Here is a 72,089-nt window from a genome sequence, read left to right as displayed (position 1 = left end):
CAGGGTATTGATAAACATAATCCCGAAACTTTCGGGATTGATTTTTTCATCAATTTTAATGGAAAATAAAATAAAAACGAAATTATAACAGAAAAAATACTTTTCATAACAAATAACTACATTACAAATAAACTGAGATGAATGAAGTGTGATTTATACCCATGTGTAAGTTGCCGATTTATTTTATTTTTTCACATAAATTAATAAAAATGAGAAAGATTGAAAAAAAACAATGCTTCGCACTATTAACAAAGTAATTCCACCATGATCTCATACGTTTTACGGCAGTTTCATATTTGGCTAACTAATTAGATTATACGTACACCATGATTTGCTTTACTATTTTAAATCTCGCTAACCCATTCAATAAGTCTTTACTATCAGAAACAGCAACCTCATATTAAATTCACATTATTATTTATATTACAATATAATATTTACTCCATTAAACTTATGTATTTCCAAGATTGAACGTATACAATACTAACAATAAATGTCTTAAATAGTATAAATTATACTACATTTATTTTTGACCGATTTTATCAATGTTATTTGAAAATATAAAAATTTTATATTAACAAAGGAAAAGAATGCCAATCCCGGGATTGTCAAATTGTAATCCCGAAATCCCGGGACCAGAATTGTGGCTCGGGATTGGATTCCCTAATCACAGCCGTTACAGGATTTTAGGAAAGAGGCATATTGATATTTTAAATGGTACGTGGGTATTAGAATCGTGGGTGTCTCATAATTGGTCAGTGCCTCCCTCTACAAACCTTAGCCTGCTTGTGTTTATAGTATTATATTATAATAATCATATTAATATTACTTACAATTGGGCCAATAACCATCATCGTATCCATCAATGTACTGCGAATGAACGGCACAACTAAAAACCAGAACAAGCCATACGACCGAATTCAATGACATTTTTTATTAATCTGCCATCCGCCGTAAAATAACATATAATAAAACATTTGCAATGGAGTCTTTTTGTATAAATAATACTAATCGAAACTATTTAGATAAATGTCATTTGTGTATTTTTGATGGCGCTATTGGTTTGCTTTGACGAAAAGCCACGCAACTCGATTTCTCGCTCAACGGATATTCGTTTAATTTTGATAATAATACTTTCGAAGTATTTTTCATTATTGTATTATATGTAATTTATTGATCAGAATAGCTAAGTAAATATTGTAACAATATTAAAGTCAGCTCATAAAGAATACGTGGAAAAATTCACTATGTAATGTTGAATTCGACTAAGATTGCCAAAGTGTGGTAAGAGTGGGTTATGCTTCAAATACACTCTATGACGATCAGTCATACATATGTCGAAAAAACAGTTTCTTATGTTGGCGTCCTATGTCACAGGGTGTCACAGAGTGTAAATACGAAGTCATAGCTGTCATACAATATGTATGTATAAATGTCAGAATGGCATAGATTTGATCATAGACACTAAAACGCTCTTAGCATATATGTGCCCGATCGTCATATAGTCTATTTGAACCATTAGGAAGTAGGTGCCGGTAAGTATCAAATCGTACTTATCATGTATATTATGATAGGAACGACAGCGTTATTGTCAGATATTTAATACAAATAAATATAAAATTAATGTTTTAATTAAATTAAATAAAATCGGTACATTACTCTCTAAAATGCTTTACGAGCAACTCGCCACTTTTTGATCGCAATACTATACGGCTATCTATTCTCGGGACAGCTCATGGTGAACTGTGATAAGGCGAAATGTAATACCTACGTAAAATTTACATGAAAGCCTAAATAATGGCTTGGTAATGATTCTTTACTATTGATATTTAGACATTCCATAACGATGTATCAAAATAATATATTATTGTGAAATGGACAATTTATATGTTGTCCTCTGAACCGACTGCAATTATATCGAAATCACAATTATAATATATTATTATGATGATACTATGTAAGATATAAATCGGTTGTACAGGTTGACATTGACAATTGGAATATTAATATAGATAGACAAAAAAAACATTTATAATATAATCACGGAGAAGGTTAATTTTATGAAATTTTGCCACATATATGTAATGATAACATTATCCGGATATAAGTTAAATTGCTGTCAGTAAAAAATATTTAGTTTTACTTACAATTATTAAACTATGGGTAGGTAACTACAGGGATGGATTGGTGGCATGAAACAGGTCTAGAAAAATGTAGTCAATCGGCTAGAAATAAAATTACAAGTCTTCTTCTTCTTTCACCCTGTCACGGCCCAGTATTGGGGCATACGGTAATCACAAGTTCGCGCCATTTCCCTCAGTCTATCACTCTCGCGCCTCCCGCCATGCCAGACCTGCAGTGTGTAGATCGCTTTTGTAGCACCGCTGCAGGGTGAGGGAGAGCCAGCCATGGCAACGGAACCCTTGAGGCTGTGCCACAATGGCGGTATCCGGAACACATGTCCCAGCCACGTAAAGTGTCTCGTCGTGATTACCTCAATCACCGAAGGCTGCTATGTCCGCTCACGAACACGAGTATTTGTAACGGGGTCGTACCAATGTACCCCTAAGATTCGGCGGAGACATGGATTCTCTAAGCTCAAAAGCCGAGACCTTTGAAGCTTAGAAAGTTGCCATGTCTCACAGCCATACAGGAGTACAGGTAGAACGCACGCGTTGAAAAAACAACATCTGGCCCTCACAGAATACAGCCTTGAACTCCATGCGACTTCAAGCTCATTAGATATTTGAACCTGGATACCAGCTCAACGGGCAGACCGGAAACCCGCAGAGGAGTGTACGCGTCAATGCATGCAGCACTGCACGTGGATTTGGTCTTAGCCGCATTCAAATGAAGACCCACACGTTTTGGGTTTACGGCGAGCCTGTTCACGATTACCTCCAACCGTTCATGATGTAGGCGTATCCCAATGTCGGGGTGAACCATCTTACGCATTATGAGATCCATCATGATGATGGAAAGAATGGGCGCAAGTACACAGCCTTGCTTGACTCCTGACGTGATTTCAAAGAGGTCAGAGGATGTTCCAGCTGCTCTCACGCGACAATCTGTATTAGTGTAGAGCAGGGGGGGGCAAACTGCGGCCCGCCGGGTATTTTTTTGTGGCCCACCATCATTAATTGTACTTCTTATTACGAATAATTTTTTTATAATTTTTTAAAAAATATTGACAATAGATTAAAATTTGAAGAATTTGTTGTTTCCTAAATGTATTATCTCAGTACGTCTTCCTTGCGTCTCGTCTCATACTATGTAACCACTATTTTCTACGTTGAACATCGATTTCAATAGATATTGACAGTGTGCCGACAGAGCTACAACTTGAGATTATTGATCTGCGGTGTGACACTGATTTAAGAGAATTGCATCGTCGTGAAGAAATCTCCAAATTTTACAATGCCCTTAATTCAGACAAATTCAACCAACTTAAAGATTATGCAAGAAAAATGTTCGTTATTTTTGGATCAACCTATATATGAACAATCATTTTTGATCATGAACCTCAATAAAAATTCTTTACGTTCAAATATCTCCGATGCCCATTTACAAGCAGTTTGAGAATATCAACTACAAAATTAACACCTGAATTTAAAAAAAAATGTTAAAAAATTTACAACAGTTTCATTTTTCTCATTATTTTTTTTGTAATGTTTATTTTTCGTGATAATAAATAGTGTATATCTAAAAATGGCATTTTACTTGCGGCCCGCCGCTCATTTTGAATTCTTGAATTTGGCCCTCCAGCCAAAAAGTTTGCCCCCCCCTGGTGTAGAGAGCAGTTATCACGGCGACCAATTTCCGTGGGACACCATAGCCGAGCAGAATTTGCCATAGAGATACAAGTTATGCCCAAATACTAAGCTTAATTTTATATCTGGATAAATTGATTAATAAACACAGAACTGTGTTAATGGTTGTTTATTATTCCATATCTATTTTAATATTACATGATAGTCATGGCCCCCACAAGGGGGGGCCTGACAGGGCTCTAGCCTGGGGGCCCGGGCTCAGAAAGGGCCCGGCGAGGCGAGTCGACCAGATAAGTGAGATAAACACACATCACAAATTTGATTTAATAGTAAAAAAAGGCGCTATTTTCCTTCAACAATATTATTATTTTAAATTATGTGGTTGTTCAATTGTGTACTCGACATCTCCATAATTCAAATGGTTGTATTAAAATACACAATAAATACACATTATTTTTTCCGCGTACACCATTTGGAAAACGCTACTGTAAAGCGTCACACTGTCTTTATCCTTAGCAATAGGTAGGGGGGGGGGGGGGGCGATAAAGCTCCTAGCCTGGGAGCCCGCTTCACGATGTGGGGCTGATGATGATAGTATTGCTTTATTATTTTGATGGTTTAATGTGTATTGTGGACGAACACAGTTATATGCAAGTAACGATTTTTCATTTGTGAACCTCTTGATTGACAGGTTTGATATCGACTACTCATTATTCTAATACAATATAATATGATGAGCTCGAGTGACGAGTACTTCATTATCGACTGAGATTGTTATTTTGTATTTTATGTTACTATAAATGTATTTAATTTTTTTCACAAATGCTTATAAAATTACAAAAATGCGAAACTTCTTATTAATTATTTGATTAATATAACAACAAGCAATGAAAAAATAATAAAACAAAATTACAATGTGATGTTGATTTTGATGTTTGAATCACATTTATTTTTGTGTATTATTTTCAATAACATATTTTAATTGTTTTTATTTTTGTATAAATGTTCTGAAAAAACATGCTCTCAACTAAACATATTAATATCTTTAAATTTTCTAACTTTTATGTGATATACATAATTATAAAACCCTACCGTGGCTCATTAATATAGAGAGAACTCTTCATATTTCATTAAAAAAAAAACCACATTTGTCCAAATTTTTAAATCCGTACGTTATTTTCGTTGTTAAAATTTCGATTGGCAGTTTAGAAAAGCGACAAAAGCTGTCTGGAGGTAAAAAATATAATTGGCAGCCCAGGAAAACTAAAAAAATCTCTGGAATTTGATTCTGAAAAATAAAATTTATAATTGGCAGCTAAAAAAACAATGCTCACCAGAATTTGATTCCAAAGGGAAAACTGTCAATTGGATACTCCGAAAATATAAAAAAGTTCTTTAGTTCATCGCACAAGCCGTGGCGTAAAAATGATGCCCGATGCAAAAATCATGCAAGGTTCTTTGTGCTTCCACTCATTTGTTGTCATATTATATATCATCCAGTAGCGAGGGAAGTAGGTAAGCTGTTCTGATTCGACATACATCGTGCACACTAAACTGTATCAGTCATACTTAATTGTTTTTATTGAACTAAGAATACGATGTGCAGATGGTGCTGGTTAGTTTTTAAAATTCAATTGAACCCAAATCATAATAGTTTAGGTGTGCTATGGGCGATCCGACAAAAATAGTGCACACTTTTTCAGTCATACTTATCTATTTTTGTCGAATTAAGAATATATATTACAGATAGTGTTGATTAGTTTTTCTTTTAAATTCATTATGCCCTGTATATTCTTTCTTTCGACCATGTCCGATCCTAATAGGATCATATGGGACTCCACAGAGTAGAGGTTTGTATTAACAGATGTTTTGTTTTTTACGAGAAATGGATGTCAGCTACTTGCTCAACCTATTAGGTCCATAGCCTGACAGACACAAATTGAAAAACAATATGTGTACTTGCTAGACCCAGGATTCGAACCTGGGACCCACGGCGTGATAGTCCAACGCTTAAGCCGCGCGGCCACCGTGCCCTGTATATACCAAACAATAATCTTCAATCTATAAAATATCTAAAACTATGCATGGTTTAATGGCATAATTTTAAAATATTTTATAGATAAACGAATATTTTGACTATTATCTACTATGGCTTGAATTAGGCAGGGCTTAATTAAAGTTTATAAACTAAGAAACACTATTTACACAATATTGTAGTCTTAGTTCAATGAAAACAAAAATACGTTTGACTGACAATGTTTAGTATGCACTATTTATGTCGGATCTTAACAGCCTACTTCCACCATTCGCTACAGATATCATCATATCGTAATAATATATAACTCACTGATTTAAACATATTTTCTTCTTCTTCGCTTTCATGTTACAGATTTGTGGTACCGACCAATTTCGAATCAAATATTGTAGATACTATGATAGATATTTTATAATAAAATGTCAAACATTCAAATTATTTCAATAATATTCCTGCTTAAGCCCATCCTTGATTCGGTTGTCTAAATTAAATAATATTTTTTTGACTTATATATTATATGACGCGTAATTTGAAACGATTTATTGAAAACTGGCGTTATCGCAGAAAAAAAAAGTATTTTTGCATCAAATGTTTAAGATAAATATAAAGTATAAGTCTTCAAAATTATATAAATAGATTATCTACAGCATTTAAGGAATATCCAGGTTTATGCTCTGAAAATATCATAAAATCTCCATTTTGACCTACGTGGCGTATGTGGGCCCTTAACAGTCATCATTATTAGGATAGTTAATGTCCGTTTGTGTTCCGTGTTTCAATCCTCAGTCATCAAAATAATTTGAATTTTTTTCCATTTTTAGAGAGGGGTGGGGTGGGGGGATCGGACCCGAGAACCCCCCCGTGCGAGTCTGCTTGATATATGTGTATAAATATTATAAATAAACGTCTTTGCTATATATCACGGCGTTCTAATTTTTCGGTTTGGTTCCATGCTTTCCTAAATAAAACGGATAGTTGCTGGAAGTCCGAATGTAAAAAATCCCGTTTATTTGTGGATCTGCATTGGGTCCCATGATCGCTGTTCGCTGGTCTTCTGAACTCGAATAACAGCTGCTTTTGTCAGCCAGATCGACACTGAAGCACTCCACTCCAATAAATCCTTTACCTAAGCAGAAATAATTATTTTAAAAAAATCTTCAAATTTGGTCTCTTATCATAAATACAGGTTGATTAATAGCTTTAGTGGATGGGATAAATGGAAAATGCGGATGTGAAGCAGAGATAAGAAGGCGCGTACAGATTGCGAAAATGCAATGAAACGTCTTACCACTATATGGATGGATCGGGGAATTTCAATTGCCTTGAAAATGATGCTTATATGGTGTCAAATCATGGATCCTGAGGGTAAAGGAAAGGAAGGCAATTGATGACTTAGAAATATGGTGTTATCAATATTCTAGTAACACATACAAACAAAAACTTGGTATAATCGAAAGTTTCTTTAATAAAAAAGTGAAGAGTATAATATGTTATGTTCAGTAAAATAATACTGAAGATGTAACAAAATTCATATTCATGTCCCGTAAATATGTTTATCTATAAGTTTTTTTCAGTTATCTGCCACTGTCGACCTTTCTTCAATATCATTTGCCACTGATACGACTCCATACGTTGTTTCAAATAAAATTTAAGGTGAGTGTTATTTTAGATCAATTAAAAAGTAAAGTAAATTAAATAATTAGGAGTCTTGACTGCCGAAAACAGGGTTAGCACGCAGATCAATGATACCTTTTCTGGTACCTAATAAAGGCCAAGATCCTTCAAAATATTCTAGAAACGCTTCCACCTTATCAACTCTCTCTCTCAGGCTCTCGTGGTGTAGTGGGTAAGGCGCTGACTTTCCATCCCGGAGTTCTGGGTTCGATTCCCAGTGAGGTCAAAATATATTTACATAATCTAATATGTAAATTCCTCAAGCCTGGGAGTTTTACCACCACTTTACGGCCTGTTGTGGTGTTAAATAAAAAAACAAATAATAATAAAAAAATGAGATTTTCTTTGACAGATAAATAAAGACGCTACAATTATTACCTTCCGGGGCAGTTACAGCAGCCTGCCAAAGAAACACAGATCTGTAATGACTGCACAATATTAAACAGAATAGTCCAAACTCAGAAGGTTGCCACCTTCCGCCATTTATGTAAAAGTCCACGTGTCCAACAGCACTGACTAGTCCATGGGCCCCTCCGTTTGTGTGGATGACTTGGACGAATATCGCATCAGACTTGTCGATGCGATCTTTTGCACCTGCGTGTCTGAAGCATGGACCAGCCGGATCAAGACCGGTGACTTTTGGAAGCTTTTTAGCTGAATAACACAATAAATATATTTAAACGGGGATCAAACGATATGGCGAACTAAATTAGATACGATATATTATTGGTATTCGCGATTGAAATATTATTCGGATGGCATATTTTTTGACTTAATGGGGATAAACAACTCAATCCGTATCAGCAATATTGATCGGAGATATTAAATAGCTGACTGCAATGATGATTTCCGCATATCCGTTTTTCCACATAGTCAGCTATATCCGATGACGCAAACTCCATATTATAGAGTAGCTGACTCAATTTTAATAATTATTTCCTAAATATTCTTTTCCATATATTATTTTGATTGTGAGTACGTCAATAAATAGCAGATCATAATTCATTCAGAGATGTCACTCAAATATAAGTTCCCGGTCCATTAGTATGTATCTCTGTATTGCTCTGCACAACATCTCATTCTACCGAGACTCGGACCTTGGAACAGTATCATATCGACCGTGTTTATGAAAAAGGGCGTAATACACACAGATCAAATTTTACAGGAGAAGCAAAAAACGTTTTTTGAATGATTTTGGTTCAATATTAATAAAAAAAAACAGGCAGAGACATTGGGTGCATGATGATTGATCATTTGGTATAATATCTTTTCGATCTACTGATAATTAAAGAAGTTATTACAAAAAAGTCATTAAAATTGAGGGTAAATGCTTTTTTCTTAAATTGAAACTTAATTAAAGCTCAATTCAAACCTGAATTTAGATACTAAATTGGCATTTGTAGCTTACTTCCTTTTTACAGAACGTGTATTTAGTTGTATACATTGTTCGAAATGATAGGAAGAGCCGACATCGAAGGATCAAAAAGCGGCGTCGCATCCGTCCATCGGAGCAACCACCAAATCACAAACTTCCTCATCTACCATAACACGACTCCCACAACTTAAAACTACGTCTCGGCATTTGACAAGATAAGTTTCACTAGAATCACTTATATATTTTGAAGAAATAAACATAACGAAACCAAAATTATACTACTGTATAAACAAAAGATAAAATATCAGATTTAAGAATGGTGATCTTAAAAACCAGGGAGACGGGTTGGGGAAAATAGGCGTTGTTAACTGTGTGGACCGATTGGAGAAATAGCCTAAGGTTTCTCGAGAATCGAACTAATATTTTCAATTCGAAATTCAAAAACAGTACCAATAAATCACAAGCTCTAGTTTAATGTAATTGATTAGTATCACCATAGTCATTGACATGAGTGACAACCAGATAACATCTTGAAGTCAGCGGTTCCAAATTGAAAGCAAATAAAATTCGGGAATAATCCTTCGTGTATGTACCTACTTGTATTTTTGAAATATGATTTCCCAGCAAACCCTACAATATGCGCTCCAAGATTGTGTCCGATCAGCTCGAGGGTTTCAATATTGAGGCCAGCTTGCGCCATGCTAGCGAGGACTATTCCTAATCGGTGACCCACGTGTCTGGCAGCACGAGCGGACCTGACATGATTAATTAAATAATAATTACAAAATAAAAATAACTTTTTATATTCAACGTTTTTAAATTTTCTATTGAATTATTATGCTCAATATGCTCTAACTTGTACTTGATATGAAGTAAATAAAAAAGAAACGAACAAACAAATATAGAATACTGAAATGTCATTTTGATTTCCATAGGAACGCACGTATATATTAATAATTTAGTTGCTAGAACCACTCCCTTAGTAACCAATAATAGTCTTTTACTTTTTACGGATTTTTCTGAAATAACTTTCCATACAAAACAGAATTAACTGAAAATGAATTCAATTCTGTTTAAAGTATTAAAAGAATGCATTGGTATCGTGTTCTGATATGTTCTTAAAGTTACAAATGTCTAGCTAGTCGGGAAGTTAGTTAAAAATTGATTGCAAGACCGGACAAACAAGAACACGAGCTAATAAAAACGTTGTAAAATACAACGAAGAATTCATAAGATTTGAGAATGTAACATTCTTTTGAACATGGATAATCTGACAACACATTAAATTTATTTACCTTCTAGAAAAAATCCTTTTGAAAAAAAGCACAACGCGAATCCAGTGGATACGGGTTCAAGTCTCACTAACTAAGCTGCCGCTACGGGAAAAAAGTGTGTAATGTCGTTTTTATCGGTATTTAAAAGATGTTCCCATCCCGTAGCACATTTTGAACCTTTAAATGAAAGACATCACCAGAACAACAATGAGGTCACCTCACGCGGACCGTGCTACACAGACACCCGCATGACTCAATGGATTTTTTTTTATCATTTTCTTCATGCCTACACATTTTCGACTGATGTCAAATTCGCGTGTTCTTTGTTTTTAGTGGTTTTCTTTGTGGATTTTCTATTAAATTATTATCTATTATCTATGTATGCAATATCGCAAGTAATTTTAACGTATGCACATTTGTAGAAATTGTTAAAATTAATTGAAATTAGCATGAATAATGAATAATATTTCAATATACTACTACACTATACATACATACATTTGAGTTGGCATTCTGCATCGTTGAATTTATAGAAATAGTGATCATTCCAAATATTCTGAGGAATGACGAAACCATAGACAAAATTTGTCGCCGTACCAGCATGAGAGTACGTCACGTGATCATTATGTAACTATTTAAACATTAAGTCACATACACCAGTAGAACATTCTCTGCTGTCCTCTATACTTTCATTGAAATCCGCAGGTGTTATGTCTATGCAAACATATAAGTATTGTGGAAATTATCAAACGATACCTTATATACAAGACATAATCGCCAATCATCTCCATGGAATCCAACATGAGCACATTATAATCCATTTTCAGTAGGTATGCCTTCAGTATTGGGTGATCATTCGACCAAGGAAGATCGATATAACCATGTGCAAACAGCATAGTCTTCAGGCTGGTATTGAACTCTGAGTCTTTTATGATATTTATGGCAGAGCTCATGGAAAAGGGCTTGAACGGTAACCTTCCACGACGCACTATGTTGATGTCCAAACGATCCGTCGCGTCTTTGGCGAATGTTGGGTCCATCAGCTGAAGATAGCCTGGAATTTGTAATAAGTATGTATATTGTTTACCCATTCAACTAGCAAAGAAGAGTTATAATTTTATGATTATTTATGGCACATCTTCAAATACGAAGATACTTCAAATTCAAGACTATTGCTCGGTACCAGTGGCGAAGGGTGGAGGTGGACGGTTAAGATACGATATAAATAGTGTATACTAAACTTTTTCAGTCGTACGTATTTTTTTAATTAATTGAACTAACACTACAATTTCCAGATACTGTTGAATAGTTTTAAAAATTCAATTAAACCCTACCTAAATCAAACCATAATAGCTTAGGTATGCCATGGGCGATCTGACAAAAATAGTGCACACTTTTTAAGTCATACTTATTTGTTTTTTTATTGAATTAAGAATACGTAATATTATTGATGGTGATGGTTAGTTTTTTAAAATTCATTAAGCGCTGCCTAAATCAACCCATATTAGATAATAATATTCTTCTATCTATAAAATATCCATAATGATGTATGACTAAAATGGCATAGTTTTAGATATTTTATAGATAAACGAATATTTTTTGACTATTATCTAGTATGGCATGGATTAAGCAGCTTTTAATTTAATTTTAAAAACTAATCAACGCTATCTGCAAATTTTAGTCTTAGTTCAATGAAAACAAATGTATAAATGAAAAAGTTTAGTATGCACTATTTATGTCGAATCTTAACAGCCTACTTCCACTCTTCGCCACTGCTCGGTACATATCGTCGGTGTTTTGTAAAAAGGGCGAATTAACCAAAATGCTATTTTACAGGAGGAGGATTTTTAACTTTTGACATTTATTTGTTAATTACCTGTGGATGATATTTAAATTTCTAACAAGTTTATAATAAAGATTAGAAAGAATACTGTCATTATAATAGGCATTATTATATAATATTTTAAAAGACCTAATATGTCACATTCGCTTTTTATTCGTAATACTAAATGGATATTTGCCCTTAGGGGTCGAAATGGACCGGAGCGCCTTCCTGTTTTTCTGTTTTCACGAAATCGGTAAAATTATCGCTGTCTCGTGGCGAAAATAATTTTACCGTCTGAGCTAGATAGATAATAAATCAAACACACTTATTTTTATGAAATATGCATAAAATTTGATAACTATGTAAATATCTTCAGAAAACTTTCGAGCGCTCCGGTTCGTAAACTTTTCCATTTCGAGCGCTGCCCTTACGATTATCGTTATTATTTACTTTCCTGTGGAGATACAAATTCGCCGTTTTTACACAACAAATCTAGTGGGGAACATATTGTATTTTCATTAAAATCTCGATTTCCCCAAAATGGTTGATTCACCCTTTTTACAAAACACCGACGATATCATAAAACTAGTATGGTTTATTTGTGGGTTGAGCAGCTTAGGGTGAGTTGAGAGAGTTTTTGGGTGTGCACAACTACAGAAAACGGGAGTTACCTTTGTCTATGTAGCTTAGAATCATTTGTCGTGTGTGCGGCGCCCAGTCGGCGTCGTCCAGTCCCATTCTACGGGAGAACATGACAAACGTCTAAGCCTTGATTAAACAATATAATATAATGTTAATATTACTTACATTGGGGCCCATATCCGTCATCGTATCCATCGATGTGTTTCGGAGAAACGGCATAACTAAAAACCAGAACCAGCCACACGACTGAATTTAAAGACATTTTTATTAATCTGCCATCCGCAATAAAATTAAATAAGTGTTATGTTATTACGTATTCGACGCAATGTCGGTGTTGTTTTATAAATGAATACCTAGTAATTATCACATATTTGTGTAGCCATAACTGCATTGCTTTGTAGAAAACCAGGCAACTCGATTTGAACGTCGTCGGATATAGATTCAAATTTTATAATATTTTTGAAGAGATTTTTGATTGCTTGTAAACATCCTATCACGCCCACGATTTGCTGAGCGGTTTAAGTGTCGGTCTATAACGTCGTAGGTTCCAGGTTCGAGTCCTGAGTCAGGAAAATATTCATATTTTTCAATTTGTGTTTGAGTCAGAGTACGGACCTAATAGGTTGGGCAAGTGGCTAACATCCATTTTTCGTAAAAAAAAATCTGTTAATACATACCTCCAAACTGTGGATGCTCATAATATGATCTTATTAGGATCGGACTTGGTCAAAAGAAAAAAAAATAAAAACAACCTATTAAATAAATTTAGGTAGGTATAATATGAGGTAACAAGACAAAACATTCTTTTATCCTCGTCATTTGTAGTACTCGCAATTACATACTTATTAACGAAGGGCTCGTGGTCTTTTATCGTGGGTCTGAGGGAAGAAAGAAAATAAAAATAACAAGAGAAAATAAGGATTATACAGTGGTTTATCCTTCGAATTGACGGAGTCAGCATTGGAAATTTTCTTATTTTATTTTACCACGCTTTTATTAGCTCGTATTATTGTTTGTCCGGTACAGAGTTTTTCTTGTGCAGTAAAAGTTTGTCCAAGATTTTTAACTCACTTCCCGACTAGCTAAACATTTGAAACTTTTAGAATATATCAGAACACGACGACAATGCATTCTTATAGCAATACTTTTAGCAATCTTTAAACAGAATTGAATTCATTTTCAGTTAATTCTGTTTTGTATGTTTCGGAAAAAAATCGTTAAAAGTAATATTTACTACTCACTATTATTGGTTGCTAAGTGAGTCCTAGCAACTAAATTATTAATATATACGTGCGTTACTATGGAAATCAATATGAAATGTAAAAATGACAATTCCGTATTCTATAATATTTATTCAGTATTTCTATATAAGTACAATAAAAAGTTTTTATTAATACATATAATTGTCAAGTTTATATGATTCAACAGAAAATTCAAAAACGTGGTATATAAAAAGTTCTTTTTATCTTGTAATTATTTTTATATCTATGCAGATGAAGAGGGAACCAAATGACCTCTCTTCTGTCTCCTGCTGTAGACAAAGTAAAGTGCTGTTAGAATTTGTCAAATTGCTATATGTAGTCAATAGATCGAGCTCAGATTCATGTTAGTAAAATTAATTAATTTGATTTAAAGAGTAAATAAAATTTAAACTGATAAATTAACTGTAATTATTCCTCCTATAAGAGCCGGGCCACACCGGGCGACTCTGGTCTCGAGACCAGTCGCGCGACTGTGGTCGCTCGGGCGACTTGTAGGCGACCAGCAGGTCGATTCTGTAACTAACGACTCGTGTGAAACATCGTAGTTATTCGCAAACGTGACGTAGGTTATCGAAATATGGCATGTTGAAACTTATCACTACCTGAATTAGTCATAATCCGTGTCGACATTATTGCCCATACCAAAGGGCACTCGTGACCATAGTCCCCCATACGAGTTGAGTCTGTGAGCATGCGCACTGATGTCTCGCGCCGATAACGCAGTTTAGTTTTGAACTGTCAAATAAAAGTGAAAGGTTAGGCTGCGAAAAGATAGTATTTTATTATTGGGCTCGCGAGAATAATTACCTACATATTATTATTTTATATTTCGCCAAAGCATTGCTATATATTTGTATCGTTCACCCAATTATTGTAAAATATGTCAATCCCATAAATAGTTACTTTTGCTGCACTTTTAGGATCACGTAATCATCCGCGAAACATCAAATAATTACCTATGTTAACTTATGTCAAAATGCTTTTTCATTCAGTGATGCACTATTTATACGTAATTTCCGGTTAAACAAAGAGCTTGTGAGATATATTTTACAAATTCTCACGCCATATAGGTTTATTATCGTAAGTTTAATGTTACTACCTACCTACAAGCGTGCAGAGTTTACAATGCGAAAAAATGAATATGGTTGTATTTTATTTTGATATTTCGTTTCGTATGTGACAGTGACCTTGAAAATCAAAACGTCAAAATGAATGAGTTCGCTGACGGAAAGAACACGGCAATTCTTCTTCTTCTTCTTCTTCACCCTGTCACGTCCCAACATTGGGGCATAGGGCAAGCACAAGTTGGCGCCACTTCCCTCGGTCCATCGCCAACTCCTGTGCCTCCCGGCATGTCAGACCTGCAGCACGTAGGTCGCTTTTGTAGCATCGCTGCAGGGTGAGGAAGGGCCGGCCATGGCGACGGAACATGGCGAAGGAGGCTGTGCCACAAGGGTACGAAGTGCCGCACTCTTTGGCGGCATCCGGAATACATGTCCCAGCCACGTAATTAGTCTCTTCGTGATAACTTCAATCACCGAAGGCTGTTGTGTCTGCTCACGAACTCGGGTGTTTGTAACGCGGTCGTACCAATGTACCCCTAAGATTCTGCGGAGACATCGATTCTCAAAGTTTAAAAGCCGAGACTCTTGAAGCTTAGTAAGATGCCATGTCTCACAGCCATACATGAGCACAGGTAGCACGCACGCGTTAAACAAACGACATTTGGTCCTCACAGAATACAGCCTTGACCTCCATGCGACTCCAAGTTGGTTGAACGCAGAGCCCGCCACACCCATGCGGATTATAAGCTCACTAGAAATACCACCATCATCGGCAACCGTGGCACCCAAGTATTTGAATCTGGACACCAGCTCGACGGGCAGACCAGAAACCCGCAGAGGAGTGTCAGCGTCGATGCAAGCAGCACTGCACATGGATTTGGTCTTAGCGGCATTCAGATGAAGACCCACACGCATCGAGTTCGCGGCTAGCCTGTTCACGGTCACCTCCAACCTTTCGATCGTCGAGTCAAACACGACTGCGTCGTCTGCATACTCCAAGTCGCACAGTCTTTCTTCGCATAGATCGCTTGTGTCATCATGATGTAGGCGTATCCCACTGTCGGGGCAAACCGTCTTACGCATTATGAAATCCATCATGATGATAAAAAGAAAGGGCGCAAGTACACATCCTTGCTTGACTCCTGACGTGATTTCAAAAAGGTCAGATGATGTTCCGGCTGCTCTCACGCGACACTCTGTATTGGTGTAGAGAGCACTTATCACGGCGACCAGTTTCCGTGGGACACCATAGCCTAGCAGAATTTGCCACAGAGATTCACGATGAGGACTGTCAAATGCCTTTTCATAGTCCACGAAGCAGCAGGCGACAGGTATATTCATCTCTTGGTACTGTTGCAAGAGGCATCGGAGAGTTGAAATATGCTCTGAGCAGGACTTCCCAGGGACAAATCCACTCTGCTGCGCACGCAAAACATCCAGCATGGGACTTCTAATCCTGTACAGGAGAATCTGCGCCAACACCTTCCCGGGAACGCTGAGGAGAGTGATTCCTCTGTAATTATTACAGTCTTGTGGGTTACTCTTTTTGTGCAGAGTAACAACGGTACCATCCCTCCAGGCTTTGGGGCACTGCTCCCTTTCCCACACCTCGCGCAGAAGGTCACACAAGGACGGCAATACAGCGCTCAGTCCGCAGAGCAGAAATTCTGCATGGATAACATCATCTCCAGGAGCTTTCCTGCGCTTCAGTCTTTTGACAGCCTCTTTAACTTCAGCAGTTGTTGGAGGATCTTCGCAGAATCCCGATGCAGTAGTGATTCCGAGGGCGGTGATCTCCGACGGAATATTGAAGGGATGCAATGGAGTTGGGCGATTCAGGACATCACTGAAATGTTGGCGCCATAGCTCCTGGACCATTGCAGCTTCAGTGACTGTCACTCCGTCAGAGTTGCGTAATGCAGTGACCACTGGACGTTTCCTACCGCAAATTGCTCTGGTGATGCGGAAGAGAGCACTTGGATTATTCTTGCAGGCAGCAGATTCCGCATCCCAAATGAGGTCATCCAGGCGTCGGCGCTTATCGCGGCGGGCAGAACGCTTTACCACGCGGTCCATTGTCTGGTATTCCGCGCTGCGCTGTAGGTCGTATGTACCATTGTCTCGCAATTCTTTCAGGAGCTTCCTCTTCTCAATCATCTCCCATGTATGAGGTGACATCCAGTCCGGCCTGTGCGTATGCCGCTCTCCTAAGGCAGTAGTTGCAGAGCTCATTATAGCATCCCGGAATAATATCCATTTTCCTTCCGAAGGATCCGAGTCGATGGAAGCCGTGAGAGTTCGAGCATCATATAAGCGCTTCTGCAGCTCCAGCTCATAGGTTGCACGCACACGGGTACTTTTCAGTTTTTCCACATCGAGTCTGACCGTCCTTTTGGGTTTTGGGACTCGTTTGAGGTCTATACGGGATTTCCCGACCAAGAGTTCCCTCGTAGTCTAGTGCGTAAGGCGCTGGTCTTTCATTCGGGGTATCCGTGTTCGACCCGGTGAAATCACTATATGTATATAGTGATTTTCTCAAAGTGTGGGTGTATGTGATTGTTTCCTTAATATTAGTAACTATTCTATTGTCATTGGACATCGTGGCCTATATTGTAGTGCTAAAAAAGAATATATGTATAAAAAATAAAGAACAAATTAAGAATACTATAAACACGCTGGGTGTGATATGTTGCAATGACTTGCAGCATCGCACCAGTAGTTATGTATATCTGTAGGCTATATATTCACTGCTAGAATCACGGCGGAAAGTGTTTGGGGCTGAGAGAGTGCAATGCATCACGGTATGGTGGGATATGAGCGATACTCAGTCTCTACCACTATTAGTAGGGTTACATGTAAATTGTACGTCAAACATTTCACCGTGGCACAGTTCGCCATGATCTTTTTTATCGGAAAAAGATGACGTAGTAAACCACACTTCAGTGAAGAGGGGACCTCAGTCTTGGGGTAATTGCTTAGATTCGGCTGACCTTTGTGGTTTGAAGTAAGGTACGAATAATAGATATTTACCTTGCTTCCTAGTCGGCACCAGGATCTCCGAAAATTTTATTCGTAACGTAATTGCTCTTGCTAATAATTTTTATAAACTATTTTTTTTATTAATACTTTGGATGCTGACGACGCACCCGGCGCGTAATAACCAGGCGGCCGATCGATGTAATTAACGTGCATTTTAAAGGTGGTAATTAAAAAATCATTATCTAGTTAGCAGCGAATGAATTAAACGATCAATTCACAAAATTTAAGAATGTAACATTCTTTAATAACGTATATAGTTCAGAACACATCAGACACATTCACATTAGACAGGGTGAGTAGGGTGCAGGTTGACTTGGTTAAGCGCAATGGGCGGAATTCTATGGATGCGGGTTGGAATCCCACCCGGAACCATATAAAAAATTAAGTCAAGCATGTATGTACATTTCTGAGGTGAGAGATTATTTCGAAATAATGTATGCAATATAGTATGTCGACATTTATTTCATTTCATATTGTAGTGGTAAATTCGTTCGTTTTTGAAATGTACAATAGGTATGTCGTCCTCTGAACTGGCTGCAATTATTTTAAAATCATACTTATCTGAAGATGTCTAAGATATGTCTGTATTATTATAATGAATACAAAGTTCAACACCGTACTGACATCTATACAATACAAGACGTAGGTACAATACAAGTATTTTACATTCTCAAATCTTATGAATTCTATGAATAAAAAATATAGTTTCTTAAATTATTAACAGGTGCAAGTACTTTTTCTTCTTTATTCAATTGTAATTCAATTTTATTTATTTTGCATAATATAATGAACATGGCAAATTATAAATTCAAAGCGTTCACGACAAGACATAAAGTAAGTGTTCTTAACAATTTACAAATAAAAATACAAGGCAATGAGTAAATAATACAATAATAAAAATAAAAGTAACATTGAAGCACGAAATTGAGTATTTTATTAATTATAATTTGAAATCATTTGTAGATAACTTCATCAATTGATGGCAGGTCAGTTTTTGCTTAAATTTTGTACATTTAGGTTCCATAGGTATATAATTATATAAGTAGTATAAGATTTTTTGGTACTGTTCGGTTAAAGCGGATACAGCGGAAAACGCATTTTGAAAATAGCCGATAAACTGGATTATTTGTTAGTTTGGATTAGTTTAGGTTAGGTTAGGTTAGGTTGGGTTAGGTTAGGTTAGGTTAGGTTTGGTTAGGTTAACCTAACAAATAATCCAGTTTATCGGCTATTTTCAAAATGCGTTTTCCGCTGTATCCGCTTTAACCGAACAATACCGATTTTTTTTACATTTTTGAGTAAAACACATTTTTTGGAATAAAACAAATTTATTGTTTAACATACTTTCCTTAAAAGGCTATACACGTTTGGTGAAATAATTTTCCAATGTTTTCATACCGTCTGAAAAATAGTTTTTCCTAACTCTGCCAAATAGTATTGACAGACGATGATATCCTGATCCTTCCCACCGAGCTAAATAATTTTATATTCTTCAACAGGAAGAAATCGCATGGGGCCAAGTCCGTGTAATATGGTGGATGAGAAAGCAATTTGAAACCTAATTCATGCAATTTCGCTATCGCAAAGGTCAATTTGTGGGACTTTAAGTTGTCCTGGCGGAAGAAAAAAATTTCGTGTGCCAATCTTTCCCGTTTTTCCTTCAATTCGTCTTTCAAACGATCAAATAAGTCGCATAATATGCCCATGCTGTCTTGCCCTTTTTTAAGAAATCAATCATGTTGATTCATTATCTTTTTAGCCGAAAAATCGATCTTCGGCATACTTTAACCAGTCCTTCCCAACTTTTTAAAATGCTGCTTAGATTCTCGTGGTGTATGCTGAAGGATTCAAGTTTTGTCAACAGTCACAAATCATGACCGTCTTTCACATATCACCATCTATTTGAGCGTGTTTTTGGTAGAAAGTCAACAATTGTGGTAACCAGGGAATCCAATCCCGAGCCAAAATTCTGATCCCGGGATTTCGGGATTGCAATTTGACAATCCCGGGATTGGCATTTTTTTCCATTGTTAATATAAAATTGTTATATTTACAAATAACATCGATAAAATCGGTCAAAAATAAATCTAGTGTAATTTATACTATTTAAAACATTTATTGTTAATATTGTATACGTTAAATCTTGGAAATACATAAGTTTAATGGAGTAAATAATATTGCAATATAAATAATATTGTGAATATAATATGATATTGCTGTTTCTGATAATAAAGACTCAATGAATGGGTAAGCGAGATTTCAAATAGTAAAGCAAAACATGGTATACTTATGCCCTTAAACTCAGCTTATTTCTAATGTAGTTATTTGTTAAAGTATTTTTCCTGTTACAGATTACTCATAGGTACTCATAGGTATCGAAAATAAATCGGGATCTCGGGATCCTAGGATTGGAATCCCTAGTGGTGACCAAGAGATTTTTCATATCTAGTTTTCCTAAGGATATTGTATACCCATTCACTTAAGATTCCCACAGTCAGCAATCTCGTGTACATCAACTAGACAGTATACCAATACTATACTATGATTTTTGTTCAATTATTTCCAGTCCGGGGTGACCACAATTGGACGACCGGAGTGCAGTTCATCTTTGATGCTAGTACGGTTATATTGAAACTAATTTATCTTCAAATAAACACTGGTGCAGAATCCTGGTAAGCTTTAACCCACATTGTTTAAATTTACGCTTCTGTTAATTTCTTCAAAAAAATTATTGCTTCATGACAGCGTCTGACGTTTCAGATCGAACTGAAATTTTGACTATGTCGTTTAAAGAAATAGACTTGACAGCAGTGATTTTACTTTAGGAATTTTAACGCTATTTCATCGAAAATTTTTCCTTTACCCGCGTATATAATTAATAGTGCAATGGGTTTTTTTTGATGACATCAATTTGCTGTGCAATGAAAATTATGACGTTAAGGTCACTCACTGTTCAAGGCAATTGGCGTAACCCGCGAATAATATCAAATTGTTCAGGAAGTGAAAAAAACTGTAGGCATTGAATTTATTTATTATTTTATATCATCATCAGCCTGAATCTATCCACTGCTAGATGAAGGCCTCTTCAAGTTGCTTCCACTTCTCTCGGTCCTGTGAATTGCGTTGCCACGTACTTCCGCAGAACTTTATCATTTCATCGATCCAGCGGCCTCTAGATCTACCTTGCGGACGTTTTGTACTTCTTGGATACCACTGGATGACTAGATTTGTCCAACGACTGTCTCTTCTTCGAGATATGTATCCAGCCCACCTCCATTTAAGGCTTTTAATAAACTCTATTACATCGCAAACTCTTATCTGCTTCCTTATCCACTCATTCCTCTTTTTGTAATTTCGCGTTATGCCCAGCATGCACTTCTTCATACCACGTTGTGCTACTCTTAAGTTTCTGGATCTCCTTTTACTTAGGGTCCATGTTTCACACGCATATGTGATCACGGGAAGCACACACTGGTTATTACTGGTAATTACACTGGTATTATTTTATATACTATTTATTTATTATTTTATAAAAGTATATTATTTTATTATAAAGTGAGAATTTTCTTTTATTGACACACCAGTGGCTTACGTTTAGGGGGTTACAGCATTTGGCTGGAATATTTTTGTCATATTACAAATGGCTTAAAATTAGTTCTGAATTATTTTTAATAATTTTTGGGTTTTATGATACTTGGCCAGTTTGAGTAAGAGTGTGCAATAAGTCCATTGCCATCAAATTGTCACTTCGGTAAAAAGAGAGGGCTATGACAATTGTTGGCCTGTATAGTAAAGATATTATTATGCAAGACATAACCATTATAATGCAATGTGTATGAGATTTTAGAAGCTAAAGAAAATTGTGTTTTATTTTTATTTTGCTGTACCTATTAGATGTCGATCCATAAAGAGAAAGAAGTGACTATACTCGTATATAGTACGGTTTTAGAATTAGAGAATAATATGCACTTAGATTGCCCCGGAAAAGGTGATGCGAAGGCAGGTCATCTGCAGTAAGTCATATAACAGGAAACTATCGGAAACGATAGATTTTAGTTAAAAAAGAAGTCGGATATATGTCCAATAAACTGCGTTGCGTATTGATGACTTCAATTGAAAGAAGTGGGCATAAAACAATCTATTTACTAGAATATTATGACGGCTTAGTTCCTGTTTTTCCTAAGTAAAATGGATACTTGCTAGAAGTTCGTACGTAAAATACGCCATATATTTTAGGGTCCGCGTTGGGTCCCATCACGGCTGTTCGTTGTTTTCCTGAACTTGTATAACAATTGCTTTTGTCAGCCAGATCGACGCTGGCGCACTCCACTCCAATAAATCCTTTACCTAAGCAGAAAGATACAATGTTAATAAATTTATTGATCCAAAGGTTTTGGACTACAGCTAGAAAGTCATCTGTAGATTTTGCATTACAATATTCGATGGTGATTCCTTTATGTCAGTGGTCCATAGCTTATTTGACAGAAGGGCCAATATAGCAATTGTTTACAGGCCGCAGTAGGTAAAAATGTTGAAAAATAACGATATAATATAATAGACTAGACATATCGACTGCTTAATCCGCAAACCGGCTAACTCTATTTGGGCAAATTTTTTAGGTAGGAGAAAAAAATTAATAATTTAACGATCGAGCGGAATTTAACATTTCTAAAAATACAGTTGGATTGTTTTTTACAAATAAGCTGCACTATGAAATTAATATACTATTTTAGCTTCCCTTTTACATATAAAGAAAAAGTATATAAAAAGCGGAGATGTTCCATTCATGATATTGGAAATTTGACACCTACATTGGCTGTTTTGTATGAAAAATGAAAACTCATTTGTTTATAGGTTTAGAAGTATGAAATTTGTGTGAGCATAGAAAATATGCTTTATAAAAAAATCACATTTTTACTTTTTTATTATTACTCTCCATTCAACATCCGGTGTATATTTGCACGAAGAAACTTAGTATCAACTTTAACAATTATATTCAATGAAATATTTGATGATGATGTATTTGGACTTTTTTCTGAATGTGGCCTATGGACCGCGAATTGTGCACCTCTGTTTTACATTTTTAATGTGGTTGACTTTGTAGACGTAGAAAAAACTAACGTTCAATGCGCATTGAAAGATGACGGGTTAGTTGTTGGAAAATCGAATGGGGTTCGGTTCAGGCTATTTAAAAACTAATTGTTGATATATAGCCGTCTAATATAATAACATAACTAAATATTATAAGTAATAATATAAGAATATTATTACTACGGTTAACTACGGCACTGGCTGTCGTCCAATACTAAATACTAATTACAGTTAAATGTTCACTTGAGTGTCCGGCATGACATTAGTGTATAATCGAAGGTCTATTGTAACGGTCGCATAACAAAATGTAATCTATTACTCTGTATACTATTATTCATGAAGTTGATAATAATAAAGTTAATCATATGAAGAAAACCATGTTCATAATATAACATCCTCTAAACGATCCATTATCCCAACATGGTAGCAGAACGTGGTTGCGATCCAAATTCAAAAGGTTGAAATATATAACAAGTGCAACGTGGTTTAAAACGTAAAACCAGTGCTCCGTAAATTGTACCGCGGGTTCACGGTAACAATAATACAAGTGCGATCACAGCGGATCAGAAAACCGACCGCTTTATTAAGTGAAACGCAGTGGTGGCGTAAGGCTGCAAAATAATTCAATAAAAAAAAAAAATAATAAATAAAATTATTATTACGAAAATGGCAAATCTAACGAAGATCACAGAGGTAAATATACCAATCTTCGAAGGAAGGAATTACAACAGCTGGAAATACAGATTGCTGAACATTCTAGAATACAACGAGTGTCAAGCGCCAGCAATCCGAACAATGGAAACAACAGAAAAATATGCGGAATGGAAAAAACTAGATTTAAAAGCCAAAACCATTCTAATTAGTGCAGTTTCCGATAGCCAATTAGAATTTATCAAGAACTGCGACACGACATTGACAATGCTGAAAAAACTATGCAACTGTCGATGATTTCTTCTTAGACTTTCAGAAAACCTGCAATGAATATATAAATGCAGGTGGTACTCTTCAACAAGAAGAGCAGATAAGATATTTAATAAAGGCACTACCGTTAAGCTATAGTGCGATAGGTGATTTCATTGACATAGTTCCGGCGGAAAAACAAACAATGGAATATGTCAAATCGAAAATCAAGGAAAAAAGCCTAACAAACACGGAAAATCCACAAAAGACGAATGTAAGCACATTCAATACAAAAACAAAAACAAAAGCCCTGTGCTATATATGTAATAAGCAAGGACACAAGCAGCAACAGTGTTGGTTCGCAAATCAAACCGACAATCTACAGCAGGGATATGGGCCCAGCACCAGAAACAGCGGCAATACATCACAACAGCCGACGAACAAAAACAATTACGAGAAATTTGGATATCACAGAGGCAGAGGCACCAGATACCAGCGAGGCGGCAGCCGAGGCAGAGGCATCGAGCAGCAGCAACAACAACAAAACTTGAAGACGTGGGCTCTTCAAGTTAATCATCATAAACTCAGTGCAAACAGTGAAGAAACAAGTGAGAGTGAAATAAAGTGGCTACTCGATAGCGGGTGCACAGATCACCTAGTGAAAAGCGATAAGTTCTATTCAAGTTGCGTTGAGCTTAAAGAGCCAATCGACGTAAACCTACCCGACGGAAAAAAGTTGCGAGCAACAAAAGTGGGAAATATTGTAAGTTACTTTAAAAACCATAACAATGTTGAGCCAGTAGAACTAAAAAACGTCTATTTAGTAGAAGGTTTAAAGAAAAATCTGTTAAGTTTTTCAAAAATAACACAAAATTGCACAATAGTAGCGCGCGATTCAAACGCCAAAATCTTTGATAAAAAAACCAGAAACCTTATAGCAGTGGCTAATAAAATAAATGATTTATACTACATGACTAGCTGTGTAAAAAATCCTAAAGATTCAAGCAAGATTAGTACATACAATGATTATCCAAATGAAGCCTTCACAAATACAACGAGATTAACAAAAAAGGAAAAGTGGCATCGTGCGTTAGGCCATGTAAACTTTAGATATCTAGAAAAAATAGTAAAAGATAAGTTACTTGATGGACTACCAGACCATCTTGAAAAACAAGAAATGAAATGCGCGACATGTATTGAAAGTAAAATGGCAAATTTACCTTTTGAAAATCATCGCGCGAAAACAACAGCAATAAACGAAATAATACACACCGATCTAAACGGTCCGCACAATATTGTGGGCTATAAAGGTGAAAAATATTTTTTGACTGTCATAGACGATTACAGCAAATGTGCAAAAATTTATTGTATAAAAAATAAATCAGAAACGGCCGAGTGTCTCAAAAATCACATTAACTTTGTAGAGAATCAATTCGGGAAATCAATAAAAAGATTGCAATGCGATAAGGGGACCGAATATTTAAATCGAGAAATATACGAATTTGCAAACAAAAAGGGAATCGAAATTTTACCATGTCCGACAAACGTACACGAACTCAATGGAGTCGCTGAACGTTATAACAGATCAGCAATGGACATAGCAAGATGTTTAATTAAAGAGGCGCGCATTAGTAAAATTTATTGGCCCGAGGCAATAAATACAGTTGCCTATTTAAAAAATCGAACTATCGCAAATACGTGCGAGAATAAAACGCCTTATGAAATATTTTTCGGGGTTAAGCCGAAAGCCAAACATTTAAAAATTTATGGCTCAAGAGTTTTTGTCCGAATTCCGGAAATAAACAGAAAAAAATGGGACGATAAGTCACAAATCGGAGTACTCGTAGGATATACACATTTCGGGTACCGAGTTTTGGTTAAAAATAAGGTGATCGAGGCAAGACATGTGCAGGTTATCGAAAAAGGTACAAGACTAATATGCCTAGAAAATCAGACTAATGAAAACACTTTCGACGGAAATAACGAATCACAAAACCGTGTAAACATTGATCTAAATGAGCAGGGCTCGGAGATCGAATTGAGCGAAAGTGAAAATGAGCGTAAAAATGATAATGATAATGAAGTATTTGTTGAAAATGAACAGGCGAGCGAATCGGTCAAAGTTAAAACTAGACGAGTATCCGCACGCGAAAAAAAGACAGTTGAGCGTTACGGAAATCCTATAGCTCACTGTATATACGTTAATTACATAAACGCAAATGCGCCAAGTACATATGAGGAAGCTTTAACCTCAAAAGACTCTGACCATTGGCGAGCGGCGATGGATTCAGAAATTAACTGTCTAAATAAAAACAAAACATGGTGTCTAGTCGAAAAGCCGACTGATAAGAAAATAATCGATGTTAAATGGATATTTAAAAGAAAGAGCGATGATACATACAAAGCGCGTCTAGTAGTACGCGGCTTTCAACAAAGAGAACACTTGGAAAACGTTTATTCCCCCGTGGGAAAAATGTTAACTTTTAAAATTCTTGTGAGTTATTGCACAACGAATAATCTCTTCATTGACCAGATGGACGTTGAGACCGCATTTCTCAATGGACCAGTTAAAAGCGAAGTTTATATTTACCAGCCAAAAGGCTATCAAAAGGAAAAAAATAAAGTCTGCAAACTAGAGAAAGCGTTATATGGTTTGCGAGAAAGTCCACTTGCGTGGTACGAAACATTTGATGAATATGTAAAAAAATTAGATTTCAAGAGAAGCGAATACGATAATTGTCTTTATGTAAAAACCGAAAATAAGGAATCAATATATCTCCTGGTATTCGTAGACGATCTGTTGATCTGTGGGAAAGACAAATTAAAAATTGACTTAATTAAGAAAAGTTTAATGAAAAGATTTACGATGAAAGACCTTAATGAGGTTAAAAGTTATATAGGCATCGATATTGATTACAATAAAGATCAAAACAACATGAAGCTAAGCCAGACAAAATATATCGAATCATTAGCCTCTAAATATCAGTTAGAAAATTCTAAACTATACGAAACTCCAATGGAGACAAACCTAAAAATCGATCAAGCGAGCGAAACAGATGAATCAATAAAATACAGAAACTTGATCGGCGAACTTTTATACATAAGCTCAGGCACTAGACCTGATATCGCGTACAGCGTTAATTACTTAAGCCGTTTTCAAAACTGCTACGACAAAACCCATTACAAGTATGCGATGCGAATTCTAAAATACTTATTAAAGACCAAAGATCTAAAATTAAGATATGACAAAAACGAAAAGAACGATAAAATTGATTGTTACGTCGACTCGGACTATGCGGGCGACAATATAGACAGAAAATCGACGAGCGGTTATGCTATTCGACTAAACGGAAATTTAATTTTTTGGAAGTCAAAAAAACAAAATGTGGTTACAAAATGCTCCACTTTCGCGGAATATATAGCACTGTCAGAAGCAGTCACAGAAATTTTATTTGTGAGAAATATATGTAACGAAAGTTTTGATTTAAAAGTAAATACACCAATCAAAATTCACGAGGACAATAGCGGAGCGGTCGCTATTGCAAAGTTTGGAAATTTTACAAAAAACTCTAAACACATTGAAATTCAATTTCATTATGTAAACGAACATTACCAAAACAAGACGATTGACATAGTAAAAGTTGATTCAAAAAATAATATAGCGGACATCTTTACCAAAGCATTGGATAAAACGAGCTTCCTGGAAAATCGTCAAAGACTGAAGTTAATCTAGTGTACAGATACAAAAGTAATTAAACGGCTAAGAGGCGTGTTGATATATAGCCGTCTAATATAATAACATAACTAAATATTATAAGTAATAATATAAGAATATTATTACTACGGTTAACTACGGCACTGGCTGTCGTCCAATACTAAATACTAATTACAGTTAAATGTTCACTTGAGTGTCCGGCATGACATTAGTGTATAATCGAAGGTCTATTGTAACGGTCGCATAACAAAATGTAATCTATTACTCTGTATACTATTATTCATGAAGTTGATAATAATAAAGTTAATCATATGAAGAAAACCATGTTCATAATATAACATCCTCTAAACGATCCATTATCCCAACACTAATATAGTACGTACTTACCTATATCATATTATACAATATCAAGTTATACCTAGCTATATTATGTATATTTTATTTTAATTTCTATGTTCAAAAAGTACATACTTAGGTATGAATATTTTTTTGAAAATATCCTTACATGGAGAAGCATATTATGGACACCACAATTTGTGAAAATTTAAGGTGAACCATATTAGTAGGTGCCTAATTAAACTGTTGTGAATCATTACATTTATATCGGAATGAATAATATAATAATATGTTACCTTAGTACCTACATATTTTAATTATTATTTTTTTAAATACTTTACTCTGGGGGTTTGATGTACTGGTGAGATCGATGAGAATGATTATATTAATGAACTGAGAGACTTGATTTAAGTGGAATGACGTTGACTATATCGAGTGAAGAACTTGTGACAATAGTAGTGCGTCTCGTGATGGACTCGATGAGTTGAGTCAAGGATTCCTGCATTGTACTTTCAATTGATACAAATGTAGTAGATATAATATTATAAGAGATATTGTCGAAATTACTAAGCATAACAGACCCGCCGACATCGCCTTGTAGCATAGAGGTAATGCAACGGATGAGGCGTAAACCCAGGAGATGTAGGATTCGATTCCCTGCCGGGGTGGCTTACTTTTTTCAAAAAGATTTTTTCTATTGGTTATAATATATTTTCTCAAAAAGTGTTTTTCAAAATTATGTATGTTCAATAACAGACCATATTGATCGAGTTATGATTGAGGAAATGCTGATGAATATTATCGCTTTATTGTTTTGTTTTGACAACAAAACATACATATTAAAGCGTATCACTTATTTAATGCTGAGTGGTATGATTGATACATATCGTAATTTTACCAAGACTGAGCGTACTTATTTGTGATTGTTTTACTGGTATTACATTACTATAATTATTGGGCCTCGTAGCCTACTGTGGTGCCAGAAAGAAAAAAAGACTGTCTTAAACAAACTTTCACTAAAATAAATGTTATCTTATTTTTTTTAATTTGTACGAATTACTGTTTCGGAAAAATACTGATGTACGAAAATTTTATTCGGTCAAAATTCTTTTCTGTCTCGTTTTTAATCGTGCTGAAGATTTTGGTCAATTTGTATTCGTAGAAGTAAATGAATACGCTTTGTCGTTACTGAATTTAATCCGACATATACTAAGTGTATTATGAAGATTCTAGCTATAATTAAATACCTTCTGGAGCAGCCAAAGCAGCCTTCCAAAGAAGCATTGATCTCTGATGGCTACACAGAAAGAGACAGAATAATCCAAGCTCCGAAGGCTGCCATCTTCCGCCATTTACGTAAAAGTCCACATCTCCAAGTGCACTGATAAGCCCATTCATGGCTGAGTTCGTGTGGATGACTTGGACGAATTGCGCATCGGATTTGTCTATGCGGTCTTTGGGACCAGCGAGTCTGAAGCATGGCCCAGATGGGTCTAGGCCGATGATTCTTGGAAGCTTCTTACCTATGTTCCAATATTAAATAGATAAACATGATATCAAAGGCAAAACTGTGGGTCGTAGATTGTAGTGATACTATGCTGTGATCCAGTCTGACGCTGAAAGATATATTAAACTTATATAATTTGGAACACCTCAAAAAAAAAATTAGAATCAAATATTTGAGTCGCCGAGTCACAAAACCAGCCCTGGAAAAATTTTCACTTAAAAAAATCACTGAAAACGGTTAACACTTTATTATCAATATAGATAATTATATTTTCTTATCTTATTTACTGGTATAAAGCGATGATGATAAATACCTCAATTTGAAAAGGAAATTACATTTGATTCATAAAAAGGAGATTTACAATTAATGTCTAGATCGGATTTTGCAAAATTTCCAGAGGGGGTTTTGAGACTGGACAAAATTCGAAAATGCTTCTGTAAGTACTTTTCCATCGTATGTGTATTCATAAAATCAAATCCAGTTCCGTTTGATGTTAAATACAATAAAACCTGAGGTTCATTACAAAGTCATTTATATTCATCAACCGCATTTTTTTATATTTTACGACTAACTTTAAACATGATATGTATTTAAATAATTTTAATGACATTTAAGGCATTTTATTTCGCTATTCGTTTTTCTAATTATTTACTTATGTGTTTATATTTTATATGCAGTCTCAAATTGATGTGCTTGATGTTTTTTGCGATTATCTCAAAATTGTGGAATATGACATAAGTAAAAATATGTTAGCGATTTTGAAACTAACACCTTCAAATATTATTAAATAATAAGCTCATAAATGTGTACCTGTGATTTTAGTATATGATTTTCCAGTAAATCCTACGATATGTGCGCCAAGATCGTATCCGACCAGGTCTAATGTGTTAATGTTGAGGCCAGATCGCCCCATTTGGGAGAGGACTGTCCCCAGGCGCTGACCCACGTATCTGACTGCTCGCGCAGACCTGGTATTAATAAGTATATTTACAGTAAAATGCAAATTAATCATCGTTTTAAGCTAATTTTACGGAGTGGGCGTTATATTGATAGAGTTTTCACGACGATTCGTTCTCAGTCTCTTCTTCAACTTCAACTCTTTGCACTGGATCAAAAATACAAATGGAAAAGATAACAAGCATTTTTTTCAGCCGTGTGATCGAACCCACGATCCATGACTCTAATGCTAAAGGCTGCTATTACATTCACAGTTTATAAAACAAAGTAGGTTTGTAATATTATTATGAAGTTATTAAACAATATATGTAACAAAATCTTTGAAAAAATATTTGGCACAAGGAACTCAAAAAAAAAAAAAACAAAACATGTTCTCGACTTTAAACAAGTAAAAAAATTTAAATTTGCTCATGAATAATATTTGGCGTTGTGGATTTTTAATCTGAACAGTTTTTTTTTAAATTCGCCGGTAAACTTTTTTTGTCTAAAAAATGTTTACAAAACATGCACGTTAACATCATTTTACTCTCTACTTCAATTGTAGTTTGTCAATTTATTTTTAAGGCCGTATGTTGTAGCTTAACCACTGGGGAATGCCAAAAGAAATGGCGTATTTCAAAAAAACACTACCTTATTCTTAAGTCAATAATTATAATAAAGCAATCATTATTCGTAGGATGTTTATCACACTCGAATGGTCAAAAACATAGCTTATAATCAGTATCTTTAGAATTATCTTCAAATGTGTTAATCTTGCCCATTTTTTGAATAATAAAATGCCTAATTCTTGTCAAATTTGGGATCACAGAGATTATCAATATGATTTTTTATCGTAAATATTTCACTAAAATAATGTCGACATAAATTATACTGATGGTTTTATAAATGTGTTTAAAAATTAATAAATGAAAAAAATCTTAGCACCACTGCACATTTATGTACTGAAATATGACTATATTCTAAAACATTAGAAGAATACTATTTTATGTAATAAAAATACTTTATGCAATCATTAAATGTTTAAAATAAATATAAATGATAATAAGGCTTTAAAGTTATATAAATAGATTATCTACAACGTTTAAGAAATGTCCAGGATCATGCTTTGAAAATAGAAACAAAGCCCCATTTCGACCCACGCTGAGCACGTTTGCCCTAAGGAATATATAAAAACAAAGGTCTCGAATTTGTTCTTTCGCCGGCAGAAAATTTTGTTTAAAAAAAGAAATAATTTTTTCTCGAGAATTTAGAGAAAATTCAAGAAATCTGGAATCTCGAGAATTGAAAACAAGTCAAGGAATTACATTTGATATTATGACTTGTACCAGCGATGCGTCATGCACAAAAAAATACCTACTCAAATTATAATAAAACCTATTTTTTATTAGATACCTCATAAACAATAAATAATCACCGACCATCTGAATAGAATTTAACAAGAGAACATTGTACTCCGGTTTCTCCAGATATGCTTTCAGTACCGGGTGCTCATTAGACGAAGGTAGATCGACATAACCATGAGCAAACAGCATCGTCTTTCTGCTGGTGTTGAACTCTGGGTCTTTCAAGATGTTCAAAGCCTTGTTCATAATAAAAGATTTGAATGGTCTTTTTCTACGGCGTACTATGTTGATTTCTAAACGATCAGTCACGTCCTTGGAGTACGTTGGATCCATCAGGGAAAGATGGCCTGGAATTTGTAATAGTTATATTATGTATTTAGTTTAATCAATGATGGAAACGTTAACATTTTGATATGAATGTGACAAATAATTTTTAAAATCTTGCCATGCCAATTTTAACTTATTTGTTTTGATAGAGAATACATTTATTTATATATTCTGTTATCGGGGCTATTATACAGATAGAGACTAATATGCGGAATCGTCATGTTACTAAAATGAAACTTGTGATCACAAATATAGAGCTAGAGTTTGTGATCCAGAAATTTCGTCTCGAATATTCTCGAAAAATAATCAAAAAAGGGCAATCTTACATCTTAAGAGATTAATTTTCCCAAATTTCGAGAATTCTCGAATAATCATCAACGAGATCATCGAGAAATGAAATTGTCACTAGGTTAAACTTCCCAAGAAAATTTGATATATCGGTTATACCTATTAGCCGAAAGAGCTTCTCAACATTGGATTCTGAACGGAATTTTTAAAATTCTTTGAATAAAACATTTTTTTTGGCAGAAAGAGCTACAAAAATTCTCGACTTTTATTCTCAACGGATTTTTACAAATCTGTTATATTCCTCAGTAAAAAAAATCTTTGCCGGAAGAATTAAAAAAAGGTATCAACTAACATTATTTCGCCACTTTAAACAGATACACGCAGATTTTACAATTTTTTATTCAACTATCAAATTATTCGATTTATTTTCTTTATTAACTACGCACAAGCAGTGCATGACCTCCTCGTTGTACCAAACATTACGCATGCAGCAACGCACATTTCAGATCTTGGACCCATTTGAATTTTACCATTAGGTATCTTCCTGAAAGTAATTTTGAAACCTGTTGCTAAGGTGCTATATTATGTAAGCACTCAAGATTATGTAGCACACAACAAGATTTTTTGGAAACACAAACTCATGCAATAATGGGATCTATTATTTTGATCATGCATCAGCGCATTTTAATTGTGACACAATTATAAAAAAAAATCGGTGTGTGTACTTGTGTACGCGCGTTAGAAGTTATACTTCTTTGGCGAAACAAAGCAAAATCAGCCGGTACCTATGACTATTAATATTACAGTGGATTAGGTCGATGAAAACGTACGGGATTCATCTGTGTCTCATATAGCACATGATAATTGTAATTTAATTATTGTATTAGACCAAAACTCATCTTTGTCATACAGCGGTTATAATCGATTCTTGAATGATTTTTTGAATTATTTACCAACTCAATATTCACAAAATTTATCTTTATTGATATATAATTTTACTCATAAACAATACTTACATAAATATAGCCTCACATCTTGATACACAATCTTTACAATGAAAAATAAATATACACTCCAATATAAATAAAGTTTTATGAATATAAATTAACAGTGTAGAATGTTAGTCTCCAGAAATTTGTTTATAAACATATTATATTTATTATGACACAATATTGGTTATGTTTACAACACGTGCTGTTTACTTGGTTGTATTGAACGACTAACTTCGTGCTACTATGCGCATGCATATGTACCCCTGAGACCGAAATGAATATAATCATAATAATAAATTATGTGTTGCATCGGCGCGCGCAACTTCCGTCACACGCCAAACGTGTTTCATCGGCGCGCGCAACTTCGTCACACGCCAAAAATATACTCTGATCTGTTTTCCCAAAAGCGCCAAAAGAAGTATAGCTTCAATATCGGGAGACTTGTGGGGTGAGGAAATCCGTGTCAACCAAATAACATTACTGCCGTATATTTGATGTATCGCACTGGATAGCGGGTCACAAGATATAGACCACTGAAGAGAGTTATTTGTGGAAACCAGAACCTACCCTTGGTTGTCACGTTATTGACGATGATGGCACATTTCAGAATTGAGCATGGGGTCGACGACAGGGAACCTATGGTGATAAAATTGCAATACTACTTACAATTTGCTAAATATCCGTCATCGTATCCATCGATGTGTTGTGAATTCACGAAATGGGTAAAAACTAAAACAAACCACACGACTGAATATAAAGACATTTTTATTAATCTACCATTTGCAACCAAATTTTATATTACGAGTATAATGTATATTTCATGATGTTGTTTTGAAAAATAATAGTAATTGAAATTATTTATGTTGTGATAGTTATAATATATGTTTGATTACGCCACTGAATTGCTTTGAAGAAAAGCCACGCTACTCGATTTTACAGTATCCGGAACTCCATTCAAATTCCATAATATTTTAGATAATATGATATTTTCAATTGTATGAAAAAAGAATGTTAATAACTCTCATAAAAATATGAGAAAAATATCAATGGTAGGTAATAAATATAAAATATACTACTTAAGTCGCTTCATCGTAATCTACGAGAAAAAATGAACCTCATTCATTTTACATTACAACGTTTTTCTTAGCTCGTATTCTTATTTGTCCGGTGGTTGTTTGTCCGGTACAAATCTTGCAATCGATTTATAACAAACTTCCCGACTAGCTAGACATTTGAAACTTTTAGAATATATCAGAACACGATGCCAATGCATTTTTTTTAATACTTTTAGCCATCTTTAAGTAGAATTGATTTCATTTTCAGTTAATTCTGTTTTCTATAAAAAGTTATTTCGACACCATTATTGGTTGCTAGGGGTCTAGGGTCCTAGCAACTAAATTAATAATATATACGCGCGATTCTATGGAAATCAATATGACATTTCAGTATTATTTCTATCAAGTACATTTTTTAGATCGGTTAGCTAGTCAAGTCAAGTTTATATGATTCAACAGAAAATTTAAAAATGTTGTATATAAAAAGTTCTTTTTATCTTGTAATTATTTTTAAATACTACTACTGCAGGCTTTGAGTGGATGTAATAATATTGTGTATTTATATTTATTTTCGACCATGTCCGAACCTAATAGCATCGTATTATGGACCTGGTTGATTTCGCGCGTGTTCAATATTGAAAAGGGCGTCTCCCATGCTGTAGCATCTGGTAAATTCATGACAGTGCCACGGAAATATGTGCCTTATGCGGAGTAAATTAAAAAGTGAGATACAAATAGCGCTACGTCCAATTTTATTTTGCCTATATTTATTACATTTAAGAGTTTATAGGCTGAAACAAATTGCCATTTGGTTCTAATTTCGACATAGAATACAACGGAAAAAATAATCTCACGTTAAAACAAATAATTGAAGCTTGAAAGATAAAAACGTTGTTTTCCGAAAATATTGAATTGTGGATTTGTCGCTTTCTGTAATTAGACGCCTCATATTATGTACTTGCTTACCCAGGCTTCGAGCCTGGGACCCACGACGCAATATGCCGACGCTATTTATAGGCCTCATACACAAATTGAAAAACGATATGTGTACTTGTCAGATCCAGGATTCGATCCTGGGACCCATGACGCTATAGGCCGACGCTTAAGCTGTGCAGCCATCGTGGGTGGAAAATACTTATTCAACATAATTTTAATAATGCTAAGGGGCGATTTTATTTGCTTCAATGAAACATTTTCAACTGAATTATCAATGAAATTATCACAATGCAGTGAAAGAAACTGGTTATAATATTTATTAATTTATGTGGAATAAGTCAAGTATAAATACCTATTGAGTTTTATTTGAATTAAAACAATATCTTTCCACCAAACATTGACAGTTAATATCATTAAAGTGACATTCTTATATTTCCAGCTGCTGTCATGAAGTCGGTCGGTTATAATATTATTTTTAAAGAAACTGTATAGTGAAATTAAAATTTAAAACGTAAAAATTTGTTCTTAAGTAATATATTATTATTTATGTCATTTCGAAGTAAAAAACTAGTTCATGTTGGAAATGCACGATATATCGTCCTCTGAACTGGCTCTAATTATATTGAAATCATAATTATTTAATACTAATGTACCTATAGGATATTATACAGAACCGTAATAAGAATTTTTGGTACAGTTCGGTTATGAGTAGGGATTCCAATCCCGGGATCCCGAGCTATTTTCGATACCTATGTATCCCGGGATTGATAAACATAATCCCGGGATTTCGGGATTGATTTTTTTATCAATTTTTATAGAAAATAAAATAAAAGCGACAGAAAAAATACTTTTAATAAAAAATAACTACATTAGAAATAAACTGAGTTTGAATGAAGTTTGATTTATACCCATGTGTAGGTTGCGGATTCATTTTATTTTTTCACATAAATTATTAAAAATGGAAAGATTGGAAAAAAACAATGCTTCGCACTTTTAACAAAGCAATTCCACCATGATATCATACGTTTTACGGCAGTTTCATATTTGGCTGACTAATTAGATTTATGAAGCGGAAAGGCCATAAGTACGCCATGATTATTTGCTTTACTATTTTAAATCTCGCTAATCCATTCTTTAAGTCTTTACTATCAGAAACAGCAATCTCCTATTAAATTCACATTATTATTTTTATTACAATATTATTTACTCCATTAAACTTGTGTATTTCCAAGATTGAATGTATACAATATTAACAATAAATGTCTTAAATAGTATAAATTATACTAGATTGATTTTTGACCAATTTTATCAATGTTATTTGTAAATGTAAATTTTTTATATTAACAATGGAAAAAATGCCAATTCCGGGACCAGTTCCGGGATCCCGGGATTGTCAAATTGTAATCCCGAAATCCCGGGATCAGAATTTTGGCTCGGGATTGGATTCCCTAGTTATAAGGAATACAGCGGCAAACACATTTTGAAAATACCCGATATACTGGATTATTTGTTAGGTTAACCGAACCTAACCTAAGTTAGGTTAGGTTCGGTTAACCTAACAAATAATCCAGTATATCGGGTATTTTCAAAATGTGTTTTCCGCTGTATTCCTCATAACCGAATTGTACCGAATTTTTTAACGTAATTTATTAATTAGTAAAATCTTCCAAAATATATTATAACCACACTAAAGTTACCTCACGCGTATCACGTCACACCGCCAACCTCATGCGTGATAGAATGTTTTATTTGAATTTTATGAAGATTTACACATTTTTGAGTGATGTCCTCTCACGTATCTTTGTTTTTAGTGGTTTGGAAGGAAGCCAGAAATGACAGGTATTTACCAATATTTTCACGTGAGCTCACTTGACGTGATGGTAATATGTTTTTAGTAGTCGTTTTTGATGATCATTTTTTTCGACCATTAGAAGATCATATGGGCCTCCACAGAGTGGAGGTTAGTATTAAAAGAATATTGTTTTTATGAGAAATGGATGTTGTCATGAATGGATGTCACGTACTTGCTAAACCTAATGCCGGGTCCACACTGGCAACATGTCGCCGGCAACCTCGTATAAGTATGATAATTATCGTAAAATTTAACGAGGTTGCCGGCGACATGTTGCCAGTGTGGACCCGGCATTATACCTGACTCAAAAACAAATTTAATAACAATATATTATTGTGTATTTTCCAGACCCAGGATTCGAACCTAGGACTCACGACACTATAAGCCGACGCTTAAGCCGGTCGGCCATCGTGATAGACGCCGTCATTATAATGTGCATATTATACGCTATTTCATTTTTAAATTATTTGTCATTCTCTTTTGAAAGAAGGTTGTATGTGTGTGGTCTATTATATAAAATATAGAGTAGATACGGGTAATATGGGTGCAAAATAGAAAATTTGTGAGTGTTTCTTAAGTGGTTTTGGTCCCTGAGGTGTGGCTATTCCATTTAATCCCGAAAAAAGGTTTGTTTGTGTACACGACAAACAGAGAGATGAATTGTGTATTGTCATATTTATTCAACATTTAGGCTTCTAAGAGAAAGCATACATTTGTCATGAAAAATTTGCGAAGGGTAAACGACTAGGTATATAGATTTCCCACAATTATTGAAAAGACAGTTGTGTTCACTATTCATCATGTGGATATTTATTCAGACACCTTCCATGAGGTAGGCATCGGTTGAATCAGTTGAAACATCCGTAGCACGTTGCCAAGCCAGATTCAACATCGCTTCTTCACATTTGATATAGCGAGAGGTTGCATGCTATGCTTTCTTAATTCATCATTGCAATACTGGCAACAAATAGATATGGCCCTCACATCCATAAGCGGTCTCCCAGAGCAGGATGGTTGTCGAGATTCCCTACCTATCATTAAGATAAGAAGAGTGTGGTGTTATAATGTAATGTTCCCCAAATGGAGGTTAAAATTAAGGGTATTTGGTTGAGCCTTTGTGGACTGTAATTTTGAAGAATGCTTGTGGATTCAGGATCTGGGGGGGAGGGGGGATTTACACGAAAATATCAGGCATTGACCTTTGATGTTGAAAGGTTTGGCGCGCGCTTGAACTGATCCCGGGTCATGCACTCATACACTAGTTACTAGTAGGTAAATAGTTTTAGAGAGTCACTCTCACTGTTACACTCGGGTTAATATCGATGATATGAGAACGTTTGTACGAATGATCAGACACCCTGTGCCGGTAATACGGTTTGAATAGATATTCTGATTTACAGAGCTCGTGCGGAGTCTTGTATTGAGTTCTTGCTTAAACGACGGCCACACTGTAGCAAGTTGACTCTTTCGTTGTCTGCTAATAAGTCCCTGTCATTAAATCACAGTCTACTGCTGACCCGTGCTTGTGAAGTGCCTATATGATAATAGTACTGAGGATGGTAGGTGTGACATATTTTTGCGTGCTTAAGAATGGGATTTGGGGTCATAATCGGCCCAACCAGTATTTTTTTTTTATTTTTAGTATTTTTTTGTATTCTTAAATAAACCTACTTGAATTATTAAGTTGTGGGAACTCGACATCATAATATTATGACGCACTGATCGCGATCTCTTTTGTGGTAGCAAAGTATCATGTGACACATCACCATTTTGGATAAATAGCCATTTTTATTAGTCAGAATACACTAAATATTATTATAAAATATAATTTTACAGGAGAATTATCATTTAAATATATCAATCATCAAATTGCATCACGCAGTCACACATTTCAAAATGTTTCTTTCTTTTCGACCATGTCCGATCCTAATAGGATCATATGGGCCTCCACAGAGTAGAGGTTTGTATTAACAATTTTTTTTTTAATGAGAAATGGATGTCAGCCACTTGCTCAACCTATTAAGTGCATACCTGGACTCACACAAAAATTGAAAAACAATATGTGTACTTGCCAGACCCAGGATTCGAACCTGGGACCCACGGCGTTATAGTCCAACGCTTAAGCCGCGCGGCCACCATGGCTGTTGTCAAAATGTTAATAATCTTTAAATAAAATAACGCCGATTTTAAAACTAAAATATCATAGAATTGAGAACAATTTTCTTTTAAAACTATTAGATTAATGCGGAGAAAACTTTCCGCGATAACACATTTCCGTTATTTTTCTTAATACTTGCAGCGTACAATTGTAGCGTACAACTATGTTAGACATTTCCTCAAAAATTTATATGATAAATATTCGTTTTTGACTGGCAGTTGTTAATTAAATAAACTTTATTGTTGGCCATATTTGCTGTTTGCCAAAGAAAAGTCTGCGTGGAATTCTTCTGGCATAAGTAATTTAAATAATTTGACAAATTCAGTGGTAAAACATGTGACCACAGAAAAAACATTTATATTCAATCGTAAATTTGGAATCTTTTGGTAAAACTAGAATCGAATTTGCCGTTGATAAACAACAAAAGGCAATTGCTAGAGTACACAATGAGAAAGTCGATAAGAACCTTAATATAATGCATAGATTGATAGATACAACATTTTTTTTGGGTAAACAAGAATTTTATCTTTTCGAGCACACAATGAAAGTGAATCATCAAATAATCGTGGAAATTTCATAGAATCTCGTCAATTTTTATGATCTTCTGTATCGATTCTGTAATTGAAGGACATTTTAATTATTATTAATTCATTAAAACCTTCGTGCGCTTTTTCTGGATTGTCAAGTGAGATTCAGAATGATTTAATTTCGTCAATATCATCCGTAATTATTTCATAAATTAAGGCTGAAATTGCAGAAGCTAGTTTTGTTTCTACAATAATAGATAAAACACCAGATATTAGCCGCCGTGAACAGTTAACAACCATTTTTAAACTCATCGCTCAATTTTATATTGTCAGTGAGCTATTGAAATTTCAACGATTCAGTGTGTCGTTGTCATTAGTGTGCACATATTATTATTCGTCAGTAGTAATATCGTAAGTATTATCTTCTTATTTCCTGTAAGTATACTTTATAAGTGTGCTCTTTTTCTCTGATCTCTACAGCCTACCTCTTTCCAAAAGTCACCCTTCGCCAGTGGTGGCTAGTAATTTGAGTTTAAAGTCGGACGAGATAACTCGCGAAATTTGTATGTGCGGCCTGTCGATCACGGCCTTATAGAGCGAGAAAACTCACTGAAGGCATATAACCGGACATGATGTTATCTTATGTCCAGGATTAACTCGAAAGAGACACCCGACACAGCAAGAACTTTGAACGTTCGGAAAACCAGAGAGCTAGTATTGCGGAGAGGCATCGCCTCTACGAGAATAGAAGCACGAGCGTGCAGGAGACGGCTTCCACGGGAAGGCCATACCAGTGGCGCACCCAGGATATTAGGGGGGGGGGGGGGAGCCCAAGGAGGAGAATGTAAATTAGTCCCATGGGATCTTTTTCTTCTTCACAGCCTAATTTCTCGTTTATCGGCCTTTTGTCATTGCACTCGGTGTACCAACACCATGGTCCCCACATCCTGAAACGGGCCCTGAGGCTAGGATATTTGGCAGGCCCTCTACCTACCGCTAAGATTAAAGGCTGTGTGAAACACTACATTAACGTTTTTCAAATTGTGTTTTAGTTCAAATTAAGGGTACTCATACAGTGAATTATTGGCGATTTTTAATATATCTACTTTAATAATGGAGCTGTCGAGTATCGACACATAATAATCAAAAAATATATTATTGCACTATTATATAATTGAAAATGTTCATAGCCACAAGTATAATAGCGCCGCAGGCGACTTTTTTACTATTAAAGCTAATTTATGATGTGTGTTTATCCCACTTATCTGGTCAACCCGACACGCTGGGCCCTCCACAGCCCGGGCCCCCAGGCTAGAGCCCTGTCAGCCCTTCCCAGCCATGACCTACACCACTCCGGAATTCGGGTGGACACCGAGAATTTTTTGACAATTCCATTAGGGATTGGGTTTCTAAAAAAACCTGACATTAGTGTTTCGAAATTTTTGTGTCAGAAATTAAAATCTAAGAATTTTTTCTAAAAAGGGTGCTGGAGAATTACAAATCATTTTTTAGCCGTGTTTTTATTTGTCTTAGCCCAAAGGTATAGTTTATCGGCTTTCAATTTCAATGTTTAAAATCATTCTGATAATTTTGGGGGGTGCCAGGGCCCCTTGCCCCCCCAGCCCTGGGTGCGCCACTGGGCCATACTATCATATAATATTAAACTAGACATCAAACAATATATTACAATGTATCAATATCAACATTCTTGTCAGATAAAATTATAATCGATATGAAGATTAATAAACAATTTTAATTAACGAGAAATGTTCCAAATTTCTCACTACAATGCTTAAAAATGTCGGTACTATACGTAAATACTATACCAAGAGATGTCACGGAGGCTGGAGGCTTGAAGCTTTCGAGATGTGGCTGTATAGACGCATCCTCAAAATTTCTTGGACTGACCGGGTGACAAATGTTGAAGTTCTCAATCGAATGGGGAAGAACCGAGAAGTTCTACGTATTATCAAAACCAGGAAACTACAGTACCTCGGCCACATTATGAGAGGACAAAAATACAGCATTCCCAACTTGTCATTTAAGGAAAGATCAATGGGAAGCGTAGCAGAGGACGGCGCCGCATTTCGTGGCTTAAGAACCTCCGTGATTGGTACGAGTGCAGCTCCACTGAACTATTCCGGGTGGCAGACGACAAAGATAAGATCGCCTTGATGGTGGCTGACCTCCGCTAGGGGATGGCACAATAAGAAGAAGGTACTATACGGTTATCCTGGATACAGCGGCAAGCACATTTTGAAAATAGCCGATAAACTGGATTATTTACAAGACTTCACAAGACAAAGAGATTAGACTGTGGAAAGTGAACATATCATAATTTTCGTACGAACACGTACGACGAAGCAATACGAAACAGAAAAAAAGTCTGTTGGTATTACTGTAAGCTGCTACTTCACTATCGTTTGCTTTTGTTTTGTAAAAAAACATGGCAGATATTTTCTCCTGATCACTTCAGAAAGTGTGACTTTATCGAAGTTTTTAGTAAAAACCATGGTCTCTTGCAGTGCAATAGGATGCAAAACCAGGGAAAAAGCTGGCGTATCTTTTCACAGGTATTTATAATAATAATATTACATTTTTCTTTATGTTTAGTGACAAATTAAGAGTGTTTTATTATTCTACGTTATTCGGCCAAAAAAGTGTTTATTAATGGAAGAATAATGGAAAGAATCCATACTATTTATTTATACATTGATAGTTTCTCCTAACAATAACAATTCACATTCACAACTTTGACAACAAATGTCATGGTTGTTTATTGTAAAAAATGTCCACGGCCGTACTCATAATATTATTTTGAACGCAAAATATACGATGTGTTTTTCAAAGTAAAAACTGATAGTACTAGTTAATGACATTCATTATTTACATAGATTTTCATTTCTGAGTTAAATAATTTTTTAAGAATACCAAAGAAAAAATTGTATTTGTAAATATTATAAATTGTATATGTAGCAATTTTTTAATGTTATATAAATTAAATTACCTATTTCAGATTACCGAAAAATGATATTCTACGGAAAATGTGGATTGATGTAGTCGGGCGGAAGGGATGGGTTCTAGGCAAAAATTCTTTACTCTGTGGGAAGCATTTTTTGGAAAAAGATTTCATCAGAGTAGACACGTTATCCGGCTGGAAGAGTCCACAATACCATCAATATTTGAAATGAATGTACTTCAGGTGCGGTTAACACTTGTGCGTTTTATACATTTTACTATAGAATGAAATGATATTTCTATTATCAACTTGTCTTAAGTTCCTTTGGAAAATTTTGCAAATAAATTCATGTTTTTTTTCAGTCAATGCCGAAGGTTCACAACCCCACACACCCAACACTGGAAAAGATGGACGTTGACGTTCCCTCTGAGGATATAGCGAAAAATAGTGCTCTACTAGCAAATTCCTTAGGTTCTCCCTGTACACCTCGACGGTTTATGTTAAAGCGTAAAGTTTGTTTATTACAATCAAAAGTAAAAAATCTTCGTCAAAAAAATCAATAATTTAGATAATATCATTCGAGAATTAGAAAAAAAGGGAAACATTCTAGGTGAAGGCATTGAATTGTTGTCTTCAATGACCGATCCCAACAAAGATTTTTTAATAAGATACTTAGCCAAGTCTCAAGAAAGCCCGGTTGAAAAAAAGTATTCTGCGGAACTTCGGAAATTTGCCATTACATTACATTATTATTATTATTCGCCTGCAGCTTATAGATATGTTGTTAGGATTTCAATAAACAATAATACACTTTGCACTTTTTGATAAATAGAGGAACCAATATTTGAAAGTCAGTTTCTTCTATACCTAGAAGTCATACATAGTTAATTGTAGTTTACCTAAATAATTCTCTTCTTTAATTTTATTGAATTCATTTGGATTTAGTTCAATTTTATGAATGGCCTACAAACATCGATTGCATTTTATTGACATAATATTATGAAAAACATAATAATTATTATTATAGCTCGTAGTTAGTGAATTCAATCCCGAGTCAAAATCTTGATCCCGGGATTTCGGGATTACGATTTGACGATCCTGGGATCCCGGAACTGGTCCTGGCATTTTTTCAATAGTTAATATAAAATTTCTATATAGATAAACAAATAAATAACGTTGATGAAATCGGTCAAAAAATAATTTGGTATAATTTATACTATTTAAGTTTTTTGTTAATTTATTGTTAATAAAATTGTGTACGTTCAATCTTGGTAATAACCTAATACATAGGTTTAATGGAGTAAATAATATTTTAATATGTATACATACTAATGTGAAAGTAAAACAGTTTTATTTATTTATGAAAAGATAACAAATACAAGTTCAATTAAAATAAAAAAATGACAAATGAATTAAAAAATATGGTAGAATCACTTTGTTATAAGTGCTAAGCATTGTTTTTTTCCAATCTTTCTCATTTTTATTAATTTATGTGAAAAAATAAAATGAATTGGCAACATAATTGGTAATAAATCAAACTTCATTCAAACTCAGTTTATTTCTAATGTATTTGCGTTATTAAAAGTATTTTTTCTGTTATATTTTCGTTTTTATTTTATTTTCCATAAAAATCGATGAAAAAACTCAATCCCGAAAGTTTCGGGAATATGTTTATCAATCCCGGGATTCATAGGTATTGAAAATAGTTCGGGATCCCGGGTTTGGAATCCCTACTCGTAATGTATTCCTAGTGAAGTGTGACCTGGGCGTATCCGTAGAGATTAAATTTCTTCGCATCTGTGTTATGGGACTAAATGCTTCATACACTATGAAGATAATAATATGGACATTACAATACTTTATTTTAAAATAATGTCATTTATGTGTGTTAACTTCTTAAATAATGTGAGGCCAAGATGACAATGATTGATGACAGGGTATAGAAAATAATAGAATATGTACATATGTATCTAGTTTAAATATTATCATGGGAAATACAGTAAAAACTGGTTAGATCGATTATAAGAAATTGTTTTACCTTAAACCGTATTCTCACGTGACAATTTTTGTCGTTCAATTGTCTGTTTTTTCATTTTTATTAATTTCTGTGAAAAAATAAAATGAATTGGTAACACATGGGTAATGAATCAAACTTCATTCAAACTCAGTTTATTTCTAATGTAGTAATATGTTATTAATAGTATTTTTTCTGTTATATACCTATTCGTTTTTATTTTATTTTCCATAAAAATTGATAAAAAAAATCAATCCCGAAAGCTTCGGGATTATGTTTACCAATCCCGTGATCCCTAGTCACGAGGACCACACTAAATAAAGTAAACATCAATTTGTTATATGAAAAAAAACACAATAAACGGTGCAATGTTTTAGGTTTATTTTTTTTATTTTTCCCACGTGAAACTATTGTTTAGGGGTTACAGAAAAAAATATAGATTCAAAAAGGGACCACAGGTGAAAACTTTTGAGAAACACTGCTAAACATTTACATTAAGTAAGTTAAAGTGGTAATTATGAACGAATCTTTTTATATTTCAGTGGTTTGGTTCCACGTTTTCCTAAATAAAACGGATAACGACTGGATGTTCGTATGTAGAAGATGCCATTTATTTTAGGATCCGCATGTGGACCCATTAGGGCTGTCCGCTGCTTTCCTGAACTGGTGTAACAATTGCTCTTGTCCGCCAAGTCAACGCTGGCGCATTCCACTCCAATAAACCCCGTACCTGAGCGAAAGAGAAATAAATCTTAGTAATAATATGGTCAATAGATATTCTGAAAGTGGAAACTTTATATTGATAGTAAACGAGATCGGAAACACTGTAATACGATGCAAGTCTATATTGGTAGGTTTTCAAAAAACGTATTTTATATAATATGACAACTAATAAAGATCTACGAAGAATAATGATAGGTTGTGGAGATCCGATATATTAAAAATAGTTCATACTTTGTTAGTCATATTAAATTTATTTTCGTGGAACTTAGAATACTTACTGCAGATGGTGTTGGTAAGTTTTTAAAATTCAATTAAGCCCGCAATAATAATAAATTGATAAAGCAGATTGACGCGTATCCAGGCGGGTATGAGTCCCGTATTTTTTTCTAGTAGGTTTGATGTGTTTTCAAATTTTGTAAGTATGTTGGTTTTTTTCTTCTTCTTTCGACCATGTCCGATCCTAATAGAATCATATGGGCCTCCGCAGAGTAGAGGTTTGTATTGACAGATTTTGTTTTTACGAGAAATGGATGTCATCCACTTTCTCAATCTATTAGGTACATACCCTGACACACACAAATTGAAAAACAATATGTGTACTTGCTAGACCCAGGATTCGAACCTGGGACCACGGCGTTATAGTCCACCGCTTAAGCCGCGCGGCCGCCGCGGGCGTAATGTGTGTGTTGGTTTAGGCAGGGTTTAATTTCATTGAACGATGTTGGTTTTGTATTTTAAGTTCAATGAAAACAAAATATAAGTATGACTATAAAAAGTGTGCTTGAGGTAGCCAAGATCCACCCCGTACTGTAGTGTCAGATAAGAAGGAGCTAATAATATTGTTAATATATATTATTTACCGTTTGGTGCACCTAAAGCCGCCTGCCATAGATATAACGTTCTGGCATGGCTGCACAGAGTGAGACAGAAGATTCCATACATCGAAGGTTGCCATCTTCCGCCATTTATATAAAAATCTACGTGTCCAACAGCATTGACCAGTCCAAGCCCGGCTCCGTTCGTGTGGATGACTTGGACGAATTTCGCGTCAGACTTGTCGATGCGGTCTTTGGGAGCTGCTTGTCTGAAGCATCCGCCGGCAGGGTCCAGAGCAATGATCCTAGGAAGCTTTTTACCTAAACAATGATATTGTTTAAATATTGTAGTTGCCACTGGTAGAGAATGGGTAAAATCCATGATCGCTCTTATTACGGCTCTCGTGGTGCAGTGCGTAAGGCGCTGGTCTTCCATCCCGGAGTTTTGGGTTCGATTCCCAGTGAGCTCAAAATATATATTTACATAATCTAATTATTTAAATTCCTCAAGCCTGGAAGTTTTACCACTATTATTGGGCTTCACGGCCTGTTGTGGTGTTTGATAAAGAAACAAAAAAAAACTAGGTATATATATACTATATTTTATAGCCGTTTGTTTATTTAGGTATACTTATTTCAATAAATTGGCTGATGTATTATATCGACGATTTTCGGGCACCCCTAATGATGAAATTAAAACAGAAGTGACAGGTGTCAAATTGTCATTTGCCGATTCAGAAATTACTAAAATAAATTGTATCGAGCACGAATTAGATATGCAAACACTAATCAAACATATTCGATTGAAGACTTTGCATGAATGTGGAAACAGAATAATGTTTTTTTTTTATTTATGACATTTAGGTCAACCAACAGGATCAATCACAAAAGAATAATTAGTACAAGATGAGATATAAAATAACCGAATAAGTGATTGTCACAATAACAGGGGGACACAGAAAGCATAAATAAATCATTAAAAAACATTAAATCAAATAAAATAAAATATTAAATAAATTTACAAAATACATTAGAGAGTGCTATAAAAATAATTACTTAAGGTGACGCATCAGTGAAACGCCAAATAATTTTCTACTGTACGCGCGACGAAATTTTGGACTCGCTGCCATTCAGTGAGAGAATGTCGAGCCAGAAGCACGTCACTTTGCTGCGTGATGGCAACGGGTCAATTAATTCTAAAATCGTGTAAAGATGACTAAAAACGTTACCCATTTACTTTAAAAAGAAAACATGTCAATGAATATATTATTATTGTTACTAATAGAACATACGTTAAAGTGCCCACCACCACCCGTCATATATGCACAACCGTGGATATGCACGGCCGCTTTCTATGACGCTTTAAACGTGTCTGAAAGAAGTGATTTTAAGTGCTCATTCCGTCCCGAGACGGAGCCGCACGGGACTGATGCTGCAACCATGCACCGTAGTGCTTAAAGAAGAAAGTTAAGAAAGAAAATGTTTGTTTTTGGACTGGCTCTGCTGTCCGCTGACGTTAAGCGCTTTGTGTACCCGCATACTGAGTGTCACGAATTGAAATGGATGAGTCTACGGAAGAGTCGGGACTATCGCGCTCCCCATACGACGCTGCAAATTTCTCAAATGCCGCAAAGTTGGCCTCGGTTGCTACCAGATCTCCATGACCAATTGGGCCCGTGTGAGGACGGACCCTGGCAAACAGCTCCGCTCGTTCGAATTCCATAAGCGGGCAATCCCAGAGGATGTGTTCAACATCTTGGTGGTCATGCCCGCAGGTACAACCCGGCCCATCTACTATCAAGCCAAACTCGTGGAGTCTGGCGGCGAAGTTGCCATGGCCGGTGAGGAACTGGCTAATCCAGTGCGAAGGTTGGAGTCTTCTAGTTTGGTGCCTGCAGAATACGTCTGGAAAAAAACAGTAAGTGTGCCGCCCCTTGGGGGAGGCGGTCCACCTCGCCTGCCATGCCGCAAATGCGGTCTTGTACACAATGTCACTTACAGTCTTCCTGTAAGGAACGTCCTCGGATCTCTGCGGTGGTGTCAGATGGACACCGGCGAGTATTGTGCTGATCCCCCTCAAGAGGAGGGTGATCGATCCTCTGACACTGCACAGTTATGTACCGAAATATGACTATATTCTAAAACATTAGAGCGAGAGGTTTAAAAGAATACTATTTTATATGATAAAAATACTTTATGCAGTCATCAAATGTTTAAAATAAATATAAAGGATAATAAGGCTTCAAAATTATATAAATAGATTATCTATAACGTTTAAGATATGTCCAGGATCATGCTTTGAAAATAGAAAAAAGCTCAATTTTGACCCACGACGAGCATGTCCGCCCTTAAGAGAAAAAAAACACATTTGCAGTACCTACCTACCTACTTATAAGATACTGGAAAATAAAATATAAATGTAATATGAAACACAAAAAGTATATATGAAGAGAAGATAATAATATGCAGTATAAAAACAACTCAATTTAAAAGAGGCAAGAGAACAAAACAGTGTCACTCGATCACTGTGATGATTCATAGTTATGTTGAGTCGAGCCATCGGACAATGTAAACCTAGATTGGTTTTATTTGTTCGAATGTTGCTAATTGATTGTAATAGTGGAATAAGTAAAAAATACTACATAAATACTTCGAGATAATTGAACCTTAATGTTTGTGTCATACAAAATATGAAATAGTTAATTACATATTATATATATTCTTAGTATGTAGGATTTTCTGTATACCACTATTAACAGTGGGTTATTTGAGTTATTATAATGTTGCTTTTAAGTTACAGGACAATTTTAATCAATTCAACAGTGGTATTTCTTCTTATAAAACTAAAATTTGGAGAGGTCCTGGCGTCGCCTACGAATCAAAGTAAGTAGGTACCTGTTATTGGTATCTTGATTCAATACAAAAAATGTCTATTGTCAAAAAAACGAAATTTGTAAAGCATTTCTAATGTAGGAATATTAGATAATTTCATCGTATTACGCTTTTCCACCTGCGTTTTATTTTTTTAAAAGATTTTTTCTATTTTTCTCTTAGGTGTTTTCAAATTATGTAGGTATCGATGTCAAATAATGAGTTTAATAAAAAAATAATTTATTAAATAATAATTGTATCATTTTTTAAATTAACAAAATTTTATAATGTTCACCTAAAATGTTGATTATTAACTTTACTATTTATATCTACTAGATATCAGAAGCGAAGGGTGAGGTAGGCTGTTAAGATGCGCCATAAATAGTGCACCTTAAACTTTGTTAGTCATACGTATTTGTTTTTATTGAACTAAGACTACAATTTACATTATTTAATGGTGTTGGTTGGTTTTTAAAAACCAATTAAACCCTACTTAACCAAAACATAAAAGTTTTGGTATAAATACTTTGCGCGATATGACAAAATTGTGCTCACTTTTTCATTCATACTTATTTGTTTTCGTTGGATTAAAACCGCATAATATAATATTACACATACTGTTGACTCATTTTTTTTTAATTCATTAAGCCCTGCCTAAACCAAACTATAATAGATAAATATTATGCTATCTACAAAATATCCAAAGTTATGTATTATTTTATTGCATAGTTTTATATATTTTATAAATAGACGAGTGTTTTTGACTATTATCTATTATTTGTTGGTTTTCGCACGGTTAAATTGGATTTAAAAAACAAACTAACACAATCTGCAAATGTTAGCCTTGCTTCAATGAAAACAAATACGTATAGCTGGTAAAGTTTGGCGTGCTCTATTTATGCTGGATCTTAACAGCCTACCTCCACCTTTCGCCATTGCTAGATATAGATATGTCACATTACCTGCAGCGTTAAGAAATGATTTCCCTGTAAATCCAGCAATCTGACCACCAAGGCTGTGTCCGACCAAGTCAAAGGTATCAATATTGAGACCAGCTCGTGACATCTGAGCTAAGACGTTTCCTAAACGAATGCCTACATACTTCGTGGCACGTGCTGATCTGGAATAATAGATTTATTGACGTGCTGAGGGTTAAACGAATACAAGTGATAGAATTAAATATATGAGTTAGAAACCGTATTTACATTATGATATTATGGATATTGAAGCGTAAAATATGATTCATTAATTATTAATAACAATTAGTCCCAATATAGTACACGAAAACTCAGATGGGCCAGTTACATATTTAAATGCGATTGATTTAGAGCTTTCCATAAAATTTATGAAGGGATTCCTGGAAGAGATTGTCGGTTAATGTCAATAGGGACGCGAAGAGGCTACGTGTGACCGACAGGAATAAAAGAGAGCTCTGGATAAAGATCCTGGATGACGGTTGAACAGTTGGTTATGAACAGATCTAGTATTTTTCGATAGGTATCTAGCTTGCAAAAACTTGTGGGGTTTTTACTAGAATTTTTTGATGTCTCCAACAGCTTCAAATGTGCTGAAAATACATTAGATATTTGGTTTATTTATTGTCATGCGCATAAAATTTCTGACTATCACATACCTACTTAATATAGGCAAATCAGTACATATTTTAGTAATGTGAGAAATAAAACAAATAATTTGACATGTTGAAACAATAGGAACATTCATGGCCTTGTAGTGAAATGGTATTATATATTTCACGTGTGCTTATGTATGTGACATCAGCTTAGGAATGACATGAAACGAAACTTGAACGCCGTTGACTCAATATAGGCATTTCTTGTCAAATTTGAAATATATTTCTGTTAAAATGTGTGGTATTTATACTATAGACATTTTTAGAATTCTGCAACTTTTTTCGATACACGAAAGGAAAGGTATTGATTTCGTTCTTGGTAGAGTAAGTAAATTTACTTGAAATTTAATTTTCACAAAATCTAGCGTTTTTTACTGCCAAATAGTTTGTTTTCGTACCCCGTCTGGCATGCTTTTGTCAACGACAGTTGGCAACATTGGTCATAAACCAGAATGGCATGTAAGGCCAGCTTGACCGATTAAACATTTTAAATCGCTACAGACTATACCAAAACAAATCTCTTAGAACAATCATATATGGCCCCATGGTTTGTTGTACGCAACAACACTTTCCATAGAGACTTGAACGTATAAACCATTTACGACCACGTCTTGAAACTCTCTAAAAAATTCTACAGCTTCATGACAGCAACCTTTCCAAACCAGTCAATCATAGATCTAAGCAATTATAAACCAGCCATCCCCACTGTATACGCCCTATTTTTCTCATTTTTATTTTTCATTTTTTTCAGTCTCAGACCCACGACGAAGAGGCATGCGTTCTTCGTTAATAGGTATACAAACGCAAGTACTACAGATGACGAGGATAAAAGGCCGTTTGACCTTGGTACCTCCCTATATATAATTGAATTGAAATTAACTAACTATTCATGACATGAATGTCCCGGCATAGTATTGCCTATGTGTACTGAAGAGAGATGCAAAAATACGACTTATGACTATATCCCAGTCGAGACGGGCCTACGAATTATGGGACCAGAGTCATCTGATGTTCGCAGTTTATTAATGGTGCATGTTGGGACAGCCTTGATGAATAAACATGTGCCGATTACCTCATGTATAGTATATGTCCGAGCACCGCCATGGAATTCAACATCAAGACGTTATATTCCGGTTTCTCTAGATATGCCTTCAGCACAAGTTGCTTATTCGAGGTGGGCAGATCCATGTAGCCGTGAGCATACAGCATTGTCTTCCGACTGGTGTTGAACTCTAGGTCTTTCAAGATGTCCATGGCTTTGGTAATAGCGAACGGTTTGAATGAAATATTTCCACGAAGCACTATGTTGATCACCAAGCTGTCCGTCATGTTTTTGGGAAACGTCAGATCCATCAACCGGAAACCGCCTGAAATTATTAGTATCGGTTATTAATTCCACCTCGGGTTTGAATATAGAAAATATCATATTATAGTCCGTCAGTACCAAGTTCTGGAAGGACATGACCATATAAAATATGTTAATATCATAAAAGACTATTAATTGAATGATCGTTGTTTAGAAAATTGAGGATAAAGCCATATTAAAGTAGGTATCTATAAATAGTACTCTACGAGATGTCTGTGGTTATAGATTCAAACAATTAGTATGTCAATACGTATTGTTCGACAGCAAGAAATCGGCAATAACAGGAAGTCGCTGTAATCGCATGTAGAAGACTTCTAGTGACGCACCTGTCATGGCGGCAACGCGTTCAGGTGGACGTTGATTTATAAATTATTAAAATAGGGTCCACTTAGCTCATTCGGTGTGGTTCCATGCGTTATAATTAATATTTTTTATAATTTATAATTTTTGTACCTTTTACTTCACTTTTCATACTGTTTTTGTGGTACTGCATATATTTATTTCTTCTTTACACTGTTTATTTCTTTTTAAATGTCAAGTTGTGAAGGTCTTAAATTTATAATTTGTAATGTTCACGGTATGTAAAAAATAAATAAGTTTGAATTTGGATTAGAGGCGTGCTTAAATTTAATAATGTATTGGCTCTCATTTAAGATGCAACTCCTTTTCTTCTTCGCAATAAATCAAAAGTTTACTAATAATAATTCTAACATTACTCCTGATCGTTTAAGATATATTTTGGTACAGTTCGGTTATGAGGAATACAGCGGCAAACACATTTTGAAAATAGCCGATATACTAGATTATTTGTTAGTTATAGAAACATCTATTGTTAGAATCTTCAAGTACCAATTGAATTTAGAATAAGTAAAAGTATGCCACAGCGCCCACCTGTCTTTAACTATTGTATTTATACGATTATTTTGAAGGAATTTATATTTATATTGTATGATAGTCAGATCACGTGACCTCAGCCCCGTCTTCCGAAATGTATGCAATACGGTAGGCTCGAAAGGTGATCCCTAAAACCTTTGCGCATAATATTATTGTCTGTGACTGCAGCTTTGTCCAAAGTAATTAATAATACAATTTATAAATGTTTGGGAAAATACATAATTAAAACTCATCGCTCAATTTTATATCGTCAGTGAGCTGTTGAAATTTCTTCGATTTAGTGTATTGTTGCCATTAGTGTGTAACTAGGTATTCATTAGTAATAATTTCGTATTATCTTCTTATTTCCCGTAAGTATACCTGACAAGTGTACTCTTTTTCTCTGATGTCCACAGCCTATCTCTTCCCAAAAAGTCACCCTTCGCCACTGTTAATTCATATAGAAAATTCGGACTTACAATGTTGAAAATATCCATCGTCATATCCATCGATGTATTGCGAATAAACGACAGAACTGACAATTAGAACGAGCAACACGACCGAATTCAGTGACATTGTTTTTGCTATTAATCTGTCATTCGTAATCCAATGGTCAATGGTTATAATTTATTTTACTGCTAGTGTCATTTGCCGTGATGATATAAAATTGATATTATGGTAATGAATGTCATATATGTATTAATCTTATTACCAGTGGATCGGCCAGGGAACAAATTATTATATCCCACAATTTGTCGTTTTCCAAAGATCAATTTAACTTCGAAAAGACATACCGAAATTCGTCATGAATATTCGAGAAGTTATTCAATGCAAAAGCAGCGAATCTGACGTAGTTGACATGTTGATGCAACCGTTGCTAAAGCATTTTGAGATTAGTAACTGTCGAGTTGTAAGCAGTTTTATCGAATGTTGTTGATCATTATAATATCTACTAACAATCGAGTAACAAGAGATTGTGCTGGTCATAGAGTAAAATGTATCCAACGCACATAAATAATGTGATGGAAATAAATGGGTAAGATTTTTTCAGGGCTTGAAATGGACCGGAGCGCACCGAGACGCCGTTCCGGCTTATACAATCCCTCAACTAATTATTACTCCGTCTCGTGGAATAAAATATTTGACCGTCAAAGCTAGATAGGGCATGTAACAGAAATCTAACACACTTATTTATATAAAATACTAATAACATTGGATGACTATGTTAATTTTTTCGTAAACTTATCAAGCGCTTCGTTCGTAATTTTTTTTAAAACATAGAGTATTGGAAACAAATGAAATGAGTTTTTTTGTCAGATAAATGAATTAGTACTTTACTTTCCGGGGCGGGACCCGGTTTACCCAGGCAAACTCATCCAGTTCTATAATGTTTCATTCTTCCACGGTTGTTTCCATAATAGATTTTTAAATTATCACCGCGTGTTCTTCTTTTCTAGACATTTTGTGATCGTCGCAGAAACCGTTCTTAAGAGATAATGACGTAATGAAGTGTATTTAGATTTAGGTGAACGTATGTGACGCCGTTCTAAATGTGTCAAAAAGGGGTCAGTTTAGCTGAGAGAAAACGTTGTTGAAAGTAAAAGGGGGGGGAGGGGGGTTATATAGTATTTTCTCAGTTGGGATGCCTAAGGATGTCAGATAAGATATTCCATATGGCCATGACGTTTTTTTAACGTAGCCCATTTTCCCTAATGATATTTTCTGGATTGATGCGCTGCCATTAATATCTATTGGAACAATTGTCATATTTTTAGTATAATAAATACCTATTCAATTTATTAACAGTAACGGAAAGCACTTAATTTTTTAAAGCTCAAAATACTTACCTAATTTATTTTTATTAGCTATGTTTATCTTGTAATGCTTATTTATTTAATGTGACTTTAGTGATAGATCAAAACAAATTGACTTATTCTAAAAACATCTTTAAATAATAATATTTCTTTCAAATTGGTAATGGTATGTTCCTTAGTGCACTCCCAATAAAGTATTGCGGAAACCACCGGCCGCCACTGAATAGAGTATCATTATATTGAAATCATAATTACATAGTATTTGATATTTTTATGAAATGGCCAAAGTTGATCATTGGTAATAACAATATTAATTTAAATATTAAAAAATATATTTATATAATTACAGAACGAATAGTAATTATAACAATAAAAATAATACGTGGGTACTTAACGTATCCGGAACATGGTAATTTACTCAAGCAGATCGCGTCGGAGATTTCACTAATAGTCCCAAGGTCATTTTGACTGCATTTCACTCCAATATCTCACTTCCGTGAAACCCTCATTCTTTCGTACACGTATTCTCACGCACACAATCAACAGACCGCTTTATCGTTTTGATTTTACTGTACGCCTGATTTTTTAATCAATTACTTGTTCTTAAGTTAATTAATTATCCAAGATCTTTTCTCTCGACCTCTGTAATAGTTTTGTAGGTGATCAATAAGTTTTCTTTAGTGAAAATAAGATGGCTGTGACTCAAACTCAAAAAACAATATTTATTAGTTATTTTACTTCAAATACGGTAGGTTTTTAGTGCACTCCCAATCCAAAGAATGTTAGGAAAATCACCAGTCACCACTGGTTTGGGTGAACCCATAGGGAGTTAACTTTATTATGGGGTAAATAAAAATTCACGACTGTGTTATGAGACTAAATGTTTCACACAATATAAGGAAATAATATACGTTACAATTTATTTAAAATAGTCATCTATGATAAGTTTGTTGATTTTGAATGAATGATTGACCACGGCCACCGCCATCTTTAGATTAATAAAGCCTGAGCATAACTTTTTGCACAAGCAACGAGTGGTCCACCGCCATACTATTTATTGATAACGTACTTGCAAGTAGAGTTTGGCATTCTATAATGACTGAAGAGTATAAATAAGTTATAAGTTATTGTCGTTTATAATCGACTGTCACATTGACAAACTTCCTATTGTTTTATGATATTAATATACACAGAAGAAGTGTACTGACTTTGATCGTCACTTCCAATTATTAATAACACATAACCACTAAATCAGATGAACTCTAAGGTCTCCAAGATACGTTAAAATAATGTGAAAGAAATCTGAAACTGAGAATACTCCGACAAGTGAACACGACAGACGCGTCAGTATGAGCACTCTATAGTATAAACCAGGTTTTTCCAAGTCCATATAATGGCATTATTTACGTCTTAAGGGCTGATGCATAGAAAGTCGACGTCAAATATATCTCTAAATGACGCTTTCTGTAGTTGACATTATTCGTAATCATTGAATAATGTCAACTTTAATATAAGTGCAATGTTTTATGCAAAATAATTACAAGATAAAAAGAGCTTTTTATGTACAACGTTTTTAAATATTCTGTTGAGTCATATAAACTTGACTTGACTAGTTAAACGATCAAAAAAAATTGTACTTGATAGGAATAATATTGAAATGTCATTTTGACATTCATATTGATTTCCTAACGCACGTATATATTAATAATTTAGGTGCTAGGACCCCAGACCCCTAGCAACCAATAATAGTGGATTGGATTACGGATTTCTTCCGAAATAAATTTTCATACAAAACAGAATTAACTGAAAATGAATTCAATTCTACTTAAAGATGGCTAAAAGTATAACAAAATGCATTGGCATCGTGTTCTGATATATTTAAAAGTTTCAAATGTCTAGCTAGTCGGGAAGTTAGTTAAAAATCGATTTCAAGATTTATACCGGATAAACAACCACCGGACAAATAATCATCATCATCAGCCTGAATTTATCCACTGCTGGATGAAGGCCTCTTCAAGTTGCTTCCACTTCTCTCGGTCCTGTGCATTGCGTTGCCACGTACTTCCGCAGAACTTTATCATTTCATCGATCCAGCGGCCTCTAGGTCTACCTTGTGGACGTTTTGTACTTCTTGGATACCACTGGATGACTAGATTTGTCCAACGATTGTCTCTTCTTCGAGCTATGTGTCCAGCCCATCTCCATTTAAGGCTTTTAATAAACTCTATTACATCGCAAGCCCTTGTCTGCTACCTTATCCACTCATTCCTCTTTTTGTCCTTTCGCGTTATGCCCAGCATGCACCTCTCCATACCACGTTGTGCTACTCTAAGTTTCTGGATCTCTCTTTTACTAAGGGTCCATGTTTCACACGCATATGTCATCACGGGAAGCACACACTGGTTGAACACTTTGCGCTTTAGGCACAGTGGAAGGTCACTTTTGAAGACATTATTCAGGCGGCCAAAAGCACTCCAGCCTAGCTTTACTCTGCGAACAATTTCATCAAATATACATCCATCTATAGATACTTGTTGTCCCAGATAGATGTAGCTTTTCACCTATTCGAGCTGAGTGCCATTGATGAGGATCTCTTTTTGGCCTGCAAAGCAGTTGAACATGACTTTCGTCTTTGTTACATTTATTTTCAAACCTACTTTGTTGCTTACCTCAGTGAGTTCCTGCATTCTGCTTTGGAGGTCTTCTGAGTCTTGCGAGAAAATTACTATGCCATCGGCAAAGCGTAGATGACTGAGGTATTCTCCATTTATGGGGATCCCTTTGTCATTCCAGTCAAGTTGCCTGAATAAGTCTTTAAGGGTAGCTGTAAATAGTTTAGGTGAGATTGTATCACCTTGTCGGACTCCTTTGCTGATAGGAAATCTGCGCGATGGTTTATGGAGATTTACAGATGCTGTTGCGCTACTGTATATATTATTGAAAATATTTATATAGCGTCCAGGGATTCCTTGTTTTCTGAGTGCGTCGAGTATTGAACATTTTTTTAAAGCGTAAAGGTGAGAGTATTATTACTTTACAAAGCGGACATGTGCTGTACTCCAAAGGAACCGATGAAAGACGCACGAGCGGTGTTGGATTTGTTGTCAACAAAGCCTGGAGGGACCGCATAGTCGAGTTCAACTGCATTTCTGACAGGGTCGCAAGCGTGATACTTAAAATCAATGCTAGGTACCGGATTCAGATTTTGCAAGTATATGCTCTGACACAGAGCTATCCTGATGAAAAAGTGGAAGAGTTTTACGAGGAAATAAAATCCTTGAAAAATAAAAGTAAATGCCACTTCAACATCATAATGGGAGATTTCAATACACGTATTGGATCATACCAAAGAGATGACGTAGCGGTCGGACATTTCGGACATGGCTCAAGGGATGGTAGAGGGGACATGCTTGTGGAGTTTGCTGAAACCAACAATCTTCACATCATGAATTCCTTTTTTCAACATAAACCTACACGTAAATGGACGTGGAGAAGCCCGACAGGAAGGACCAGCGAAATCGATTACATCCTCACTGACAGAAAATATACATTTTTAAACTGTAAGGTGTAAACTGTAAGGTGTACTTGCACAATTGTTCACAGCCTGCATATGCAAAGAGGATGTCCCAGAGGTATGAAAAAATGCCAGCATTGTCATTCTTCACAAAAAAGGTGACAGAGAAGACCTAGCAAATTATCGTCCAATAAGTCTACTCCCTATTCTCTACAAGACGTTCACAAAAATTCTCTCAAACCGTCTGCAAAATGTACTAGACGAGAACCAACCGAGAGAACAAGCCGGATTTAGAGGAGGATACAGCACTATGGACCATATCCAAGTCGTCAGAGAAATCATAGAGCGGTACCAGGAATACAAACTGCCACTATGCATGGGTTTTATAGACTATGGGACAAATAATAATACGACCTAATAAAAACGTTGTAAAATAAATAAATACTTTCTCATTTGAGAGTTTGTATGAAACTGAGTACCTACCTACAGTATTTCCAGACATACTTTTTGCTTCATTGAAATATAGGCTCCATCTATATACAAGTCCAATATATTTATTATACAAAACCATGAATCAAAGAAAACATTACACACGTTAGATTGTTAATTATTATGAATTAATTATAATAAATATGTGGATAAAATTGCTGCAATAGAGTAAATTTGGTAGCGTATGTATATAACGGGGTACTGAGGATGGAGCAAGTAAAACTGGCATATAATAATAATAATAAATAAAGTATGAAGGAGTAGTTTTATAATCAGCAACTATTGGTAACGTGTGGTGACTTTTGAGATAAAGAATGCTTCTCATGATAAGTGGTTTTATGTGTCTCACCAACTATTTACACGATAATTGCACATTAAACACATTTCTTATATATCTATGTATGTATATAATATGATTCTATATGTACCGCACGCCAATAATATCTATGTAGGTAAAGCTAAAAATAAACATATCACTGTTTTATATGATAATATTATAAGCGTTTTATTTTTTTAATTCGATTAAAAACTATAGAGTGATGATGTTGTAACTATTTTAATATCAAACATTAGAAAATAAATATTAAAAAAAACATAAAGAAATATCAAGTTTTTTTTGGATTAGTAATGGATTTTTGAGAACCTCATTTACGGATTGTTGAATACATTTATGTTGAATTTTATAATCGAGTTTTTAACTTTAACGTCGATCTATTAACATGTCCACCTATTATTATATATTCTATTTTCTTTATTCTCTTCAGAAGCTAGATGTCAAAAAGAGTTCAATAAATAAACAGAACGTGAATATGTAAACATAATATGATAAAACAGAATATGAATAAACAGAACATGAAGAAACAGAACATGAAAAAACGGAACATGAAAAAACGGAACATGAAAAAACGGAAGAGTGACAAACCAGACAAGCGATAAATAGAACTATGACCTTTCAGGAAAAAATATAAACACATGTTTTCAATACGGCGTATAAACAAATTATATAATTTCTGCATTTATAATCACTGGAAAGCCTCAATTAAACGGGACTCAACTCGGTGTTGTCGACAAGCTAGGTATAATATTTCGTCTTAATCAATCTAATTTGTTCAAAATGCTTGGGTGACTAGGTGTAACTAAATAATGAGTTTAATTATTTGGAGTTGTGTATGATTACTAAAACCAAGCAGATAAATTGAGGTTTTTACGCCGAATGGCCAACATGCAGTGTTTATATATAATTCGTTTATGAATATAAGTTTCATAAGTATTTAATTATTACATAGATATGCCAAAAATGAATGTTGTATTTTTCCCCTGGGTGTTCTGCTATGTCATTCTTCTGTTTTGTCACCGGGGCCCGATTTCCTAACTATCGTCTGGTGCCACACGAGACGATAGTTAGGAAATCGGGCTGCCGTTCTGTCTCATGTCCTGTTTATTCATGTTCTGTTATATCATGTTATGTTTGGTTCGGTTACCGTTAAAAAATAATTATGAAAGGATCTCATTAATAGGTCATGTCGTATTCTTGGGTGGTTTGGTTCCGCGTTTCCCCAAATAAAATGGATAGCTGTTAGAGGTCCGTACGTAGAAGATTCCATTTATTTTAGGGTCCGCTTCTGGACCCATTAGGGCTGTCCGCTCCTTTCCTGAACTGGTGTAACAGTTGCTCTTGTCTGCCAGGTCAATGCTGGTGAACTCCACTCCAATAAACCCCGTACCTGAGCGAAAGAGAAATAAATATCTAGTCAACGAATATCTTAAAAGTGGGCATCATTATTACAGGGGCACACACATGAAGGGAGGGGGTGAGCCAGATGAATTAGCTATCGAGCAGCCGAACAGCCTTATGAATGGATTGGTTCCACTCTTGATGTCATTCTACGGCTGCAAGGCCTGTGGCCACTGGAAAACCCGTGTCACTCATAAATCGGTGCAACTGTCTGGGGTTTAATCATTTTTGCTTTAACGTATTTTGCGCATTCGATACCCACTTGTGGATGTGACAAGTCGCAATACCTTGTAGGTGAGCATGTGTGGTTATAGTTTCACCCTAGGTGTTCATCACTAGACTCTAAACGAGGAGTGTCTGAGTATGAGGAATGTATTTGAAAAAGTACGTTATTCAAAGGTTGAAAAAACGATAAGCTATAAGTAGTAGGCGGGGTAAACGGAGAAGTCAGTTAAAAATCAATAAAACATATTTTGGGCTTTTTTTTTAAATGGGCCAACAAACCATTTTCCTGTGTGCGCGCCTGCATTATTATATACACAATCGAGATTGGAAATATTGCCATAAGAAGCCTAAGAACTGCTAAGATTTCAAAAAAGTATTGTGTGTAATATGGAGACCTACAAATAAAAAAAAAGGAATGAGCTTATGTACAAATCACGGCAATCAGAAAGGCCGGCAAATATGGCCGACATTGCGTGATACATAAAATTACAAACACATATGAAGTTTACGCAAACTTACAGACCACGTGATATCTGTTTAAGCAAAATCGTCGCTTTCCAAAATGGCGAATTTGGTTGCCCGTTTTTATACTGCAATGAATCAGTATGTTCCTTCCTTTCTTTTTTTATTCGTTGATGGTGACTAAGGGAATTAAAAGTTTCTGTGTTAAAACCTAGTACAGACCTACTTACATGCATATTCTATTAATTTCCATGTAGGTATGAAAATGTATCAATTTTTATTACTGGTATGAAGATCGAAAATAATTCGATTATAAATCAATTAATATGTATACGAATAATATAATGACTTATTGCTGATTACAATATTATTATATGCATTAATTTATTACCCATTGGAGCAGCTAAAGCCGCCTGCCAAAGATTGAGCGTCCTCGATCATCGTTGAGAGTCGATATACTACTGGATGAATCATATGCTTCTTAAAATGACGCCCGATTTTCAGCGACTCGGCCAATGTTAAAACCTACTGAGTAAGCCCGATCTAGCTTGCATCTTACTCTAACTAATAGTCAGTGCATGACGACTTGCTCTGTCTGCTTTGGGTTGCAGTACCCTTAGGTTCACTATTCCAAGAACGCAAATTTAGTTTTACAGCCAGGGCAATACGGGTGAATTTCGGGAATCCATGTTAATGGTCTTAACGCATTATACCTACAAGGAAATATTATAAGACGATATTCGTAATATCTTTTGTGGTACATTTTTAAAATGACACTTGTATGGGAACTCCTCATCTAGTAGTATATCAATGGTCGGATCCCATCAACGGGCAGTCCCAGAGGACGTGTTCAGCGGTACGATGCAGAACCATACTTAAAATCGTACGTCCCAAAGACATATATTTTTAAGAGACCAACATCGGCAATTTAGTTAGCATCGCCTACAATATCCACACATAATACATCATTATAGTAGGTAATAAATCTACGGAAAAAGGCAGTGTTCAACCATTTAAAATATTATTTAAAATACGATACTAAGTCGATCTAAAATGGCATCTTTGGACGGTGTTTATTTCCAAGTGCAACTTAGTTACTCCAGATGATTTTACATTTTGCTCATATGCTTAGTTATAATACTCGTACTTATATCATGCTTAGTAAATAAGTGGGCTGATGTCGTATGTAGCCCATTTTTGGCGCATGAGCCGTTCAAGCTTGATTGATTGATTTCTCTGTTTTAACTCATCCGGCCCAAATTTTTTGCCGCCAATACAATTGCCTAGCCTGAAGCAAGATATTCTGTTACGGTCCAAAGATGAGAGATCTAGCTTTTCTTGTTTAAAATATTACCACCGAATAGCTTTGCTTGCTCAATTTTTTTGTTCTTTTTTCAGGTATTTCTGAAATGTTGGCTTTATTTCATTTTTATTTAGCTTAGAAGTGTTGCTCTTCTAAAAATCTTGCACTTTTTACTATTAATTGCCCTCCATTATATATTATTCATATTATATTGTAATACCTGTGGCTTTAAAAAAAGATTTACCAGTAAATCCAGCAATATGGGCGCCAAGGCTGTGTCCGACCATGTCGAAGGAATCAATATTGAGACCAACTCTCGACATCTGTGCTAAGACGTTTCCCACACGAATGCCCACTTACTTTGTAGCGCGTGATGATCTGATTGGTATAATAGATTAATTGAGATGCCGAGGATTAAATGAGTATAGCTACTTGGAAAATAATAAAAAAGATGAAGTATGTGTCTTTTTAACACTGATGAGATACATTTTAAATTATGAAACAGGATTCAATTCATAAGAAAAAATGTTATGTTTGATTTGGAAAATGAAAATGAAAGTAACAGATCAGAGTGATATGAGAGGGGCTATTCGATACGATTTGAATGCAGTGAGTCACGTATTTTTTTCATGTACAATAATTACCTTCTTAAAATTTCCGTGTGCCGGATACACTGACATAGAGTTGGGTATTTCCCGAGAAAATCTCAATTCTCGAGATTCGGGATGGAAAATCTCGAAAAATTCTCGAAAATTCCCGTTGGGAAATTCTCGAAATCCAACTCTACACTGACATCCTTACAAACGATGTAAGTTGAAACGAATCGAATCAATGTAAATGTCGACCATAAAATAATGTAGTCTTTATTCAATCTTTAGTATTAATTAATTCAGTAACGTCCCGTGGGTTTTAGGCAGATTGAGCGTCGCTTGGGGTCGGCAGTTACTTGAAGGGCGGCAAATCGAGGAGAATCATTAGGTATATATAGAAATGGCTACCTAAACCTAGTAATGACGGAAATATCTTTCCATTAAAAATCTGCTCACTGGTTGGAAACAAAATGTAATATTAACATAACAGGTTTAACAGGACTGTAATTTTTTGTCGGGTTTGAGATGTCTAGTTTACTTCCATTTAACTTGGATGTTACGTCCTTGGTGACTAGAAATGACACGTGCAGATTTGCGAATTATAGGTAGGTACTGTTATCAAACGAAAAACTCTGGCGCAAGAATGTTCCGAATTCCAAATCAGTAATCTAACCAAAAAATATTGAAATACCCCCCCGACTAAAAATTTATCTTCCCTGTCTTACAAAATAATATCATAAACGAATATTTCGTTGACGGCGATCATTCATACAGGGCCGAGTACCTGGACCCCTTCTGGGAAATTTCATGCAACCGGCGCGGTGACCATTGAGAGAGACTCAAAAATCTCTCGAGTAACTCGCACCTCTTGTCCCTCTCCCAAAGAGACTACATCCCACCAAATGTAAGAAGTAATAATTTCACCCCAATAGCGGCAAGTTGAATTGCATGGAAGTTGCGGAAACATTTCCGCTACGCAAGCCGCGTTGTCTCGGCCACCCGTCCGTATAAAATACGTTCCCGCGCTTATTTCATCGCACCGCAGTCCAAATAAAACTTCTCGATTAATAAATAACAAGTGCCCGTGAAATTTAATAAATAGTGAATACCACAAGGTATCTAATTGAATCAGCCCAAAAAAAAATAACGCCAGTGCCGTGTCTAATCTAAGATCTCCGTTGCAACCAATATTGTAAAATTATCAATGTCTAATAGTCTAAATAAATTGCAATTCTGCGCAGAATTATAAATCAAAAATGTGCCCCTATGATGTCCACATACTTCCCAAACCTGAAATAATGCTAGATGAAGGATCCTACAAGTCTACATGCTTATGAGTCCTTTTTCACGGCATTAGTACATACTGACCTAATTTTAAATTTATCCTAATATTTTTGCCAGTTACTCGTAAGTTTTGGAAGTCATCGGGTATATTATTAAATATATCTGAAACTGTGGACTCGTAATGCTGTCTATTGAAGTAGAGATGGCATTTAAATTAGATTTGAATGACACTGACTTTGCTACAAAAAACCAGTAAAGTCTTTTATTTTATTTCAATAGTAGACTATTAATTAGTATTATATTTATTTTTAAGAGTAATATATTAGAGTCACGAAAGTATGATAAAAAATACTGTATAAAAATGGGGCGGCATTTTGGCGCTGACTAAGTGCGGAATTTTGTCTAGGGACGTCACTGAATTGATACCTGTTACGCACTATGGGCCCAATGTATTTAGATTTATTTTGTTTAGGACAGCGATAATGAGTAAACAAGTCCGCATTACCTCATGTACGCCATGTCTCCGAGCATCGCTATAGGATTCAACATCAAGACATTATATTCCGGTTTAAGTAAATACGCTTTTAGCACACGTTGCTCATTCGAGGTCGGTAGATCCATGTAGCCGTGAGCATACAAAATCGTCTTCCGGCTAGTGTTAAACTCTCGGTCTTTCAAGATGTCCACGGCTCTGCTGATGGCGAACGGTATGAAGGATTTCTTTCCAGGGCGTACTATATTGATTTCCAAACAATCTGTCACGTCTCTAGAGAATGTCAGATCCATCAACCCAAAGCACCTGAAATTAAATAGTAATCGTGTATACTGAGATATGCTATACAATTTCGGATAACACACTAATTTATTATTTGAATGCCGGTTTATTGATTTTTTTAAGATTTTCCGTCGATTTAGACTTCTAAAACATCTGAAAGTTGTCAATTTTCTAAGAATAATATTTTTGAATAATTCATAGTTTTGATCAGCGTTATCAACTTAGGGTTTTTATTGTCAGATCTAGCATTTTTAAATAGAATCGTACTATGGCAATAAATATACGTTTTTTAACACAGCCATCTTAAACCTTCTCATAATAAAGCTAGCATATTACACCTCATTTACTTGGAAATCAGCATGCTGGCCTTACGTACTTTATAATATCATACTAGGAAAAAAATCTAGGTGGTAGTGCTACCTGTCAACAGTATTGTTGATTCGTTCAATGTGTATTGTATACATCATATTATAATAATTAATACATAAAAAATGACGACGACAATATAATTATAAAATAAAATACTAAATTCTTTTTCAACCTTTGTTCTTGTAAAAATGATGTTTACAATATTGTGAAACATTTTTTTGAAATGCTAGTTTCTAGACACACTTTCAAATTTTTGAAGAAAATCTAGCATTTTATTCTGCCACTTAGCTTATTTTTTTACCCAGCTATCTGGCATATTTCTGTGAATGACAGTTAGCAACACTGGTTTTGATGTAGGTATTTTATAGTTATTTAAAAAAAACATAATTTTTTCTAAAAAATATAAATGCGTATAATATCTTTGTAATGGTTTGGTTACAATATTGAAGCTCAATTTTAAGTAAAATAAATGGAATAAAAATGTGAATTATCAACAAATTGTCTCAAATTGAAAGCTTTGTGTTTTCCAAAAAGAGCAGCTTATGGGTAGACTATTCACCTTAAACTGAAAACTTAAAATACTGTACTTTCATGTACATAGCCTCTGACAGTGTTGTTAAAAATATTTCGCGTACTCAATGAGATTTGACAGTTTGCGGGCGTGTAGGTAATACAACTAACTTTACGTTACATTTTCCAAATTGAAGATAATATTACTCGTATAATATTTTCTGTATTCTATCTTGCTCTACGTACCTACTTAGCGCGGTTGCCAGAGGTGCCGTTAAGAAACGTTACATTTGACAGTTGTTACCTCGAGATAGTTAACTCTTGGAATGCGTAATAACATTTGAATCACTATTTTTTAAATTGATTTTGGAGTTAAGTGTTATTTTGGAATAGGCCTGCTAGGCCCTTAAGTTTGTTGTATTATAAATGCCAACCGACAAGAAAACTATGATAGGTATAACATATTTAGAAACAATGATGTCCCTAGACAAAATGCCGCCCCTAGGCAGTGTTAAAATGCTGCCACATTTTTTTATACAGTACTTTTTATCATCCTTTCATGACTCCAATATCTAAGAATAATGTGTTGTATGGATACATATTATATATATATTATATACTAGCTGACCCGGCAAACGTTGTTCTGCCATATAAATTATTTCTAGTGAATATTTTGGTTGTTAAATAAAAAATAACGAATGTATCGTAAGTGTGTGGGGATGGGATCTATGACAGAAAGAGAAATAGAGCGCTGTAGACGATGACCGCCGATAAAAACAAAAAAACATCAACCATTCATTTTCTCAATTCAAAATGACTAATGATGTTCATAATGAATGAATTACCTGTGACGGGATCTCGTTGTTTAATGTTTATGCAATATCCGTCTTGTCCCTTCCAGAAAATTAGCGGATATTGGAGAGCGTCGTATGAACGGTGTGTGTCAGCGATGAGCTCCAGATTATTTTTTCTTCTTCGAATCACGATTTTTCGCGTCGATGTGCGGTCGCCAACCATGATTCCAGCAATGTCGTCAACAACAGGTGCATTGAATTGACGCACGTGCTCTCCAGCTGGTGTTTTATCAGGATTGATGACAATAGCGTGATTGTCACTTCGCAATTCGTGTATGTGTGCTTTGAAGAATTTCAATAATTCATTGTGCTCATTCAACAGGGCGTCCAGTTCGCCGACGATGCGCCTAGAAATAGGCGAATTGAGGCCATTGTAGCCGCAACGTGCATCCACATGATTGATGTCCTCAACGCCCATGAAGTAGATTTGTAAAAATTTATGTGGTTCGTTTGGCATTGGCAGCAATGACCCTACTTTGTGGTATACTTGGCCTTTGATTTTGAACGTAGAATGGAATTGTTGACCATTTGCCGCAGTATTGTGAACTATTTCTGTTGCTCCGAACGAAGTCATTTGGAAGCATGAATTGAATGTGCGAATGGACTTCAGGAACAGGTTTGAATCTGGAACCGTGCCGATGAGCAAGCCGTTCAATGGTTCTGGTGGTATCTCAATTTCTGGTAGTTGCACTTTTCCTGATGCGCAACACATCCCGGCTGACTCGTGTTTGAATTTGAGTGCATGACAATGGGGACATTCTTTGTCCATAGCACCAATCAGCACTTTCGGATGAGCGGAATATTCAATATCTGGCTCATACTTGAATGCGAGACGAAGGAACGAAGCGGATGTAAATGTTCGATGTACTTGTTGGCGTTGTCGGTCATTTAATCTGCGTGTGTTAACTACGAACTGGCGCGCTTGGCTCCGTTCCAATTGTCGTTGTTGATTTCGTTCAGCTCGTGCCTCTTATGATTGAGATGCACGCAATTGCGACATGCTTACACGCACGTTTTTGTTCTATTGTTGGATTTGTTCGTCTGTTCTTTCTGCTCTACTATTTTGCATGTTTGTTGCTTTATTCGTTCGACGGCCTAAATGGCCCCCCTTGCGTCTTGCTGGCATTGTGCACTGTAATACACGCACATAAAAATAGATAAATTAAAATAAATCGTACACAATTTGTGACACTGCGTTGTGATATGCCGAATGAAATGTCATAATGACGCGACGCTTATCTTGAATTTTTCTCTTACGTAGCGCCATCTGTCATTCAACAACACAAATAATTTCGTTCTGTTTGAAATACGAACGAAGGTTAAATTTGTTCATACAAAAATAATAAAATCGCGATTAAAAAATTAGAGGGTGAGGGTAGGAGGGTTGAAATTTGGGATTATAAGTGTTTTTTTATGCCAAATAATAAAAAAAATACAAAAAAAAAATTGTCAAAAAAATAAAAGAAAATTTTTCTGGATAGAGATACCCTAATCACATAGCGATATGAAATATACTTGTTGACCTATTCTCATACCTAAAAAATATACATGAAAAAATTCATAAAAATCGGTTTAGCCATTTCGGAGGAGTTCGACCACAAACATCGTGACACGAGATTTTTATATATATAGAGATATTAGATACCACAAAATCTAATTTAAATGCCATCTCTGCTTCAATAGACAATATTGCGAGTCTACTGTTTCAGATAAGTACATTTAAAAATACTCCTGACAATTTCCAAAACTCGCGTGTGACTGGATATAACATATTTGGATAAAATTTTAATTAAGGTAAGTACGTACTTACCTACATATAATTATTCAAATATAATTCGCAAATCTCCACGTATCATTGCTGTTCACCAAGAAAGTGACGTCCAAGAACAACGGAAGTAAACTAGACATCGCGAACCCGACAAAAAAGGGCCTGTTAAAACTTTTATATTACCTAATCAATAGATCTTGTTTCCTACCAGTGAGATGAATTTTTTAATGGAAAGATATTTCCGTTATTACTAAGTACCTATTTCTATATATACCTAATGATTCTCCTCAATTTGCGGCCCTTTGGGTAACTGCCGCCCCCATGGGACGACTGGCTTCCGGACAATTGGACGCCGCACTGTCGTAGACACGTGTAGACGAGGTATTTTAATCAGTTTCTATCTACTACTTAGTAGTTTGAATTCATTTTACTCTTAACATAATGTATTCTTTATCGAGGATTGAGAATTACCATGCCTAAGGCTTTATATAAAATAAAAAACTCTTTTTTCGTTGGAACTTCAACATATGCACGATTAAATCATTGTCTACGTCTGCATATTTACATTCTCACCAACTATTAAATCATAATGTAATCATTGAAATATAAATAATAATATTGAATATTTTTTTAAAGTACCTATAAGTACCTAACGTCTATTTATTTTCGAATTACGTGGCGTCCAGTTGTCCGGTGCCAAATCGTCCTAGATCCCCCAAGCGACGCTCAATCTGCCTACCACACGGGACGTCACTGTTTAGAAACATGGATAAAACAGAGATAGTTAACAAATGCACTAACAAGTCCGATAGTTGATCATTAATATTCGATGAATAATTAATACTGAGAATGTGGACTACACTTACAATATTGGAAATGTCCATCGTCATATCCATCGACGTGTTGCGAAATGACAACGGAACTAAAGATTAAAATCAGCAACACGACCGAATTCAATACCATTATTATTGTTAATAATCTGTCACCGGTAAACCGACGATCAATAAAAAATATTTTGATGTCACCGTATAATTTACTGTAATTGTATTTGCATTTTTTTATTTTTATAAATTTGTCAGTCTAGTAGACAAAAAAATAATAGACAAAAATTTATTTTAAAATTATTTAATTGTTGAACGTTTCTAATGCTATAAAATCGCTATTACGGTAATGATTGCTATGAATTTTAATATGGTCCATCATCATCAGGGGCGCGACAACCAGGTGTGGGTCTCGGCCTCCTCCAACAGCTCCCTCCACCTGTCCCTGTTCAGTGTGGCCGCTTTCCAATTCGGTACCCCCAGAATACGGCAGTCACTGGCAGCTCCAACCAACCAGCGAATCTTTGGCCTGCCTCTTCTTCTACGCCCTATTAGATTGCTGGACATCACTCTCGTTGCCGGTTCATTGTCATTCATACGGTGCACATGACCTAGCCATCGCAGTCTCCCAATCTTAATTGATTGAACTGCGCTGCAATCGCCGTACAGCCCGTAGAGCTCAGCATTATATCTAGGGATTCCAATCCCGGGATCCTGAGCTATTTTCGATACCTATGAATCCCGGGATTGATAAACATAATTCCGGGATTTCGGGATTGATTTTTTTATCAATTTTTAAAGAAAATAAAATAAAAGCGACAGAAAAAATACTTTTAATAAAAAATAACTACATTAGAAATAAACTGAGTTTGAATGAAGTTTGATTTATACCCATGTGTAGGTTGCCGATTCATTTTATTTTTTCACATAAATTATTAAAAATGGAAATATTGGAAAAAACAATGCTTCGCACTTTTAACAAAGTAATTCCACCATGATATCATACGTTTTACGGCAGTTTCATATTTGGCTGACTAATTAGATTTATGAAGCGGAAAGGCCATAAGTACGCCATGATTATTTGCTTTACTATTTTAAATCTCGTTAACCCATTCATTAAGTCTTTACTATCAGAAATAGCAATCTCCTATTAAATTCACATTATTATTTATATTACTATATTATTTACTCCATTAAACTTGTGTATTTCCAAGATTGAACATATACAATATTAACAATAAATGTCTTAAATAGTATAAATTATACTAGATTTATTTTTGACCGATTTTATCAATGTTATTTGTAAATATAAAATTTTTATATTAAAAATGGAAAAAATGCCAATCCCGGGACCAGTCCCGGGTTCCCGGGATTGTCAAATTGTAATCCCGAAATCCCGGGGTCAGAATTTTGGCTCGGGATTGGATTCCCTAATTATATCTTCTCCTCCAATTGGTGCCGTCCCTGATCGGTCCATATACCTATACGGCGGAGCATTTTTCTTTCAAAAATGTTCAGGGCTCGTTCATTTCGCAGAGTTGATGTCCAGGTTTCCGATATATAGGTGAGCACTGGCTTTCCAAGTGTCTTGTAAAGAGTGCTTTTAGTTCGGCGAGATAGTATGCGGGACTTTAGATGTCTTAACAGGCCACAGTAGCATTTATTTGCAGACATGATTCTCTTGTTGATTTCTTCTGTAACATCATTATGTCGAGTTTACAAGAGAACCAAGATATATGAAACTGTCGACCGTATCAAACTTGTATGCACCAATATCTAACTTTGGTGCGCCTTCTTGTGGTGTGACATAGACAGGGATGTATTCAGTCAGGTCAGTGGGTTGGTTCGGAAAAAAATCATTATATTCACATGAATTTTCGTTTTTTTTTTCATGTTAAAGTTTCTGTAGTAGTTACTGTAAAATCGCATGAAGAAAAATGATGCGAGATCGAAATTCATTTCGAAATATTATAAACTATCACAGTTTGATTCGATTCTAATGCTAAATTTGATGTAATATCAACGCAACCATTCCATTTTTACAACGTTTTTCTTAGCTCGTATTCTTATTTTGTCCGATGGTTCTTTTTCCGGTACAAATCTTGCAATCGATTTTTAACTAACTTCCCAACTAGCTAGGAATTCGAAACTTTTAGAATATATCAGAACACGATGCCAATGCACTTTTTTAGAAATACCATCTTTAATTAGAATTGAATTAATTTTCAGTTAATTTTGTTTTGTGTGAAAAGTTATTTCGACACCATTATTGGTTGCTAAGCGGATGGTCCTAGCAACTAAATTATTAATATATACGTGCGTTACTATGGAAATCAAAATGACATTTCAGTAGTATTTCTATCAAGTAAAATTTTTTTTGA

At 35.1% G+C, this 72,089-nt stretch overlaps 1 protein-coding gene across 1 annotated transcript; it reads right to left on the bottom strand.

The window, feature by feature from the left end:
• Nucleotides 1-26,718: 26,718 nt before the first annotated feature.
• LOC147077775 (uncharacterized) lies at nucleotides 26,719-52,285 on the bottom strand. Its single transcript, XM_085940073.1, has 8 exons — nucleotides 52,029-52,285; nucleotides 50,289-50,446; nucleotides 46,501-46,776; nucleotides 45,498-45,647; nucleotides 31,859-32,156; nucleotides 30,320-30,477; nucleotides 29,250-29,525; nucleotides 26,719-26,756 (listed from the first exon to the last, which is right to left on the bottom strand). The coding sequence occupies exons 1-8, from the start codon at nucleotides 52,283-52,285 to the stop codon at nucleotides 26,719-26,721; spliced, it is 1,611 nt and encodes a 536-aa protein (XP_085796199.1).
• Between the last annotated feature and the right edge of the window lie 19,804 nt (nucleotides 52,286-72,089).

This window comes from Rhyacophila brunnea, unplaced genomic scaffold (genome assembly GCF_057557595.1).
Source record: "Rhyacophila brunnea isolate RB1 unplaced genomic scaffold, BYU_Rbru_1.0 scaffold_12, whole genome shotgun sequence".
In the NCBI taxonomy this organism is placed as follows: Eukaryota; Metazoa; Arthropoda; class Insecta; order Trichoptera; family Rhyacophilidae; genus Rhyacophila; species Rhyacophila brunnea.
The sequence above is the reverse complement of the archived record's forward strand: the minus strand, read 5'-3'. Positions and strand labels throughout refer to the sequence as shown.

Bases quoted from the DNA above. Each gene is read 5' to 3' on its own strand.
- LOC147077775 (XM_085940073.1), bottom strand. From the start codon at position 52,285: ATGACGGACAGCTTGGTGATCAACATAGTGCTTCGTGGAAATATTTCA. The intron at 32,157-45,497 runs GTTATCCGTTTT...TACAAATTCCAG, and splicing joins CTACATACGAACATCCAGTC to GCCATCTTTCCCTGATGGAT. The intron at 29,526-30,319 runs GTACACATTTAT...ATTGGAACATAG, and splicing joins ATCATATACTAAAATCACAG to GTAAGAAGCTTCCAAGAATC.